A 72089-nucleotide genomic window follows, 5' to 3' on the forward strand; every position below is an offset into this window, starting at 1 on the left:
ATTTGTTTTACTAATTCCATGTTCCCTACTGAAATGTTATTATCAGCAATAATATTTTCTACTGATACTTTATTATTAACTTTACTTTACTTTGTTATTATGGTTTTTATTTCTAGCAGCCATAGCTGGATATTTTGATCTTTCCACACAGCCTGACTAAAGGCAAGGGTAAAAAGATGTATTGAAATGATTAAAACATAAAAATAAATTACACACATATTACAGGGTATATGTAAATATTGTGTTTCAAAGGTTATTTCTTTTTTCCCCTCTATTCCCTATTATATAGCTCTATAGAACACAATATTTTCCTTTGTTTCCCCTATTACCTTCTCTCCAGCTCATTCTCTTTATTAAAGTGTGTAAGTTTATTTACCCTATTAGCTGTATGTTTTACTGGATATTAGTCAGTCTGTAATTAACCTAAATGGCACACAGTTACTTCTTGTGTCTCCTTTACTACATCAGTCCAATTGTTCCAAATATATGTTGTGTTTGTGATAATTTTCTAATAGGTCTACACTGCACTAGCACAAACGGTGTGTCTAGCACATTAAAATATAACCAAAAAAAATAAATTCTCATACGGCTTGCCCCCCCCCCCCCCCCCATTGCACTATAGTATCCAAAACTGACATCATTCACTGTCTTCCATTAAAATTAAAGAGATGGTAACTGTTTTAAAATCAGGTTCAGAATCTAAGCCATATTTTAGATGAGCTTTAACTGATTACCTCTAATGGCGCTGTTACTTACTTTTTTATCTAGCTGTGCCTTTCTAATAACCCATGCTCCGGCCGCCCACTTCAAATCATACCATGTGCTTTTAAAATGATAAGACTATGGGATCTGCTAAAATGCATCGGCTTTTCTTTTATTGGCATTTACTTTTACTGTACATTGACACTGTGGTCCTTGTAATGTTTTTTAAATAAAAGCTACGGTACATCTTAAGTAAGCTCCCCGGCTTTCTCTGTTAACTTACCTGGTTTACAGTCTGGAACCAGTTGAGCAGAAGATAGGTAACTGGAACCAGTCAGTGAACCAAAGGGTAATAAGTAAACAGCCAGGAATCAAAACTAGAAGAGCCATCAAAACCAAGCAACAAGACAGAAGGTTAAGACAAGTGCAAAAGCCAGGGTACAGTTCCAAAGTTCATAAACCAGTTTATCAGTCCACAGATTGTGTATCACAAAAGAAAGGACAGACAGGTGATCAAGGTCAGATGACCATTCCAGAAATTAAAATACTTTAGTCTTCATACAAAATAACCAAGCACTGAATGGGAGTCAGAGATGGCCTTTTAACACCTTCCTTAAAAGAATCCCCCAAGAAGCCGGCCACGCTAATCTATCCCTGTTAAGTGTGCCCCCTGGTTCCAACTGCAGTAATCCTTCTTCCCTTAGTGCATGTGCCAGTCCCAGTCTTCTGGACAATGCAGCACTTAGCCGGCTATGATGCCCGACCTATTGTAAGGGCAGCCCAGCTCCAGCCGTGCTTAGGAGCCTGACAAAAACTTACTGGTTGTTGGTGGTGGGGGGTACATTTAGATATAATATTAAAGCATTACAGAAGATTGTTATTCTGTTTTGTGTACAGGAGACTGTCACTCTGTATTGTGTGTTACTTAAAGAGACACCAACCCACCACACAATTTCTATTGTAAGGTTAGTTTTGTTCTCGTTTGCTTTTCTTTTGTATTGTTTGACTGACAGACTGATCTTTTCTTTATGCCCTTTGGCCCATAGTAAAACCCCATTAAACATATTAAATTGATTCAGTTGTCAGATCTCTGGTATATTCCTGTGTGGCCATTCAATTAATTGATGTTTTTCTGACATGCTAACCCATATATAATATCTGTTCAGATTTCATACCTATTATTTTTGTATTGTCTTACATGAATTATACTACAATTTTTTTTTATGCAGCACCAATTCCAATGTTCAGTGTTAGCAATTTTTTTGTATAAGAATTATCTTTCCTATTTACCACCATCTTAGAGAGAAAGATAAAATTCTGCGACAAGATGGCATGCTAAGTTTAAATTACTTTTTTTTTTTTTTTTTTAAAAAGAGCTTTATTTTGTGAACAATTGCAAGTTTGACAGCATGAATAAGATACAATAAAATGGCTTAATAACATCATACATTGTATTTGCTTATATTATCAGATTTAACAATGTTAGTATTAGGCACTTGTTGGAAATCGCAGTATAATGCTCAACAGTGAGGTTCAGAAATAATTTAACAACTGTATTTTCTTGAACAGACACAATTGAAACCAATTCTGTTCCAACATAGTCCTCTAACTATAGCGGTCTGAATGTCCACATGTATTTCAAAGTGCTGCATTTTCTAGAAGAAGGAAAGAAGGTGAGGAAGAAAAGACAAAGCAGATGGAGAGAAGCTACTTGGAGCAAGGAAAAGAAATAGGGGAAAAAAAAAAAAAAAAAAAAAAAAAAATTCTTCCCACAAGAAGGGTATGGATAGGAGGTGGAGGTGCACGTGGGGAAGGAAGGGGGGGGTATGGATAAGGGGAAAAGGGGGTGGGTCAGGGGAGGAGGGAGGGATAGGGGTACATCCAGCCCAGTTGTCCTCCTGGACTCCTGTCAGACCAATCAAATTCCTGTTTTTTGTCACACTTCTAAATATCTTTGCCCTCCCAGATTAAGATCATATATTCATGAGTTTCTATTTTGCCTGATTTAATATAGTGGAACCGCTCCAGACTCAGCAGGTCCCTGACCCCAGCCCTCCACTCCCCAATAGTTGGTGCCTGTGGGGACTTCCAACGCTTTGGGATAAGTCCCTTTGCGCAATTCAAGAACAGAAGGAACAAATGCCGTTTCGCTTCCTCTGTAATTTTTGGTATCTCATGATAAATTAGGTACTTGGGGTCTGGTGGCAAGATCATCTTCAAAAGTCTGCTTGCCTCCCCAAACACTCCCACCCAAAAAGGCTGTATAAGAGGGCACCGCCACCACAAGTGCAGCAGCGAACCTTCCTCCCCACAACCCCTCCAGCACTCCCCACTCAAGTGGGGATATATCTTTCCCAGTCTCTGTGGGGTCATATACCACCTGCTTAGGAATTTGAAGTGCATTTCTTGAAGTCGCATTGACACTGAGGCTTTCCTCGCTTTGTTAAAGACTGATTGCCAAGCTAAGGTGTCCAACTCGATGCCCAGTTCCCTGTGCCATGCAGCCACATATGAAGGTTTATTTTCTCCATCTCCTTCCATTAGCAGTTTGTACAGCAAGGAAACTAGGTGGCGTGGGAGGATTGGCGAGGTACAAAGTACCTCAAATGGAGTTTTCTGTCTGGACAAGGATTCTTTATGCCGTGCAGTATTAAAAAAATGTGTCAACTGAGCCGTTCGAAACCACGAGGAAAACATTCGCGGGTTCCAGGTCTCCAATTCAGCCTGCGGCTTAAGCCGGTCCCGATCAATTATATTTGATATGCTTACTTCGGATAGTGAATAGGACGGCCCTGGAGAGTACGCCCTACCTGCCAGTCCGATATCAGGGTTTTCACACACAGGTGTAACCGGTGCGATAGCTGAGGAGACGCAGTACCTGGTTTTAACAAGCTTATCCCATTCACGGAACACATCCTCCATGAGAGGATATGAAGATATGCAATCAGGGCGATTCCCCGCACTTATCCAAGCCAAGGCACCAACATTGCCTCTCTGGAGGATCTCTGCGTCCAATCTTATCCAGGCCTTGTCCGCAGATCTGTGACTCCACTCAACGATTCGCTGGAGGATCATTGCGCTATGATACTCAGCTAGCAAAGGCACACCCGCACCTCCCCTGTTTCTGGGCAGATACATAGTTCGTTTGCTTACTCTGGGCTTCAAGTCATTCCAGATATAAGATTCGATTATCTTTTGGATTTGATGTATCAAGTGCTCAGCTGCTGCTAGTGGAATCGTCTGCATGACATACAGCACTCTGGGCAGCACGTTCATTTTTACCACTTGAATTCTTCCCATCCAAGAGATGGATTTGTTTTTCCATGACGCAAGATCTCCTGCAATGCTATCTCTGATATCTTTATAGTTTATGTTTACTATCTCTCTAAGTGAGGGAGCCAGCCAGATGCCAAGATATCTCAACCGTTTCTCAGCTATTTTCAGAGGGCAACCATGAGATTGCCTCTCGAAAGTTTCGTGTGGTATGGTAATATTTAAGATTTCCGATTTCGACAGATTGAGCAAGAAGTCAGAGACTCGGCCATATGACTCAAATTCCGCCAGAGCCGCTCTTAAAGAGGCTCCATTGTCAGCAAGGGTCATCAGTACATCATCAGCGTACATTATTAATTTATGCTCCGTCTCCCCGACTCGCAGACCACAAATCGCTGTGTTAGCCCTTATCTTGCTAGCCAGGACTTCCATTACGAGGGCAAACAGCAGGGGAGAAAGTGGGCACCCCTGCCTCGTCCCATTTGAGATTGGAAAAGGCATGGAGAGCATCCCATTCACCCTGACCCTCGCACTCGGGCCAGAGTACAGAGAGAATACTCCATTAACAAAACGGGGACCGAGACCCACCTTCATCAAGGTGTGACGCATAAAGGACCAGTTGACCCGGTCAAATGCTTTTTCCGCGTCCGTCGATACAAGTACCAACGGAGCGGAATTGGCATGTGCGGCAGAAGTCAGCTGAAGGACCCTAAGAGCGTTATCCCGAGCTTCTCTGGCGGGGATGAAGCCCGCCTGGTCCGTAGATATCAACTGGGGGAGGTATTTTTTAAGGCGGTTTGCCATGACCTTCGCCAGGATCTTAACATCAACGTTAAGGAGAGATATCGGTCTATAACTGCCTGGATGAGTCACTGGCTTGTTCGGTTTGGGAATAACCGATATAAAAGCTTCCAGCATAGAACGAGGCAACGTCGGCTCCCCTGTGATACGGTTAAATAATTGGAGCAGACGAGGCACAAGAATCTCCGCAAAAATTTTGTAATAACGCGCTCCAATTCCGTCAGGGCCCGGGCTTTTACCAATTTGAAGGCTCTTGATCGCGTCTTTAATCTCCTCTGGGACAAAAGGGGCCTCCAATAGCTCCGCTTCCTCTCCCGTCAGCCGCGGCATATCTATGCTTTCCAAATATTCGCCGATCTCTCGCTCTGAGTTTTGATCAATGCGAGGCTCGTCTCGTTCCTCATTCAACGAGTGAATGTTGTAGAGGGAGTTATAAAAGCTCCCGAAAGCATTAGCAATTGACTGCCCATCTTTATGCACCACTCCGTGGTCGTCAATCAACTCAAAGACATAAGAATTAAGCCTTTTCCGTGTCAACGCACGAGCCAGGAGCTTCCCCGCCTTGTTGCCCTGTTCGAAAAATCTTTGTCGCAGCATAAGTGCCTTTTTTTGTTGCTCCTCTTGCAAATGTCTTAGTAAGGCTGCTCTGGCTTCAGCCAAATCCTCTTGCCGCCCATTGTCATTAGGACTATTCTTATGTGCTGTTTCCTTCAGAGCTACCTGAGCTAGCAGGTTTGTATACAACTCCCTTTTAGTTCTACGTAGTGCGGCACAGTGCCTCAACAGAATATCTCGAAGCACACATTTGTGTGCTTCCCAGACAGTAAAACTATCAACCATGTCGTCTGTGTTAAGGCGGAAGTATTCTTTTAGTCTTTCCTGCAGCTCTTTTATCAGGAGCTGGTCATCCAAAAGATATTCATCTAGCCTCCAAATATAAGGCGTTATTGGGGAGTCTGGCCAATCAATCGTGCATCGGACCGGAGCATGGTCCGACCAGGTCATTGTATGTATAATACTGTTTGTTATAACTGCCAGTCCAGCAGAGTCCGCGAATAAGTAGTCTATCCTCGTATATTTCCTGTGAGGATGTGAATAAAACGTGTAGTTTTTAGATAGAGGATGGAAAGTACGCCAGACATCATGCACGACGAGATCTGCAAGAGACCTAGTGAGATGTTTAATTACCCTATGGGGAGCGCTGGATAGGCCGTCAGAGGTGTCCAAGATAGGATCCAGGGACACATTAAAGTCCCCTCCTAAGTAAAGAGTGCCTCTTTGTACTTCCATAATTTTAAGCATAACTTTTTTGAAGAACAGGTCCTGAGCTTTGTTTGGGAGATAAAGGTTGGCCAGGGTCATGGGCCTGCCATATAGTTTGCCTGTCAGGATTAGATATCTACCGCTTGGATCCCCTATCATTTGGTCTAGCTGAAAAGGTACTGTGGGGCGGAACAATATTCCAACACCATTCTTTTTAGATGGTCCTGAGGCAAAATAGGCTACTGGGAAATGTCTATTAAACCACTTCGGTTCTCTCAATTTGGGGAAATGCGTCTCTTGGATAAAGACTATGTCACCTCCCATCCTATGGAGATCTCGAGTAACTATAGATCTCTTATTTGGACCGTTGAGTCCCTTAACATTAATGGTGATAAGATCAATTGTGTGACTCCTAGTTGGTGTGTTTGTCTTAGCCATTTGTAAATCGTTGACAGAGAAGAAGAAAAAAAAAAAAAAAAAAAAAAAAAAAAAAATAAGGGGGGGGGGGGGGAGAGGAGAAGGTGGCGGTGTTGGTTAGCTAGAATGTGCAGCAGAGGTAGTAAATAACTCAGTCACAGTTAGGGAAGAAATGAGTTGAGGTTAAGAACAGGGCAAGGGGACAGAAAGAAAAGGAAAAAGCGTACTGTAAACAGAGGTCCAAAGTAGACCAAAGGAAACAAAGGTAATAATCAACCGGAGGTAGTAACCTCATCACTCTTATATATGAAATATCAACAGAAAAATAAACTTTGTAGGTAGTTATGACCCAATAAACATATGAACTCTTGATTCTTAGAACCGAACCTTCATGCAAACAAACCACAGGAACAATCCTCCAACCCACCCAAGGAAGACCCAATTATAGAATGTTTTCGACCCTTAAAATTATCATTTTCTCAACCCCCGAATACTAACTCCCTTATTTCTCTCCTCCTCCCACCCAGCACCCCTTTTCTATTTGTTGGGGTGTGTTCTTGTTTCCCCCTCTCCCCCTCCCCTCCCCCCCCCTCTGAAATTATAAAGCACTGTGTGAGGAGTGCTGAACATGGAAATGTCGTGGTATATTTTGTTGCTCCCTCTCTGTCATTCCCGAACCCTAGATTGTTAATGGGGGATAGACCTCGAAACTAAAATGGCAGCATTGCTCTTACCTTCTCGCTCATCAGAAGATTCATCGAAAAGCAGTGTATAGGCCTCTAGAGTCCTATATGAAATAATAGTGTGTTGGGCTATAAAAACTGCTTATTCTCAACCCACCTTTCTCAACTATACTAGAGGGAGGACATAAACATTAAACACATTTTAGTAAAAAAAAAAAAAAAAAAAAACATTAGGTGAACAGTACTTTGCAGTTATCATATCCATCCCCACTAACCCCGCCCCCCCCCCCCACATGGCAATAGTTAGAATTTCTTACATATTTAAACTGAGCAATGCAGTATATGGTTAAATAAATGACATAGATATATTGTACCTCAGTCTTGTCTTATGTTACAGCCCAGAAGGCTGTTTTAATGCTAGATTAGAAAAAGTTCAATCAGATAACCTTTTGTTTGCAGGATATGAATTATTTGTTTCATACACAAGGTGAACCATGCATTTACAAACAGGCAAAAAAAGAAAATCCTCACGGAAGGCAGTCATGAACTGTTCAGGGGTTAAAAATTGTAGCAATGAGCATTCAACATATAGGGTCGTCAATTAAACTAGATGTCCTCAGGCCAGACAGAGAAGTCCCCATAAATGGGTTAGCAAGACATCCTGCGGCTTAAGCTGGGTGCAATCATTCCATTCCCCGGTCTGCCCCAGGCTCCAGTTGTCTTGGAACCGCCACTATATTTGGAGGTGTGATCTGTATGCCCAAAGCCTGACTGAAGGCGGGGAGGTCAGTGGGGCCTCTAAATATGGCAGATGAACCATTCTTCGAAGCAATTATACATGTGGGAAATCCCCACCTATATGGGATCTGTTGTTCTTTAAGTCTTGTTGTAATATAGCGTAACTCTCGCCGCTTTTGAAGGGTAGCCGGACACAGATCAGTGAAAACTTGTATATCTGTCCCTTCAAAATGCAGGGGGTGCTTGTTCCTAGCATGACGAAGAATGTCCTCTTTATCTTTGTAAGATAGAAGTTTTATAATTATGTCTCTAGGGGGTGCTCTGGCTGGTGGCCTGGGTCGGAGTGCGCGGTGTGCTCTTTCCACCTGTATCTCAGCAGCATTAGGTGTATCTTTAAGAAATTTGAAGAACTCCTGGATGTAATGATTTATATCAGGCGGGCTCACAGATTCAGGTACTCCACGAAGCCGCAAATTATTCCGCCTGCTTCGGTTTTCCAGGTCTTCAATTCTGTCAGTCAGTGATTGTACCGTTGCATCTTGGGATTGTATGCAGCTGGCTTGTTGCTGAAGATCTGAGCGCATAATTTCTTGAGTCTCTTCTACTTGCGCGACTCTACGGTCCACTGCAACTATATCCTTTTTTAGCTCCCCAAACATGAGCTTCACATCCATCATTGCCTCTCTGATATCATTTTTAGAAGACAGATGCCTAATATCCTCTTTAGTGACAAAGTTAGATATCACAGGGTCTGAGCACGCTGCCTGCACTGCAGCTGTCTGATGAATAGTTGCAGGAAGTTCCTTAGTTGTAACTGCAATCCCTTCAGTGGGGATCAGATAATTCTCCATGTTGGAAGATTGAGAGCTCTTGGAGGGTTTAGGGCCTTTTCTATTAGCCATCTCAACACCCAATGTAACTGAAGGTGTAAAGGCCACCTCTGTCTCCTTAATCTTATAGTGACTTGCAGCTGGCTCTACTATATTGAAAGATTATAGATTGCAAATTTGTAATTTTAAATAGCTGAATGACCGTTCTGTTCACAACACAAGCTCAGACAGGTCCCTTAAGTGTTTTATAGATATAACTGTTTCCTGGTCTTTCCAATACTCATGAAGTGGGTCTGTAAATGAGCTCAGTGAATATGTGCTGTCAGAGTACTGTCCGGTGCACACCACCCTTGATATGTCTATTCTGCTGTCTAAAAGTACCAGCCACACCAACAAAGCACAGTGCACCACAAATGTGTAGTGGGAAAAACAAAAACTCACCCCCTAGTTCAGCGGAGCTGCAGGTTTCTATGTCCCTGATAGTGGCCTCTTGGTCTGCTGCGCGCCAAACTGATCCGTTTGCAGCTGTGTCCCAAATCACTCAAGGCCCTAATGCCCGGTTCACTACAGCACCGCAGACAGAGAGGACCCACTGCAAGCTGCAGCTACTCAGCAGGGAATCCAAGCGGAGGTTGTTTATGCCTGTCGGCTAATGGTTACAGGTATCTCTAACACCTCTTCTCACCACACTCTCTTTCACTGTGTAATGATGCCGGTTACTTGCGGCTCCAGCTCTCCAAACTTCCTCCGGACCACAGACAGGGATTTCAGTGTTCAGATTTTGCAATGAGCCCCCTCAGGGATAGTTATGTGAAGGTTTAGATCGGTTCTAAATAGCTATGGGTCAGTTAATACCATATAAAAGAGCTTTGAGGCTTCAGAGCTTAACTAGTGTGCGGCCATCAGCAAGCGTGGCCAGGCTCCGCCCCTCAGTTTAAATTACTTTTTAACACTTGCTAAGCACCAGATATAAAAATGATTGATTGTCTCTTTTGATGAAACATGATACACATTATGATTTAGAAATGCAAAAGCATGCATACAAAACCCTATAAATATAAAGCATAAAGCGAGAAATTCTGTATTAAAATCTGTATGACAAAAGTATTTTACCTTGACTGCTGAAACTAGCCATAGCACAAGATAATTCTACATGACAGATTAAAATAATATGCAAAAGCAACATGGATATGAACTGTGTGTTACAGAGGTACAATTATTTTATATCATAAAATATTTAAAAAAAATTATATTATATTTAGAAGAATAAGAGGAAATATATAATAGTTATGTGTATGTATATGTATGTGTGCATATATATATATATATATATATATATATATATATATATATATATATATATATACATATATTTATGAGAGAATGCTGGAACTGCCCACTAGTCCAGGACAAATCTTAGCGAAATTTGAAATAACTCTATTATGTTGCACATGTGCAAAACACTCTAAAATGGCCAAAGACAACATTTTAGAGGTGTATTTGTACACATGGGGGCTGATTTAACAAGCTGTCAATCGTCCCCAATGCAGCTGTTTCTGCGCGAGCTTCTTAAAGAGACATGCCACCCACATTTTTTCTTTTATGAGTTAGAAAGAGAATGCAATTTTAAACATCTTTCTAATTTACTTATATTATCTAATTTGTTTTATTCTCTTGATATTCTTTGATGAAAAGCATATCTAGATATGCTCACTAGCTGCTGATTGGTTGCTGCACATAGAAGCCTTGTGTGATTGTCTCACCATGTGCATTGCTTTTTCTTCAACTAAGGATATTTAAAAAATGAAGCAAAATAAATAATGGAAGTAAATTGTAATGTTGTTTAAATTTCTATTCTCTATCTGAATCATGAAAGAAAGATTTTGGGTTTAGTGGCCCTTTAAGACTGCTGCTCCTTAACTTGTATGCCTCCTCTGAGGCTGCGGACATCAATCCGCCCGATCGTATACGATCAGGTTGATTGACACCCCTGCTAGCGGCTGATTGGCCACGAATCTGCAGGGGGCGGCATTGCACAAGCAGTTCACCAGAACTGCTTGTGCAATGTTAAATGCTGACAGCGTATGCAGTCGCTATTCAGCGATGTCTGTCAGACATAATCCGCTGAGCGGATCATGTTGGACAGACACTTGATAAATCGGCCCCATGGTATAGATTCATTAAAGCTGTATTCATCGCTATTACATATATCATCTGCAGTTGGCAGGACACAAATTAACATATGTATATGTATTTAGTACATGATATCCCGTAGAGCTAACGGGATCTGCAGGAAAAGCAAGAAAATGCAAATCACGACCGCAACATCTAGATATGGGGGTCTATTTAAGAAGCAGCAGATGCTGCCTCCTACCCACTCCACTTCAGTTCCGGCTGAAGCGGAAGCTAAGACGCAGTGGTCCTAAGACCGATGCTCCTTAACTCGTCCGCCACCTCTGAGATAACGGACTGCAATCCGACCGCGCTGATCGACACCCCCTGCTAGCGGCCGATTGGCCGCGAATCTGCAAGGGGTGGTATTGCACTAGCAATTCACAAGAACTGCTGGATGCTGTCAGCATTTATCGATGTGCGGCAGACATGATCCGCTATATCAGTTCATGTGCGTCCGCACATTAATAAATGGACCCCATTAAGTGTAGGATGTTGCGTTAATATTTGTTTCTAATTAAAACTTGCATTGTTGTGATTATCAGTTTCATTACAGTCTTTTTTATAAAAAAAAAAAAAAATCTATTATGTTTTTAAAACCACAATAAATGGACAAGTCCATTTGAAAATGTACATTTTGTCTATACAGCCAGATGATCACTGTGGTGTCAAAAAAAAAAAAAAAAGCTTTTTATTTACACTCTGGCACAAGGGGCCTCTCTTATTTTTATTATAAAATCAAAAAGCCAGTATGGACCCCTCATGCAATGTTAAATACCACTGATAACAATTTATTAAGGTGGTCACCTGGCTATTTCCAATGTTATTTACTAAAATTATAACAAAAATATAGTTGTTGTTGTTTTTTTTTTAATATTTTTGTTGCAGCCTTCTTATCTGCAATGAAAGGGACATAAAACCAATTTTTTTTAAAATTTTGTTTTACGATTCAGATAGAGCATCTCATTTTAAACAACTTTTCAATTTACTTCTTTTATCTAATTTGCTTTGTTCTCTTAGAATCCTTTGTTGAAACGTATACCTAGGTAGGAGGTGGGAGCTAGTTGCTGATTGGTGGCTGCAGATATATGCCTCTTGTCATTGTCTTACTGATGTGTTCAGCCAGCTCCCAGTTGTGCATTGCTGCTCCTTCAATACAGGATACCAAGAAAAGGAAGAAAAGGAGATAATAGAAGTACATAGGAAAGTTGTTTAAACTTGTATGCTCTATCTGAATATTTAACAAATGTGAGTTTCATGTCCCTTTAAATATAAATATTATATATATATATATATATATATATATATATATATATATTGTTTTTTTTTTTTAAATATGCTTTTACAGTACAAAATGCATGTTCTACAATATCTCCTTAGATTACTTACATGACATTTTTATATACATCTTTTACCAATACCAAAAACAGAAAAATGAATACAATTGGGTACGAAACAGTTTACACTCTTGTACGTAGGCTATTCAGTAATTAAATTATATCTTGCTATTCTCCTTTAATTTGTGATTCTATGAAGTATTTAGTGTCTTTAAAACCCTGTAGTACACTAATCTGTTTCGCTATGGATAAGTACTTCAAATAAACCGGACATTTAGCCATATAAGACTCTAATCTGTTATTTATATCAAATGTGATATCCATTTTTTCTGTATTGATCTGGCGCCAGACTTCATTTTTGAGTATTTTTATTGAAGGTTTTCTTTTCTGTATCCACAATTTGAATATAATCTGTTTTGCTATTAGGATAATTATAATAATCAATTTTTCCATTTCTTTATTTATTTTCTCTGGTAATTTAAATATCATAATGTTTGATAAATTTAGTTTTATGCTCAGATTTAAAATTTTTGACATCATATATGAAACTTGGCACCAGAATTATTTTATCTTTGGACAGTGCCATATGTAGTAAATTATATCTGGCTCCTGTTTACCACATTTCACACAAACTGGGTTTACATTGCTATTCCATTTTGTCCTTCTTGTTGGAGTTATATAATCCATATGTAGTAGTCTCATATGACATTACCTAGTACCTTTTGCTAATGTTGTGTTTTTGACCCTTTGTAATACTGTACAAAATTGACTTATCATTCACCTACTGGCCTACAGCTTTCTTCCATTTTTCCTCTAAACCTTCCAAACATTTTTTTGCCTCTTTATTTAGTAATTGCGTATATATGAGTGAGAGTTTATATTTCTCATTTTGACATCATTCATGTCTCAAGTGAGTCTGCTGATCAAAAGAAGGTTTAGCAGACGTGAAAAAAGATATCACACACCTGGGCAACAGGGTATTACAATTAGAAGAACACGCTGAAGAGATATCTGAGTCGACAAAACTTAACAGCTATGCAAATACAATGTAAAAATACCGAAATTATACAGCTACAAGCTCAAATAGGGAATTTGGACAACAGGGGACACTGCCAAAATCTGCGAATAATAGGTATTCCTGAAATTATCACCCCTGCACAACTTCCACAATATATATAAAAATTATTTTGTTTCCTACTAGACAATGACAAAACACCCAATATAATGCTGGTCAGAATAGACAGAGCCTTGAGACCTAAACCACCTGACTCAGCACCGCCTAGTGACGTTATACGAAAATGTCACTACTTTCAAGAGAAAGATAAAATCTTAACAGCAGCAAGGAAAAAAATCACCAGTTCAAGTGGAAAGATCTTCACCCCAAATTTATGCTGACCTTAGCCCACTCACCTTTGCAAAATGCAGAGAGGTGGGTTTCCTTACAGCGCACCTGAGAAAATTAAATATCCCATATCGGTGGGGTTTCCCGTTCTCCCTTAAAGTACTTAAGGGTAATGAAGAAGCCATTTACAGAGACCAAGAAGATCTTGAAAAATTCTGCTCCCAACTGAATATCTCAAGACCAAATCCACCTCAGCTGGAAGAAGAGAACTTCAACTCTCAACCACAAAACTCTACCTATTCCAAAACACAACACCAGCAGTGGACAACAATCTCCAAGAAAATAAAAACCTCAATGCCAGCCCACAAATCTACAAACTTTCATGCTAAAAATCCTCCATGAAGAAACCACCACACCTGTTTTTATTATTTTCTATTCACTCACCTTAGCGAGCAAATGATTAACTTGATTCTAGAACCAGTGACTCTCTCCCAGATAGGAAAATATCCTAACATATTAAATTCCTTCTACCCCTTCCTTTGATCTGATACTTACCAGCCCCAATAAACATACCACTAAATAAGCTAAATACAGCCCCCCAGATAATGGGGAACTGGAAGAAATGAAAATTAGATTTTACCCAAAAACCCACTCCCCACTTCTACCTTACTTTCTTAGATTAAGATAATAGGCAGCTAAAGGTCCTGCCAACATGACCTCCCCCTGATGTCCGCTTTATTAACCCACAATAAGGATCCCCCATCATATATTCCTAGAAGTTCATGTAACTTAAATTGCTACACAACCCCTTACCCATACTTTGTGACCCTGATAGGGTTCAATCTACAATTGTTTCCCCCCGTTGGGGTAATGTTTATGTTTTTATTGTATTGTTTCTTGTTTGCTCACATTTTCTTGTCTCTCTACCCACCTTAACAGTTCTCACAATCCTGAAGAGCTATGCGTTCCACTCAACACTAGAAGAACCAACCTTCCCTCTCCTTCCTGGAACCCCCGGGGTGAGAATGTTTCCTCCTGCAGCTTCTGGTTAGTGATGTCCCGAACTGTTCGCCCGCGAACGGTTCACAGCGAACATAGCTTGTTCGCGTTCGCGTTTGTGGGCGAACACATGGCGATGTTCGATCCGCCCCTTTGTGTCATCATTGTGGAAACTTTGACCCTTTATGTCACAGCCGCCTGACACATTAGAGCCAATCAACATCAGACACTCCCTCACAGACCCTCCCAGCTACTCGTAATCCACCATTTTAGACTCATAACGACCTTGCTTTCTTAATGAGAGGATGTGTTGTGTTTTTGCTCCTGACATTAATAGGAAAAACATAGCTAGGCTAGTGTATTTACAGTCCAGAAGGACTCCACTCATCTCTGCTGCAATCACAGCACCCCAAAAAGCCCTTTTTAGGGCTATATTTCGTGCCGTTTTTTTTTTTTTTTTTCGTTTTTTTTTATTAGCATTTGCCTGGCTTTCAGCTGTGTGTTTAAGGCTCACAGCATATGCTGTGACTACTGCCACCACTGATATCTCCCTAACAACATTAGTTTAAATTTAACTAACCAAAAAATTTAATTATTTTTCTAGTGTAATTTTTTTTCATTTTTTATCAGGCCAGTGTCACACAGCATATACTCTGGTTCATTGCTCTGTGCCAGCCAGCAGCCACCAGTGTTAATATCCGTTTATAACATTATTTTAAATTAAAAAAAAAAAAAAAAAAATATTTTGCTAGTGTAATCTAATTACATTTACTATCAGGCCTGTGTCTGTCAGGCTCACTCAGCATTAATATACCTCATTTTTTCAGTCTTTTGGTTAATTGGTCTGTGCCAGGCAGCCACCCAGCACTCATATCTATTCTTCTTCACCTTAATTTTAATATATAAAAAAAAAAGTTTAAATTTGTTTGCTAGTGTAATCTAATATAATTTTCTATCCGGCCTGTGTGTTTTGCTGACATACAGAGCCTACTGTGTTTACTTGCTGCCCTCCCTAGTCTATGAGCCACGACTCATATGTGTTTAACCTTTTTTTAATTCCCCCCCCCCCAAAATAATTTCAATCATTTTTCTAGTGTAATCTAATAGTATTTTCTATCAGGCGTGTGTGTATCCGACTTACAGAGCCTACTGTTTTTAATAGCTGCCCTTCCAAGGCTATCAGCCACGACTCATATGTATGTGCTTAACCTTTTTCTTAAAATTTCCAAAAAAAGTCTTTAAATCATTATGCTAGTGTAATCTAATTGTATTTTCTATCAGGCCTGTGTCTAACTGTCTATCTGACTTACACAGCATACTGTTGTTATAATTGCTGCCCTACGTAGCAGCCAGCCAGTGCGACCACTCATAGAGTCATATGTGCATTGCACTTCTTAACATAATTTTAATATTAAAATCTAAAATTTTAAAATATTTTGCTAGTGTAATCTAACTTAATTTTCTATCAGGCCTGTGTTTTTGTCACTTACACAGCATACTGTGTTAAATTGCTGCCCTACCTACCATCCACGACACATATCTGCCAGCCTGTGTGCCAGGCCCAACTAGCCAATTAGTGGCACCAATCACAATTCTTGTAACAGTAATTAAAAAAAAAAATCATAATTTTTTGGACTGCAAATATTCAGTCTCCTAGTGCCATTGAATTGCATTTACCTCCTGCTTGCCACTGCCAGCCTTTTGTGCCAGGCCGTCTAGCCAACTATTTACACCAATCATAATTGTTGTCACAGACAGTATAGTTAGTAATTTAAATAAAAAACATTTTTATTGTTGATCTTAATCCTCAGTTTGCTCGTGCCCTAGAATTGCACTTTTCTACTGCCTTCCAAGCCTGTGTGCCAGGCCTACTTGAAAAATATTTACACCAATCATATTTGTTGTGACAGTATTCTTAGTAATTAAAAATTAAAATTTTTGTTAATAGTTGTTGTGAATCCTCAGTTTGCTGGTGCTAGTGAATAGCACTTTCCTCCTGCCTTGCAGCCTGCTGTGTGCCCGGCCCACCTAGCCAATTATTGCCAGCAATCATATTTCTTTTAACAGTATTGCAAAAATTGTCAATCATCACTGTTTTGACTGTCAGTAATCAGTCTCCTAGTGTTCTTGAATTGCATTTACCTCCTGCCTGCCAGCCTTTTGTGCCAGGCCGTCTTGCCAACTATTTACACCAATCATAATTGTTGTCACAGTATAGTTACTAATTAAAATTAAAAAATTCTTGATTGTTGATGATCTTAATCCTCAGTTTGCTCGTGCCCTAGAATTGCACTTTTTTTACTTCCTTGCAAGACTGTGTGCCAGGCCTACTTGAAAAATATTTACACCAATCATATTTGTTGTGATAGTATTCTTAATAATTAAAAATTAAATTTTTTGTTAATAGTTGTTGTGAATCCTCAGTTTGCTGGTGCCATTGAATAGCACTTTCCTCCTGCCTTGCAGCCTGCTGTGAGCCAGGCCCACCTAGCCATTTGTTGCCAGCAATCATATTTCTTTTAACAGTATTGCAAAAATTGTCAATAATCACTGTTTTGACTGTCATTAATCAGTCTCCTAGTGTCCTTGAATTGCATCTACCTCCTGCCTGCCATCCTTTTGTGCCAGGCCATCTTGCCAACTATTTACAACAATCATAATTTTTGGTCACAGTATAGTTACTAATTTAAATTAAAACATTCTTGATTGTTGATGATCTTAATCCTCAGTTTGCTTGTGCCCTAGAATTGCACTTTTCTATTGCCTTCCAAGCCTGTGTGCCAGGCCTACTTGAAAAATATTTACACCAATCATAGTTGTTTTGACAGTATTCTTAATAATTAAAAAATAAAATTGGTGGTAATAGTTGTGGAGAATCCTCAGTTTGCTGGTGCCATTGAATAGCACTTTCCTGCTGCCTTGCAGCCTGCTGTGAGCCAGGCCCACCTAGCCAATTAAGTTGCACACTATGTAGTGAGCTAAAGGAATCTTACCGCTCTCGGTGACACCCTATCTTCTCCGATCACTATCCGGATCGTCCAATCTCCCTCTGTCGTTTTCGGAAGGACAGAATGCTGCTAGGCTGGCTCCCAGCGGCTCTTCACGGCTTCTCTACTCCAATATTTCAATTTGAAGGTGCCGACTACTGCCGCTCTGCCTCCTCTCCCCTCACCAGTGTGTCGGCGTCTGACGTCACCCGGCCTGTTCGGTCACGTGACTTCCTCTCTGCCTCTGGTATCGGGGTATTGCAAAATCCTCCGCTCCGTAAGATCTAGGGAATGTCTCCTTCAGTTGGGGTGTCACCGGTCCTGGCGGCCCACTTTGGAAGTCCTGTGGGGTAACCCAGATGCCACTGGGATTTGTTTGCAAAAATAAGTCTTACTTAAACCTGGCCGGACGGCACTCTCCTATGCCGTATTGCAGCAATCACCAAAGGAAAACGGCACAGGTGTAAAACTTAAAAATTACTTTATTACTTCTTCTTAAAACAAGGCATATTAATAAAAACACAGCACACTCCTGATAGACATGTCTAACATGTTTCGGCTTTAATTAGCCTTAATCATAGACTCTACTTGTCATAACCAATTGGTGTCTTTTATTTCACTCCCTTTGTGTTGATTGGTTGTCTGTGTTAAATGATGTCTATGCAGATGACAATCCCTTCAGAGACTCAATTGTAGCATACAAGCGCTACATTGACGATTTGATAATGGTTTGGTCAGGTACGGAAGCAGATAGTGTATCCTTTATGGAATACCTAAACTGCAATAGAGCTGGTTTGCAGTTTACTTATGCCTTTGATGTCAAGAAAGTACCATACCTAGATGTGGAATTGGAAGGTGACAGAGCAGAGAGAGCAGTAATATCCACCCTGTATGTAAAACCAATTACGGCTAATGCATTTCTGCATGCAAAGAGCTGTCATCCACGCCATATGAATTATGGAGTGGCAAAGGGACAATTCATAAGGCTGAAACGCAACTGCTCTAGAGAAACAGATTACCAAGTAGAAAGCAAGTTGTTATGGAAAAAACTTAAAGCCAGGGGTTACCCGGATGGGCCTTTGAGAAAGGCTTATTTTGATGTACAAAAAATCTCTAGGGAAGATCTACTAAAGCCAAAAGCATCAGGTGATTGTACAAAAAGACAAAGTGAGATTACATTTGTGACAAACTACTCAAATCAGTACAGGGAGGTTTGCGAGATTATTAGGAAAAACTTGCCAATCTTAAGGGCAGACGAAGCATTGAAAGGAGTGATAGATAAAGGTTGCCAATTTGTTTCAAAAAGAAACTTAACAATAGGCAACATTGTGTCACCCAGCGCCCTTAGGAAATTACAGAAGGAAAGTAGCTGGCTTAGCTGTAAGGGACACTATAAATGTGGTTCACATGGCTGCACTGCATGTGGATATACCACCAGTGGCAAGGTGTTTCAGTCATGCTATACGCAACGAGTTTTTGATTGTAACTATTGTACCAACTGTCGTTCTGAATTTGCAATTTATGCAATTACCTGTACATTCTGTCAGAAACAGTATATAGGGTGCACGACACGAGAGACACGTGAACGGATACGTGAACATTTGAATGACATTGAGAAAGGGAGGACAGCAACAGGGGCATCTAAGCATTTTATCTATGAACATGGAGGTAGTGTTAAAACATTTACCTGGATGATTATAGATATTATTAAAAACAAACCTAGAGGAGGCAATAGAGTAAAGGAGCTATATAAAAAGGAGGCTTTTTGGATTTTCAAATTGAACACACGAATGCCGAAAGGCCTAAATATCGAGACTGAACTCATTAATCACTGGCAATAATATATTGAAAATCTAATATACAGCAAAGATATTGTGTTCCATTTGTACTTTCCTAACTGCACCATAACTATGCCCCAAAAGAATAGACAAAAGCATTTCTCTAAGGATAACATCATAATAAATATCATTGGTAATAACCAGGAGGGAATAGAATATGCCCCCACCTCTGATACCTGACTAGCAAATCTGTATGTTAAATCCACAACAATATTATCAACAATGGGGATCATGTGTGTATTAATACCAAGATACATACAAAAGATGTGTTTTGTCAAACTATGGAAATAGAAGTAATGAGAGTAGGAAGACATAATGCCGAAGATAGCAATGGTAATTACTAAAATAAAAGCAATTAATGTTAATTCTTTTAGAAATATTGACAACTACTGCAAAGGAATAGTGCATAAAAATTATCTTATCTAATATTGTGCACATAAAAAATGAATTGTGCATAAAAGTTATCTTATCTAACATTACTAAATAGAATATCAATCGGTTATTGTAATAATAAAATATTATTTAGGTGAGCACTAACAAGTAACCAGTATCCTCAGACAAAATAGGGAAAAGGAGCTAGAATCATTTAACACAGACAACCAATCAACACAAAGGGAGTGAAATAAAAGACACCAATTGGTTATGACAAGTAGAGTCTATGATTAAGGCTAATTAAAGCCGAAACATGTTAGACATGTCTATCAGGAGTGTGCTGTGTTTTTATTAATATGCCTTGTTTTAAGAAGAAGTAATAAAGTAATTTTTAAGTTTTACACCTGTGCCGTTTTCCTTTGGTGATTGCCACCTAGCCAATTGTTGCCAGCAATCATATTTCTTTTAACAGTATTGCAAAAATTGTCAATCATCACTGTTTTGACTGTCAGTAATCAGTCTCCTAGTGTCCTTGAATTGCATCTACCTCCTGCCTGCCAGCCTTTTGTGCCAGGCCGTCTTGCCAACTATTTACACCAATCCTAATTGTTGTCACAGTATAGTTACTAATTAAAATTAAAAAAAATTTGATTGTTGATCTTAATCCTCATTTTGCTCGTGCCATTGAATTGCACTTTTCTACTGCCTGCCAGCCTGTGTGCCAGGCCCAACTATCCAATTAGTGCCAGCAATCATATTTCTTTTAACAGTATTGCAAAATTTGTCAATCATCACTGTTTTGACTGTCAATCTGCAGTCTACTAGTGCCCTTGAATTGCATTTTCCTCCTGCCTGCCTGTGTGCCAGTCCCAACTAGCCAATTAGTGCCACCACTCATATTTATTGTAACAGGATTGGAATTTTTGTTAATCATAACTGTTTTGACTGTGATTCTTCAGTCTCCTAGTGCCATTGAATTGCAGTTTCCTTTCTACCAGCGTGTGTGCCAGACAGGCCCATTTGCCAACTAGTGCCAAACAATCATATTTGTTTCCACAGTACTTGTAATATTTTAAAAAATTAACAATTTGTGATTTTTAAAACATCTGTCTTTTTTGTTGTTGTCAGTCTCACAGCGTATACTGTGCCCACTTTCACAGTGCCACCACTCAATTGGTGTAATAGTATTGTTAGTGTCCATTTAAAAAAAATGACAGGCAGAGGCAGGCTACCCCCAGGTTCCGTGGTCATGGTCGTGGTGCTGTGATTCCTTTAGACCCTACAAATATGCACATTGTTCAGACGCCGGGTGCCAGGGGGGACGCAAAAACTTCTGAGGAGGACCTAGTTGAATGGCTAACACAGGACACCCAATCTTCTTCAGCTTCCGCTGCTAGTCCTCCTAACCTTGATGCACCATCTAAGTCCAGCTGTGCTTTGGGCAGGTCTCAAGTGACCAGTGCCACTCCCCCGCCTGTCGCCACCACCAACACTAGCACCACAGCCGCTTCACTTGATCTGTCACAGGAGTTATTGACACATCATTTGGAAGAAATGAGTGATGCGCAACCATCATTGACAGAGGATGTAGATAATAGTGATCAGTCTCAGTCAGGCAGCATTACCGACATGGAGGTACGGTGTGATGATGATGATGATGTTGTACCCGCTGCTGCTTCCTTTCTTGATGTTCCAGATACAAGTGAAGCGGTTGATGATGATGTGTCGGTGGATGTCACGTGGGTGCCTGCTAGAAGAGAAGAAGAAGAGGGGGAAAGTTCAGATGGGGGAGACAGAGAGGAGGAGGAGACGATTTGGAAGCACGGGGAGGTCGTCTCAAGGAGCTAGTGGCACAGTCAGACAGCATGCATCGTCACCAGGGGTCAGCCAGACAGCACGCCGACGCCCATCAACGCATGCTGTTGCCACCACCAGAATGCCTTCATCGCAGAGCTCAGCAGTGTGGCATTTTTTTTGTGTGTCTGTCTCTGATAACAGCGATGCCATTTGCAACCTGTGCCAAAAGAAACTGAGTCGTGGGAAGTCCAACAGCCACCTAGGTACAACTGCTTTGCGAAGGCACATGGTCTCCCATCACAAAGGCCGATGGGAAGAACACATGAGTAGAAGCAGCACACAAAGTGAAAGCCGCCCTCCTCCTCCTGCTCCAGCATCTTCAGCCACGTCAACCAGTGCTGTCCTCCTTGCCCCCTCTCAACCATCCGCCACTCAGTCTTTCTTACGTAGCAGTTCCTGGTCATCTGCCCACAGTCAGGTGTCTGTCAAGGACATGTTTGAGCGTAAGAAGCCAATTTCTTAAAGTCACCCCCTTGCCCGGCATCTGACAGCTGGCTTGTCTGAACTCTTAGCCCGCCAGCTTTTACCATACAAGCTGGTGGAGTCTGATGCTTTCAAAAAATTTGTATCTATTGGGACACCGCAGTGGAAGGTACCTGGCAGAAATTTCTTTTCACAAAAGGCAATCCCAAACCTGTACTCTGTTGTTCGAAAGGAAGTTATGGCATGTCTGGCACACAGCGTTTTGGCAAGGGTCCATATGACCACGGATAGCTGGTCTGCAAAGCAAGGTCAGGGCAGGTATATCACCTACACTGCGCATTGGGTAAACCTGCTGACTTCTGACAAGCATGGAATGCGTGGCTCTGCAGAAGAGTTGGTGACACCACCACGACTTGCAGGCAGGCCTGCTGCTACCTCCTCTACTCCTCCTACTCCATCCTCTTCCATAACCTCTTCCTCGGCTGAGTCCTCTTCAACTTCTGCGTCTTGCTCCACATCTATGGCACCCCCCAGCTCCCCAGGTACTATGCTACATCCCGGGTACGGCAGTGTCACGCCGTCTTGGGGTTGACTTGCCTGAAAGCGGAGAGTCACACCGCACCAGCACTCCTGACCGCACAGGTGGATCAGTGGCTGACTCTGCACCAACTGGAGATTGGCAAGGTTGTTTCTGACAATGGAAGTAATTTGGTGGCGGCATTAAAATTGGGCAAGTTGACACATGTGCCGTGCATGGCACATGTGTGTAATCTAATTGTACAACGATTTGTCCATAAGTACCCAGGCTTACAGGAAGTCCTGAAGCAGGCCAGGAAGGTGTGTGGCCATTTCAGACGTTCCTACACGGCCATGGCGCACTTGTCTGATATCCAGCATCGAAACAACCTGCCAGTGAGGCGCTTGATTTGCGACAGCCCGACACGGTGGAATTCAACACTCCTAATGTTTGACCACCTGCTCCAACAAGAAAAAGCTGTTAATGAGTATTTGTATGACCGGGTGCTAGGCCAGCCTCTGGGGAGCTGGGGATATTTTTTCCAAATTACTGGACGCTCATGCGCAATGCCTGTAGGCTCATGCATCCTTTTGAGGAGGTGACAAACCTTGTCAGTCGCACCGAAGGCACCATCAGTGACATCATACCATTTGTTTTCTTCCTGGAGCGTGCCCTCCGAAGAGTGCTGGATCAGGCAGTAGATGAGCATGAAGAGGAAGCGGGAGAGTTGTGGTGTCCATCACTCCCGCAAACAGCCGAATCAGCATCACTTGCTGGACCTGCGGCAACGCAGGAAGAGGATTGTTAGGAAGAGGAGTCAGAGGAGAAATGTGGCTTTGAGGAGGAGGAGGAGGAGGAGGAAGACCGAGCACAACAGTCATCCCAGGGTGCTCGTTGTTGTCACCTCTCTGGTACCCGTGGTGTTGTACGTGGCTGGAGGGAAGAAGATACAATCAGTGAGATCAGTGAGGAGGAGGAACGCGACATGATTAGCTCAGCATTCAACCTTGTTCAAATGGGTTCTTTCATGCTGTCGTGCCTGTTGAGGGACCCTCACATAAAAAAGCTGAAGGAGAACGACCTGTACTGGGTGTCCACGCTCCTCGACCCCCGGTATAAGCATAAAGTGCCTGAAATGTTACCAAATTCCCGCAAGTCGGAAAGGATGGAGCATTTTCATAATAAATTAAAAACTATGCTTTACACAGCGTATAAGGGTGATGTCACAGCACCACGGGAATGTAACAGGGGAAGAGATTAAATTAATCCTCCTCCTCCCACGACCACAGCGGCAAGGACCGGGCGCTTTCCTGACGTCTTGTTGATGGAGGACATGCGTACCTTTTTAACTCCCATGCACCATCAGAGCCTTTCGGGATCCAGCCTTAGAGAAAGACTCAACCGACAGGTAGCAGACTACCTAGCTTTAACTGCGGATCTCGACACTCTCAGGAGCGATGGACCCCTTGACTACTGGGTGTACAGGCTGGACTTGTGGCCTGAGCTATCCCAATTTGCAATGGAACTTCTGGCCTTTTTTTTTTTTTATAAAGCCGGAGGACTTGCTTGACTTATCCGCCAACAACTAGTGTTCAAGCCACAAGCTTTTAGGGCACTTTATAAATGTTTTACAAACATCGATTTTTCTGGCCGCTGCTACAGCAGTTGCTACAACAATACCCCAATTTTTCAGTCATTTGTACATTCCAAATTTTTCTGGCCTCTGCTGCAGCTCTGTGGGTACAAAACTCAAATAAAAAAAATAAGGCACATAACACTAGTGATTAAACTGTTACGAATTGTACAACCACTCATATCTGGTGGACCATTAAATTGAACACAAAATGCCACAAATTTGAAAGAGTAGGACCGACCAAGCATCTTTATCCGTCTCTTGGTTGCTCTAAATTATCTCCGTGTTCCATCTATGCCATACCTGTACTCTATTGTGCAAAAGAGTGGCATATGTGGTGTTTCATGCTGTTGTGCCTGTTGCGGGTCGTGGCCCATGATATAAAAAGGCTGAAGGAGAACGACCTGTAATGGGTGCCCCATCAAATTTTTAGAAAAATGTTCCTGGTTCCTCTCAATTATCTCTGGGTTTCTAAAATGGATGCCATACCTGTACTCACTTGTGCAAAAGGATGGCATATGTGGTGGTGTTTCCTGCAGTTGTTTCTGTTGAGGGTGCTGGACCCTCTTATAAAAAAGCTGAAGGAGAACGACCTGGAGTGGGAGTCCAAGCATGGTTTTTGGGGCTATTTCACTTTTACAAACAATTATCTGTGGGTTTCTAAAATCAATGCCGTACCAGTACTCTATTGTTCCAAAGTATGCCATATGTTCTCTTTCCTGCTGGTATTTTGTTTGAGGGTCCTGGACCCTCTTATAAAAATGCCTAAGGAGAAAGAGGTGTACTGGGTGTCCACTCATTTTTTTTTCGATTTTAATTTGAACAAAATTATCTCTGGGTTTGTAAAATTAATGCTGTACCTGTACTCTATTGTTCAAAAGGATGCCATATGTCTTCTTTCCTGCTGGTGTTTTTTTTGAGGGTCCAGGACCCTCTTATAAAAAGGCCTAAGGAGAAAGAGGTGTACTGGGTGTCCACTCATTTTTTTTTCTATTTAACAATTGACCAAAATGATCTCTGGTTTTGTAAAATCAATGCTGTACTTGTACTCTATTGTTCAAAAGGATGCCATACGTCCTCTTTCCTGCTGGTGTTTTTTTTTGAGGGTCCAGGACCCTCTTATAAAAAGGCCTAAGGCGAAAGAAGTGCACTGGGTGTCCATCGAATCATTTTTTTGATTCAAATTTCCATTTGCAAAAAATTATCTCTGAGTTTCTAAAATCAATGCCTTTCCTGTACTCTATTGTTCAAAAGGATGCCATATGTCCTCTTTCCTGCTGGTGTTTTGCTTGAGGGTCCTGGACCCTCTTATAAAAAGGCCTAAGGAGAAAGAGGTGTACTGGGTGTCCACTCATTTTTTTTCTATTTAACAATGGACCAAAATGATCAATGGTTTTGTAAAATCAATGCTGTACCTGTACTCTATTGTTCAAAAGGATGCCATACGTCCTCTTTCCTGCTGGTGTTTTTTTTGAGGGTCCAGGACCCTCTTATAAAAAGGCCTAAGGAGAAAGAAGTGCACTGGGTGTCCATCGAATCATTTTTTTGATTCAAATTTCCATTTGCAAAAAATTATCTCTGGGTTTCTAAAATCAATGCCTTTCCTGTACTCTATTGTTCAAAAGGATGCCATATGTCCTCTTTCCTGCTGGTGTTTTGTTTGAGGGTCCTGGACCCTCTTATAAAAAGGCCTAAGGAGAAAGAGGTGTACTGGGTGTCCACTCATTTTTTTTCTATTTAACAATGGACCAAAATGATCAATGGTTTTGTAAAATCAATGCTGTACCTGTACTCTATTGTTCAAAAGGATGCCATACGTCCTCTTTCCTGCTGGTGTTTTTTTTGAGGGTCCAGGACCCTCTTATAAAAAGGCCTAAGGAGAAAGAAGTGCACTGGGTGTCCATCGAATCATTTTTTTGATTCAAATTTCCATTTGCAAAAAATTATCTCTGGGTTTCTAAAATCAATGCCTTTCCTGTACTCTATTGTTCAAAAGGATGCCATATGTCCTCTTTCCTGCTGGTGTTTTGTTTGAGGGTCCTGGACCCTCTTATAAAAAGGCCTAAGGAGAAAGAGGTGTACTGGGTGTACACTCATTTTTTTTTCTACTTAACAATTGACCAAAATGATCAATGGTTTTGTAAAATCAATGCTGTACCTGTACTCTATTGTTCAAAAGGATGCCATACGTCCTCTTTCCTGCTGGTGTTTTTTTTGAGGGTCCAGGACCCTCTTATAAAAAGGCCTAAGGAGAAAGAAGTGCACTGGGTGTCCATTGAATCATTTTTTTGAATCAAATTTCCATTTGCAAAAAGTTATCTCTGGGTTTTTAAAATCAATGCCTTTCCTGTACTCTATTGTTCAAAAGGATGCCATATGTCCTCTTTCCTGCTGGTGTTTTGTTTGAGGGTCCTGGACCCTCTTATAAAAAGGCCTAAGGAGAAAAAAGAATTGTACTGGGTGTCCATTGAATCATTTTTTTTATTCAAATTCCCGGTCGCAAAAATTTTATCCCCGGGTTTCTAAAATCAATGCCTTTCCTATAATCTTTTTTTCACAAAGGATGCCATATGTCCTCTTTCCTTCTGCTGGTTTTGTTGAGTGTCCTGGAGCCTCTGCTAAAAAGGCCTAAGGATAAATAAGTGTACTGGGTGTCTATTCAATGTTTTTTTAGATTTCCCGGTTGTAACAAATTTTCTCTGTGTTTCTAAAATCAATGCCTTTCCTGTAATCTAATTTACAAAAGTATGCCATATGTCCTCTTTCCTGCTGCTGGTTTTTTTGAGGGTCCTGGAGCCTCTGCTAAGAAGGCCTAAGGATAAAGAAGTGTACTGGGTGTCTAATCTATGTTTTTTTAGATTTCACGGTTGGAACAAATTATCCCAGGGTTTCTAAAATCAACGCCTTTCCTGTAATCTATTAGTCACAAGGATGCCATATGTCCTCTTTCATGCTGTTGTTTCTGTTGAGGCTTCGGGAGCCTCTGCTAAGAAGGCCTAAGGATAAAGAAGTGTACTGGGTGTATAATCTATGTTTTTTTTAGATTTCACGGTTGCAACTAATGATCTCTGTGTTTCTAAAATCAATGCCTTTCATGTAATCTAATTTTCAAAAGGATGCCATATGTCCTCTTTCATGCTGCTGGTTTTGTGGAGGGTCCTGGAGCCTCTGCTAAAAAGGCCTAAGGATAAATAAGTGTACTTGGTGTATAATCTAAGTTTTTTTAGATTTCACGGTTGCAACTAATGATCTCTGTGTTTCTAAAATCAATGCCTTTCCAGAAATCTATTTTCCTAAAGGAGGCCATATGTCCTCGCTCCTGCTGCTGGTTTTGTTGAGGGTCCTGGAGCCTCTGCTAATAAGGCCTAAGGATAAATAAGTGTACTGGGTGTCTAATCCATTTTTATTTAGATTTCCCGGTTGCAACCAATTATCTCTGGGTTTCTCAAATCAATGCCTTAAATGTAATCTATTGTTCAAAAGGATGCCATATGTCCTCTTTCCTTTTTTTTTTTTTCTCAGTATTTTTGTTTATTTTAGAAAATGTAATGCACTTATAGGTTCACTAAGATTATGACTTTGCACACTGCCATTGTCCATGCAGCATTTTGACATGTCGTGTGATATGACTAGAAGATTGAAGAATGGTATGTTTTGAATCTGCTGAGCATAATAATAAAACATTTTTTTAATTTAACTTGAGGTAATAACTGAAGCATAACTTCAGGAGTCAGGTGTGGTCGTAGGTAGTGGTTGTTGTTAGCAGATTATTTTTATTGCAAATTGCAATTGCCACAGCGTGCATAAAATGTGCTTCACTAGTCCAAATCTTACCTTTTTTTTTCATTCAGGATTAGTTTGGGGTCCGGCGCAATATTGGAAACGCAAAAAACAGGTCTCCGTACCCATTGATATAAGGGGTGACTAGTGCTTTTACCAGGCTCCTCTTGAGGCTCCGGGACCCTTGTATTAAAAAGGCCTGAGGATAAATAAGTGTAACGGGTGTCTAATCAATGTTTTTTTCTATTTCCCGGGTCATATAAATGATCTCTGGGTTTCTAAAATCAATGCCTTTCCTGTAATCTATTATTCAAAAGGATGACATATCTCCTCTTTCATTCTGTTGTTTCGGTTGAGGCTCCGGGACCCTCGTATTAAAAAGGCCTGAGGATAAATAAGTGTAACGGGTGTCTAATCATAGAAACATAGAAACATAGATATTGACGGCAGATAAGAGCCATAGGCCCAGCAAGTCTGCCCGACCTTACCTAACAGTATAAACTTATCTAGTTCGTAGGATAGCCCTATGCTTGTCCCATGCATTTTTAAAGTCCCCCACAGTGTTTGTTGCTACTACCTCTTGAGGAAGTTTATTCCATAAATCAATCACTCTTTCTGTAAAGAAGTGCTTCCTCAAATTACTCCTGAATCTACTACCCTTTAGCTTGAGCTCATGACCCCTTGTTCTTGAATTTTCCATTTTATGTAAAATACCCACAGCCTCAGTTTTACTAAACCCTTTAATGTACTTGAAAGTTGCTATCATATAACCTCTTTCCCTTCTCTCCTCTAAGCTATACATATTTAGGTCATTGAGCCTATCCTGGTAAGTTTTATTTTTTAGACCATGTACCATTTTGGTAGCCCTCCTTTGCACAGATTCAAGTTTGTTAATATCCTTCTGAAGATATGGCCTCCAGAACTGCACACAATACTCAAGATGAGGCCTAACTAATGATCTATAAAGTGGCATAAGAACCTTACTATTTCTGCTGCAAATACCTCTACCAATACATCCAAGCATTCTGCTAGCCTTACTCGCTACATTACTACATTGTTTACTAAGTTTTAAATCATCTGAAATAATAATTCCCAAGTCCTGTTCCTCGTCTGTAACAGTCAGTAAAGTGTCATTGAGTCTGTAATTAACATTTGGATTTTTCTTCCCTAAATGCATTATTTTACACTTTGCTGTGTTAAACTTTAGATCCCAGTCGTTTGTCCAATCCTCCAATTGTTGTATATCACTTCTCATTTTGTCTACCCCCCTGGAACATCCACTCTGTTGCAAATTTTTGTATCATCTGCAAAGAGACATACTTTCCCCTGTAGCCCTTTACTGATATCGCAGATAAATATGTTAAACAAAACAGGCCCCAGAACTGACCCCTGAGGAACACCACTAGTAACAGCCCCCTCTGCTGAATGAACTCCATTTACTAAGACACTTTGTTTTCTGTCCTTAAGCCAGCATTCCACCCAGTTCACAATTTTTGAATCTAGACCAAGGAGATATAGTTTGTGAATAAGTTTATTGTGTGGGACGGTGTCAAATGCTTTGCTGAAATCTAGATATGCTACATCAACTGCTCCTCCCTTGTCTAATACTTTTGTTACATAATCAAAGAAGTCAATTAGATTAGTCTGACATGATCTCCCTGAAGTAAAACCATGCTGATTTTGGTCCTCTAAATTGTTTGTCTTTATGTAAGTCATAATTCTTTCTTTTAAGAGGCTTTCCATTAATTTCCCTACTACTGAAGTTAAACTAACTGTCCTGTAGTTGCCAGATTCTTCTCTACTGCCCTTTTTATGAAGAGGTATTACATTTGCTTTTCTCCAATCATCTGGGACAGCTCCTGTTAATAGTGACTGATTAAACAGATCAGTTAATGGGACAGTTAGCACTGATCGAAGTTTTTTTAAAACCCTTGGATGAATATTATCAGGACCCACTGCCTTTGTAACATTTATTTTTGATAATGCTAACAAAACCTCATCCTCTGTAAAAAGATTACTGTTAAGCTTGTTTCTATTTTGCGTAGCATCCCTTAATGTAGACATTGTATCTTCACAATCTTTAGTGAAAACAGAACAGAAGTAATCATTGAGACAGTCTGCAATCTGCTTATCTCCTTCTATTATTCTACCATCAACTGATTTCAATTTTACTATTCCTACCTTATTTTTTCTTCTTTCACTGATATATCTAAAGAATGTTTTGTCCCCATGTTTTACTGACTGTGCTATCTTCTCTTCTGCATGAGCTTTAACCTTCCTAATTAACTGCTTAGTCTTTTTTTGTTGGAGTCTCCATATTTTCATATCATCATCTGCTTGTGTGTGTCTGTAATTTTTATAAGCTATCTTTTTTGTCTTTACAGCATGTGCTACTTCTTTAGAAAACCAAATTGGTTTCCGCTTTCTTTTACTTTTACAGACATGTCTAATACAGTGTGGGGTTGCATCTAAAATTGCACCTTTCACAAATTCCCACTGTTCTTGAACCCCTGTAATAAGAGTTTTCCCCTTTAAATAGATTTTTAGGTATTCTCCCATTAATGAAAAATCTGCCGTCCTAAAGTCTAAAACTTTTGTTTTAGTCTGGGTGGACAGTTCCTGAACATGAATACTAAACCAAACAGATTGATGATCACTGGATCCTAAGTTCTCACCTACAGACACATCTGAAACTGTATCACTGTTTGTAAGTATTAGATCTAATATAGCTTCCTTACGAGTTGGTTCCTTGACTAATTGTTCAAGTGATTCCCCTAGCAGAGATTCAAGAATATACCTGCTTCTAGCCGATCTAGCAGAAGGAATCTTCCAGTCTATACCTGGCAAATTGAAGTCCCCCAGTACTATAACCTTACCCTTCATGGTCATTTTGGTTATTTCATCTAATAACAGATTGTCCAGTTTTTCATCCTGCAATGGAGGCCTATATACAACCCCTATTCTAAAAACATTTTTATCTCCAATTTCCAAAGTCACCCAAATACTTTCCACCTCATCATTTGTTCCTACAATTTCAGTAACCTTTATATTTTCATTTACATACAAAGCAACTCCTCCACCTTTCTTTCCTACTCTGTTCTTTTTAAATAACCTGTATCCAGGTATGACTATGTCCCAGTCATGCAAATCATTGTACCATGTTTCTGTTATAGCTACTAAATCCAAGTTGTCCCTAGTCATTATTGAAATGAGTTCAGGTAATTTATTTCCTAAGCTGCGAGCATTTGTGCTCATGGCACGAAGAATTTTTCTACTAGAATTTCTAGAATTGTTACTTGGACTAACAGTTTGGCATGCTGTGGGGGGCAGGTGGATATATTAATGCTAATCAATGTTTTTTTCTATTTCCCGGGTCATATAAATGATCTCTGGGATTCTAAAATCAATGCCTTTCCTGTAATCTATTATTCAAAAGGATGACATATCTCCTCTTTCATGCTGTTGTTTCGGTTGAGGCTCCGGGACCCTCTTATTAAAAAGGCCTGAGGATAAATAAGTGTAACGGGTGTCTAATCAATGTTTTTTTCTATTTCCCGGGTCATATAAATGATCTCTGGGTTTCTAAAATCAATGCCTTTCCTGTAATCTATTATTCAAAAGGATGACATATCTCCTCTTTCATGCTGTTGTTTCGGTTGAGGCTCTGGGACCCTCTTATTAAAAAGGCCTGAGGATAAATAAGTGTAACGGGTATCTAATCAATGTTTTTTTCTATTTCACGGGTCATATAAATGATCTCTGGGTTTCTAAAATCAATTCCTTTCCTGTAATCTATTATTTAAAAGGATGACATATCTCCTCTTTCATGCTGTTGTTTCGGTTGAGGTTCCGGGACCCTCTTATTAAAAAGGCCTGAGGATAAATAAGTGTAACGGGTGTCTAATCAATGTTTTTTTCTATTTCACGGGTCATATAAATGATCTCTGGGTTTCAAAAATCAATGCCTTTCCTGTAATCTATTATTCAAAAGGATGACATATCTCCTCTTTCATTCTGTTGTTTCGGTTGAGTCTCCAGGACCCTCTTATTAAAAAGGCCTGAGGATAAATAAGTGTACTGGGTGTCTAATCAATGTTTTTTTCTATTTCCCGGTTGCAAATAATGATCTGTGGGTTTCTAAAATCAATGCCTTTCTTGTAATCTATTATTCAAAGGATGACATATGTCCTCTTTCATGCTGTTGTTTCAGTTGAGGCTCCGGGACCCTCGTATTAAAAAGGCCTGAGGATAAATAAGTGTACTGGGTGTCTAATCAATGTTTTTTTCTATTTCCCGGGTCATATAAATGATCTCTGGGATTCTAAAATCAATGCCTTTCCTGTAATCTATTATTCAAAAGGATGACATATGTCCTCTTTCATGCTGTTGTTTCGGTTGAGGCTCCGGGACCCTCTTATTAAAAAGGCTTGAGGATAAATAAGTGTACTGGGTGTCTAATCAATGTTTTTTTCTATTTCCCGGGTCATATAAATCATCTCTGGGATTCTAAAATCAATGCCTTAACTGTAATCAATTGTTCGCAAGGATGCCATATGTCCTCTTTCATGCTGTTGTTTCAGTTGAGGCTCCGGGAGCCTCTTATAAAAAAGGCCTAAGGATAAAGAAGTGTTCTGGGTGTCCAATCAATGTTTTTTTTTTTTATTTCACAGTTGCAAAAAAATGATCTATGGCTTTGTAAAATCTATGCCTTACCTGTCATCTATTGTTCAAAAGGATGCCATATGTCCTCTTTCCTGCTGTTGTTTTTGTTGGGGGTCCAGAACACTATTCTAAAAAGGCCGAAGGAGAATGACCTGTACTGTACTGGGTGTCCAATCATGTTTTTGTTTTCTATTTCACGGTTCATAATAAATATCGCCGTGTAACTAAAATCAATGCCATACCTGTACTCGGTTGTTCAAAAGGATGACATATGTGGTGTTTCATTCTGTTGTGGTTGTTGAGGGTCGTGGCCGTGGGACAGCGTATAAAACGGCTGAAGGAGAGCAACCTGTACAGCCTTGCTCCTCTTTTTAGGCAGGCCAGCTCTTTGCATACATGCCCACAGACTCTTTAACGCATGCCTCTTTTAGGGAGAGGTGCAGCCATAATGCAGTTTCAGAAACTCTGCCTGCAACTGTTATACTCGATTTTGCGAAAGGAAGTAAGCTTACCATGGTTCCCTGCACGCACGTATTGTTGTTATATTTTGGTGAGGGTAATCATGATGGCCATGTAGACCACCACCACTGAGAGTCCTGGAAGTAACAGGGATGAGATGAAAGAGCTAAGAATAGTAGAACTTGAAACAACAGAGTTAGCCATGGGTGTTAGTGCAAAACCGCTTAGCTTTTTTTTGGCTTTGGGTGCGGCTATTCATGCAGGCCATATAGAGCTGCCACCATTCGGTGTCGTATCAGCTATTAAACTAATAAGAACAGTACTACCAAAATACAGCCAATGAAGGGCCTTAGGAAGACTGAGCCAAGGTTGGATTGTAGTATTTGGTTAGGCTAATCATGATGGCCATGTAGACCACCACCGAGAGTCCTGGAAGTAACAGGGATGAGATGAAAGAGCTAAGAATAGTAGAACTTGAAACAACAGAGTTAGCCATGGGTGTTAGTGCAAAACCGCTTGGCTTTTTTTTGGCTTTAGGTGCGGCTATTCATGCAGGCCATATAGAGCTGCCACCATTCGGTGTCGTATCAGCTATTAAAATAATAAGAACAGTACTACCAAAATACAGCCAATGAAGGGCCTTAGGAAGACTGAGCCAAGGTTGGATTGTAGTATTTGGTTAGGCTAATCATGATGGCCATGTAGACCACCACCGAGAGTCCTGGAAGTAACAGGGATGAGATGAAAGAGCTAAGAATAGGAGAACTTGAAACAACAGAGTTAGCCATGGGTGTAAGTGCAAAACTGCTTGGCTTTTTTTTGGCTTTAGGTGCGGCTATTCATGCAGGCCATATAGAGCTGCCACCATTCAGTGTCATATCAGCTATTAAACTAATAAGAACAGTACTACCAAAATACAGCCAATGAAGGGCCTTAGGAAGACAGAGCCAAGGTTGGATTGTAGTATATGGTTAGGCTAATCATGATGGCCATGTAGACCACCACCGAGAGTCCTGGAAGTAACAGGGATGAGAAGAAAGAGCTAAGAATAGTAGAACTTGAAACAACAGAGTTAGCCATGGGTGTTAGTGCAAAACCGCTTGGCTTTTTTTTGGCTTTGGGTGCGGCTATTCATGCAGGCCATATAGAGCTGCCACCATTCGGTGTCATATCAGCTATTAAACTAATAAGAACAGTACTACCAAAATACAGCCAATGAAGGGCCTTAGGAAGACTGAGCCAAGGTTGGATTGTAGTATTTGGTTAGGCTAACCATGATGGCCATGTAGACCACCACCGAGAGTCCTGGAAGTAACAGGGATGATGAGATGAAAGTGCTAATAGTACTACTTGAAATAAAAGCTTGGATTTATTTTTGTATTGGGTGCGGCTAATCATGCAGGCCATATAGAGCTGCCACCATTCGGTGTTGTATCAGCTATAAAAATAATAAGAACTGTACTATCAAAATACAGACAATGAAGGGCCTATGAAGACTGAGCAAAGGTTGGATTGTAGTATTTTGTTCGGCTAATCATGATGGCCATGTAGACCACCCGTAACAGGGATGAAAGTGCTAAGAATAGTACTAATTGAAACAACCGAGTTAGCCATGGGTGTTAGTCTAAGACCACTCTGCTTTTTTTTGGGTTTGGGTGCAGCTAATCATGAAGGCCAGATAGACCTGCCACCATTTGGTGTTGTAACAGGTATTAAACTGCAAAGAACAGTACTACTTAACACAACCTACTTACCATGGGTCCCAGAGCATATGTTTGGTTATTATATTTTGTAAGGGTAATCATGCAGGCCATATAGACCTCCACCGATAGGGTGAGTATGAGTAACAGCTATTAAAATGCGAAGGACATTACTAATTAACACAACATAGTTACCATGGGTCGCAGACCAAGAGCAGATGTCTTATTATTATATTTTGTATGGTTAATCATCCAGGCCGTATAGACCTCACCAAATAGGGGGAGTTACAGAGATTAAAGTGCTAAGAGTGGTAGTACTTAAAACACAACCTAGTTAAAATAGGTACCAGACCGCATGTCTTATTATTATATTTTTTCAGGGTAATCAGGCAGGCCATATAGAACACCCCCGATAGGCGGGGGGGGGGGGAACAGGGATTAAAGTGCTAAGAAAAGTACTAATTAACACAAGCTAGTTGGGTCCAAGAACGCATGTTTAATTATTAGACTTCATTAGGGTAATTATATATCTAACAAATCTATCTATTTCTCTTCTATCGATTCTATCTAACTATCAATCTATGTGTATCTATCTATCCTATCTATCAATCTATCTTCTGTCCGGGATGTTTTGAGACAGCCACTTTGGGAATGTTAGTTGATTTAGGCCCATTATGGCTTAAAAGCAGACTCTGCATAAACTATGTAATTTTCCATGGGAGTTTTGCCAGGGATCCCCCTCCAGCATGTGACAGTCCAGGTGTTAGTACCCTTGAAACAACTTTTCCATCACTATTGTGGCCAGAAAGAGTCCTTGTAGGTTTTAAAGTTCGCCTGCCTATTGAATTCAATGGCGGTTCGAGCGGTTCGCGAACAATACCGGAAGTTCGAGTCCGCCGTTCGCGAACCGAAAATTTTAGGTTCGCGACATCACTACTTCTGGTCATCATAAGGGTGAGATCACACATTCCCCAAAAACATAGCCTATAATAGCCTCATATACACACAATGACACCTAGAACCTTACACAAAATATCACAAAATACAAATTGTCTCAACTCTCCAACTAAGAGATCGGCTGCACTAAAGTGGTTTGCAAAACAAAAAGACTCTATTATCTTTATACAAGAAATGCACTTCTTAAAATTGGCAGAACCCAAACTCTCTTCTAGAGAGTTCCCAACTGGCTTCTTTAACTCCAATTCTATTAAAAAAACGGGGTAGGGATTCTCATCTATCGCAATCTCCCATTACAGGTACTTTCAACTACCTCATATACAGAGGGCAGAATTGTAATAGTTGTAGGCATACTATTCAATAGACTCTTAAAGGATTAAAAACTTTTATCTTTTTTTGGTATATTAAAACACATATTTATGATCACTTGGATGCAATAAAAATTACCAACCTCAAATTCTTTCAAAAAGAAGCATCAGAAAGTTTTAATTCCGTTTTTTAATTTTCGTCTATAACGTCATCTCTAATGCAGCCCACATTTTTTAGCCCTACGTGTATATAACACTCAACCAATAGTTTTCTCCGCTTTCGCATGTTATTATAATATTAATAGGTAGACAATCGTATGCGCACCAAACCAGGACAAAATAGCGCTTGCGCAGTGTGTGTTACTGATGCCGCAAATTCCTAGAAATCATAGGATATAACTCATGTGCAATGTCAATAGCAATCGATGCTATTGTTGTGGATGACGTTGCGCAATGTCGCGCATGCACAATTGAAATTTCAGCCGCCATCTTCAAACTGCGGTTTGCACAGCGGATTGGCTAGGAGCCTCAGCTACCCACAGAGTGGGTTCGGAAACAAAAAAAAAATACTATTCGGATTGCAGCAATCAGGTAGGGAACTGAAAAAGACATGCTATGACAAATATGTTTAGAAAGGTTTAAAAAAATGTAAAAGAGTGCAATCAGTTTTACTTACAGTAGTCCTTTAACCCTGCTAAATGTTTATGCACCCAATTCAAACAGATCATCCTTTTTAAAAAAAACTACACTCACTTGTTCTGGAAAAACGGAAGGGCACATTAATTTTGGGAAGGGACATTAATGTTACTATAGATCCCATCCTAGACCCTTCAGGTTTAAACACACACACAAAGACACGACCCCCAAACTCAGTATACAATTGTTTTAAACAGCTAGGGCTAGTGGATGTGGGGAGAATACAAAACCCTAACCAATGCAATTATACGTTCTTCTCACAGCCCTTAGCCATGTACTCCAGAATTGACTACATATACATAAATTAATCAAACTTTTCTCTTCTTACCAATATGGGCATAAAACCTACAACAGGGTCGGACCACTCCATGGTTATAATGGAAATGGAATGGCCTGACTCCCCTGTAAACTCATTTATCTGGAGACTAGAGAATTCTTTACTACACCATCCCCCCACTACTCAAATTTTGACCTCCTCAATTAATGAATATTTCTAACTCAATAGTACTGCCGACATATCACCTCTCACATTATAGGATGCTCATAAAGCAGTCCTTCGAGGTTAGTGTATAAAACAAAAAGCTTATCTCAAAAATAATTATAATTCCACAGTTAATACTCATAACAACACACCTCCATCAACTAGAAATAACCCACAAAACACTCCTAACAACACCAGACTTCTCTCTACTATCATAGATACGAGAAGAGAACTTAATTCTATTCTCTTAAAAGAAGCGCAGAGGAAGGCCTTGATGCTAAGGAAGACTTTCTTCTATGAAGGTAACAGATTGGGCCCCTTTCTAGCAAGAGCCCTCGAAACTAAATCATCCCTATCCCATATTCACAAAATTTTAAAAAAACCCAGATAATACCTACACATATGACAGTAAGGGAATCGCCGATCAGTTCAGTGACTTTTACAGGCAGCTATATAACTTAAAAACACAGACATCCTACAACCACAGAACAGAGATGCTTAAATACATAGACCAGGCAAATTTGATAAAAATTAAAAGACTCAGACGTAAGAACTAGACAACCCTTTATCTCTAACTGAAATATTAACAGCCATAACAAATATACCATCTGGAAAAAGGCCAGGCCCAGATGGATTTACCATCTCTTATGAAAAGCTCTTTAAAGATACACTGGCCCCGCATCTTCTAAAACTTTTCCAATCCATAGATGACACTACAATATTCTCAACAGAAATGCTAACAGCACACATTACGGTACTCTTAAAACCAGAAAAACCACCAAAAGATCCCAGCAGCTATAGACAAATCTCACTGCTGAATACAAACCTAAACATTTTTGGCAAAATATTATCGAAACGTATCAATACTGTCCTAAATGAAATTATACACACTGACAAAGTAGGCTTTGTCCCTCATCGTGAGGCTAGGGATAACACAATCAGGGCTCTAACACTAACAGCATACGCCAAATTTTAAGACATAAGATCAGTCCTCATCGCAATTGATGCCGAAAAGGTGTTCGATAGAACCAACTGGCAATTTCTAGAAGAGCCCTTAACAGCATTTGGTTTTGGCCCAAAATTAATTAACAGAGTCTTTAGCCTCTTCTCACACCCCAGCGTGAAAGTAAGAGCCATAGGTATGTTATCAAACATCTTTCCAATACAAAATGGCACTCATCAGGGATGCCCACTATCCCCTATCCTCTTTATATTAACGATGGAGATTTTAGCCTCCCATATCCGCAATAATAATGAAATAAAAATCATCTCCTTAGGACCTCATGAATTCAAAATAGCCATGTATGCAGACGATGTCCTCCTCTCGGTCCCCTCACCCCATACATCTATACCAGCCATATTAAGAGAACTAGACACTTTCAGACTATACTCTAATAATTGCAGCAAATAAATCAAAATCTGAAATCCTTAACATATCCCTCTCACAGACAGACTTCCACCTTCCGTTCTCCAATCCATATGTCCACTAAGATTGAGAACAGAATCCATCAAATATCTTGGAATCCACATATCCTTCAACCACTCAGTTTTGTTTGAAAAAAAAAATACTCCAATTTACTAATAAACACACAAAAAGATTTGACAAACTGGTCGAATAAACCCCTCTCTTGGTGGGGGAGAATTAAATCTGTTAAAATGATGACCCTACCAAGAATCCTTTATATTTTACAAGCTGCCCCAACACACCTAATTGGTATTTGAATAAACTGCAGGGACATACCAACACTTTTGTTTGAGGCAAATGTAAACCTAGAATAAACAGAAACACCATGTATCGTCCCGCAACATAAGGTGCTCATGGCTTACCACATATAGAATAATATTACATGCAGTAACCCTTCAAAGAGTTATGGATTGGCATGGAGCAAGAGAAAGCAAAGCATGGGTATCGATAGATTCCCACATCCTCAAAGTGCCTCAAGTATATGCATTATGCTGGGTAACTAGTGACCTCTGACCTCCTCAGTGTCAACAGTTAGATATTCACAAACAATTATTTAAAAACTGGGACACAATATTAGCCTCTAAGCCACACATATCAACAAGCCGATCACCATTGTTCTAAACATGGAAATGATAGGAGGGCTAGACAAAGGATTTTGGAGACTTACTGAATGGGGATATACAATTCCCCTATCTAGATGTCAGGGTGCCAGGAATTAGACTGAGACGAGAAGTGCAAAAATAATCACACCTTTATTAATAGCAAAAAATGATAAAATGTCCACAAGTCAAATAACAAGCCAGGAATCAAAACCAGAGCTGGTAGTCAGATGAGCCGGAATCAGGAACAAGGAGAACAGCAGAGTCAGGAACAAGCCAGGGATCAGGAACCAGGAGGAATGTCAGATAGCCAGGTTATACACAGGAACTCTCACAAACATGTCTGAGACAATGCAAGGGCAAAGTATACTGAACAGAGGCCCTTTAAATAATAAATGATGACATCACAATTCTGAGACTGCATCCTGTCTCACATGGATGATGTACACCAGTCTGGCCATAAAAGGAAGTGCAGGAAATGAGCAGCATCACACAGTATGCACCAGAGTCAGCAAGAGAGGTGAGTAAAATGGCTGCCCGCAGCACATGGCAAACAAAACAGGGAAAAAACCCTGACACTAGATTTATAGAGAATGGGAAACTTATTGAAAGACAGAAGCTGGACGACATTGCAGAAGGGAAATTTGTGAATTGGTTAAAATATGCCCAATTACACCACTTCATACATACTTCATCACATAAATCTGATCTATTATAAATTATAAAATAATACTCCGTTGGTAAATCACCCCATCCAAATTAAATACAATCTATCCTGCATCATCACAAAATTGCTGGAGAGGGTGCGGAGAACACGGTAGCCTTCTACATATGTGGTGGCAGTGCAGAAACCTTAGACCACTTTGGACTGCAATTGAACTCTATTTTCAATCAGTCATAGATACAAATTTCAAATCAACCCCTAACACAGCACTTCTCAATGACCTCTCCAAATCATTATGCAAAATAAAATCTCATCTCCTTCAAATTGGTCTCAATGGAGCTAGCTAATTAATAGCACGCTCATGGAAAACACCTACTTCCCCCTCATTGCAGATGTGGACAGAGAGAGTGACAGTATTTTTGGGATTGGAAGAATACGGTTACTTTTAATTACATTTTTTCTAGAAGCCAAATATTACTGGGAGGAATCCATGCACTCACATGAGAATAAACCACAAGCACAACACTGCACACAACTGGAAAACACGCTTTCCATGAAACCGATTGACATGGGGAGGACCTCCCACTCTGAAACCCAGGTATGTCTTCTCCCTCCCCTCTCCCATCCCCCTCCTTCCCCCCTTCACACATAACCCATTATTACTAGTACCTTATTCTTCACTAACCATAACCATTAGTCGAGACATGTAATTCAAAAACTGGTTTATATTTTACTTATTATTGAAACCCTATGGACAACCGAATATACCTATTGCCAAATCCTGTAGGAGTAACGCCATCAAACCTATGAGCAGACTGAATGTAAACCTTGTCAAATAATACTAAGATTGTGAGCATTAATTTTGTTAAGTTGAATGTTATTTGTTATAACTAATTGTTACAATAACTTGTAATATTATATCCACGTGGATTTATTGCAATTTGTCATATGTATTACAAAAATAGTAAATAAATAAAAAATGGGTACTGACTACCTGGTGCAAAATTAGGATTACCCCGTAGGGGCATACATTGAGATATTTCTATTCCAGTTCTGAAATACTTATAAACTTGTTTCCAGACCCAAAGTGTATCCTTTAAAAGTATGCTATTCTTTTGATTGTTTCCCCAATTCTTTTCTTTTTGCATATGGTAAATATGCCAAATATAGAGAGGTTGCCATTTTCTGTTCCAGCTCCTGCCATACCACTGTCCCTTTACCCAATATCCATTCTATGTTGTATCTCATTAATGCTGCCCAGTTATAAAATTGTATATTTGGTAAACACAATCCTCCTTGTATTTGGGTAGATTGTAGTTTTTTAATTTTTATTCTGTTTTTTTTTATTTTTCCAAATAAAATTCCTAATTAAAACATTTATGAGGTACATATAAAGCTTATTCAGTAAAAGCGGTGTCATTTGGATATGATATAAGAGCTTAGGTAATATAATAATTTTTACTAGCTGGATATCTCTCCATTAATAATTACACTCATCTAAGATGTTGAATATAATCTCTCAATAAAATTTAAAAAACAGCCATTGAATTCATACTTTCTCAGTATGTTTATTATATGGGGCAATTCTACCCTGTTGAAGGCCTTCTCTGTGTCAAGGGACAACAGGAAGGCCCCCGGCAGTGTTCCTCTATCTTCTATCTGTCTGTCTTCCCTATATTTTTCCATTACTTGCAATATAGTTCTAATATGTAATTCTGATGGCCTCCCGTGTATAAACCCTACCTGTTTTCTTCCAACAATGTCAGGTGTTATAATGTTGAGTCTATTTGCTATGATTTTCATTAATATTTTAATCAGCATTTATCAGGGATAGTGGTCTATATGATTGTGGTAACAAGGGATCTTTTCCTTCTATTGGTATAACCATAAGATTAGCAGCTTTAAAAGCTTGTGTAATTGGATCTCCTTTATTATATATTTCCAAGTATAATTCAAAAAGATTTATCTATTATTTTGTAATTTAACAATTTGTAAAAAATCTGATGGTAGTCCATCCGGTCCTGCTGCTTTCCTTACTGGTAGGTTCTTTATAACTTTAATTATCTCGTCTTTTTCTATTATCGCATTCATTTTTTCTTGTTTTAATTTAGTTACTTTTGGCAGTTTTATCTTTCCCCACATATCGTTCCCTGGTTTATTTTCTTCCTTGATTTGTATAATGTTTTTTAGTAATCTTCAAATATATTCATAATAGCTTTTGTGTCATTATGTATTTCATCTTAGTTTTTTATGGCTGGTATTCTATTGTTAATTGTTTTAATTTTAACTACTGCCACCATTGTTTTACCAGATCTATTCCCCCATCTACAAAATTTTCAGATATTATGCTTATTTTCTCCCTGTGTTTGTTCTAATATTACATCATCCCTTTGTTTTTTTATATGGAAATATTTTTTTCTGATTTTGGGTTGAGAGTTCAGATCTATATTATAGACTTGGCTACTTGTTCTATTAACCTGCATGTTTCTCTGTTTATTAGTTGTAATAACATAAGATTCTAATATCTGCTTTTATTACTGCTTTCACTTTCTCCCAAAATAATTGCGGATTGTCTATATGATTTTTATTATTCTCTTTATAGTCCTCCCATTTATTTTCTAAGTAGCTCTTAAATCTGGGTGAATTATTTAAATATGTAGGGAAATAAAAAGGGTTTCTCCTCCTATCTATCTGTTTCATAATCATCGTAACAGGGACATGGTCAGATATTACCATTTCCTTGATTTCAACCTCAGCTCTCTTGCAACTTAGATTTTTAGATGTCAGGAAATTGTCAATTCTACAGGATGTGTTATGAAACCGTGATATGTTAGTGAAGTCAATTGTTCCGGGATTAATCTTTCTCCATATGTCCTCAACCCCTATTGCGTTTGAGATGTCCTTTATTATCTTTTTTTCATAATTATTACTTTTACTACTATCCTTTACATGTTGAGACTTTTTTCTATCTAGTATCGAATTAGGAGCAATATTAAAATCTCCTACTACTATTATGTCTGTTTCAACAAATGTTATCAGTAATTTTTAAATTTTATTCCAAAAATTTAAATTTTTCCTGTTTGTTCCATATATATTTCAAATTGTCAAATGCTTTTCTTTGAGGGTCAAACTGATTAAAATATATCGGCCTTGTGGGTCTAATTTTACTTTATTAATCTTATAGTATAGATTTTTATTCAGCAGTAGGGCAACACCTCTAGATGATTTATTAATGGAGGAATAGTAGATTTCCTTTACCCATTTCTGTTTCATCGTATCATGTTCTTTAACTGTAAGGTGTGTTTCTTGCAGGCATACTACTTCTATATTTATTTATTTTTTATGTGGCTAAGATAGCTTTTCTTTTGATTGGGGAGTTTATTCCTCCCACATTCCAAATTACTACTTTAATATATTATGTATCTAAATGTCATTAAACTCATACAGCCAGATTACGAGTTTTGTGTTATGAGCGGCTCAGTCATAACTTGCAAGTTATTTCCACCGCTCACCTTTAAAGGACCAGTCAACACATTGGATTTTCATAATCAAAAAATGCAAGATAACAAGACAATGCAATAGCACTTAGTCTGAATTTCAAATGAGTAGTAAATTTTTTTATAACAAATTTCAAAGTTATGTATATTTCCACTCCCCTTGTACCATGTGATAGCAATCAGCCAATCACAAATGCATATACGTATAGTCTGTGAATTCTTGCACATGCTCAGTAGGATCTGGTGACTCAAAAATTGTAAATATAAAAGACTGTGCACATTTTTTTTAATGGAAGTAAATTGGAAAGTTGTTTAAAATTACATGCTGTATCTGAATCATGAAAATTTAATTTAACCAGCTGCTTTGAGCTGGTTTTAAGTGGTCGTGCACGATTTCCCCATAGACATCAATGGGGAGAGCCGGCTAAAAAAAACAACTAACACCTGCAATAATGGAGCATAAAGCTCCGTAACGCAGCCCCATAGATTCCTATGGGGAAAGAAAATTTATGTTTACACCTAACACCCTAACATAAACCCCAAGTCTAAACACCCCTAATCTGCCGCCCCCAACATCGCCAACACCTACATTACACTTATTAACCCCTAATCTGCCGCCCCCAACATCGCCGCCACCTACCTACACTTATTAACCCCTAATATGCTGCCCCCAATGTCGTCGCTACCTACATACATTTATTAACCCCTAATCTGCTGCCCCCAATGTCGTCGCTACCTACCTACACTTATTAACCCCAAATCTGCTGCCCCCAATGTCTCCGCCGCCACTATACTAAAGTTATTAACCCCTAAACCTCTGGCCTCCCACATCACTAACACTAAATAAATATATTAACCCCTAAACCTAATCCTAAATCTAACCCTAACACCCCTAACTTTAATAATAAATGTAAATAAAAATTACTGTCATTACCTAACTAATTCCTATTTAAAACTAAATACTTACCTATAAAATAAACCCTAAGCTAGCTACAATATAACTAATAGTTACATTGTAGCTATCTTAGGTTTTATTTTTATTTCACACTTAAGTTTGTATTTATTTTAACTAGGTAGACTAGTTAGTAAATAGTTATTAACTATTTACTAACTATCTAGTTAAAATAAATACAAATTTACCTGTAAAATAAAACCTAACCTGTCTTACACTAACACCTAACATTACACTACAATTAAATAAATTACATTAATTAAATACAATTAACTAAATAAAAAAAAAAAATTACACAAAAGAAAAAAGAAATTATAAAATATTTAAACTAATTACACCTAATCTAATAGCCCTATCAAAATAAAAAAGCCCCCCCCAAAATAAAAAAATCCCTAGCCTAAACTAAACTGCCAATGACCCTTAAAAGGGCCTTTTGCGGGGTATTGCCCCAAATAAATCAGCTCTTTTACCTGTAAAAAAAAAATACAAACAACCCCCCAACAGTAAAACCCACCACCCACACAACCAAACCCCCCAAATAAAATCCTATCTAAAAATCCTAAGCTCCCCATTGCACTGAAAAGGGCATTTGGATGGGCATTGCCCTTAAAAGGGCATTTAGCTCTTTTCCATTGCCCAAACCCTAAGCTAAAAATAAAACCCACCCAATAAACCCTTAAAATAGCTAACACTAACCCCCGAAGATCCACTTACAGTTTTTGAAGACCGGACATCCATCCTCATCAAGCCGGGAGAAGTCTTCAACCAAGCGGGCAGAAGTCCTCAATGAAGCTGGGAGAAGTCTTCATCCAAGTGGCAAGAAGTGGTCCTCCAGGCGGGCAGAAGTCTTCATCCAGACGGCATCTTCTGTCTTCATCCTTCCGACGCGGAGCGGCTCCATCTTTAAGACATCCGGCGTGGAGCATCCTCTTCTTTCGATGGCTCTTCAAGAATGAAGTTTCCTTTAATTGACCTCATCCTAGACGGCGTCCCTTGAATTCCGATTGGCTGATTGGAACAGCCAATAGAATGTGCGCTCAATTCTATTGGCTGATTGGAACAGCCAATAGAATGCGAGCTCAATCCTATTGGTTGATTGCATCAGCCAATTGGATTTTTTACCCTTTAATTCCAATTCGCTGATAGAATTCTATCAGCCAATCAGAATTCAAGGGACGCCATCTTGGATGACATCCCTTAAGGGAACCTTCATTCTTCAGTAGCTGTCGACAGAAGAGGATGCTCCGCGCCAGATGTCTTGAAGATGGAGCCGCTCCACGTTGGAAGGATGAAGATAGAAGATGCCGTCTGGATGAAGACTTCTGCCCGCCTGGAGGACCACTTCTTGCCGCTTGGATGAAGACTTCTCCAGGCTTCGTTGAGGACTTCTGCCTGCTTGGATGAAGACTTCTCCCGGCTTGATGATGATGGATGTCCGGTCTTCAAAAACTGTAAGTGGATCTTCAGAGTTAGTGTTAGGTTTTTTTAAGGGTTTATTGGGTGGATTTTATTTTTAGCTTAGAGTTTGGGCAATGGAAAATAGCTAACTGTCCTTTTAAGGGCAATGCCCATCCAAATGCCCTTTTCAGGGCAATTGGGAGCGTAGGTTTTTTAAATAGGATTTTATTTGGGGGGTTTGGTTGTGTGGGTAGTGGGTTTTACTGTTGGGGGGGTGTTTGTATTTTTTTTTACAGGTAAAAGGGCTGATTTCTTTGGGGCAATGCACTGCAAAAGGCCCTTTTAAGGGCCATTGGCAGTTTAATTTAGGCTAGGGTTTTTTTTTTATTTTGAGGGGGGCTTTTTTATTTTGATAGGTCTATTAGATTAGGTGTAATTAGTTTAAATATTTGATCATTTCTTTTTTATTTTGTGTAACTTAGTGCTTTCTTTTTTTTGTAATTTAGTTAATTGTATTTAATGTAATTTATTTAATTGTAGTGTAATGTTAGGTGTTAGTGTAAGACAGGTTAGGTTTTATTTTACAGGCAAATTTGTATTTATTTTAACTAGATTTGAACTTTTTAAAAAGTGCGGTAGTTATGTTGCGTGACGGCCAAAAAAGTGTGCGGTACACATATACCTACAAGACTCGTAATAGCAGCGGTAGTGAAAAAGCAGCGTTATGAGGCTTTTTCACTCATAATGCAAAACTCGTAATCTAGCCAAGTGTCTGTTCTAGTAACAAAACAAAAAAAAAATCCCAAGCATATCCTAAATACCTTTTCCCCTAAGTCCCTTGTTGTTGGGTTATATTCTATAAGTGATTATAAATGTTCCCTAACATATTACATTCTCTCCGGTAGTATGGGGATAACATACAAAAAAATTAAAATTGGAGAAAAGGGTGAGCAGTGATATATATTATAGTGTCAGTATCTGCGTTCCACGTATATATCCCAGCAAGAGAATGTGTCGGGTGGTAAAAAGTGCAGAAATAATGTGTCATAATTATGTTGTGCATTGTCTATATGTATCGTCTATATCTGTATCTCATCAAAAACAAAGGTAGAAAAAGTGTAACAAGTGATCGTCAAATCAATACTGATTGTGAGACTAAAAAATTTAAATAAAGGGGGGATATAGTGCATCACAATTATGTTGTGAATACGTGTCTTCTATACATGTATATTATCCAAGACAATAAGCAAAAAAACTAAATTTACCAAGTGATAATCAAAACAATACTTATAGAGATAAAAAAAATTGGAAAAATGTGTTAAACCCCATCCTTCCCTCTTTTCCCTATCATGTTACCCCCCATATCTCTTAATCATAGATTGTTATACAAAAAAACCAACAACAACAAAAAAAACGGGTTCAATAAAATTCTGTATATCTAAAAGTAAGACACGTTCTCAATTCTTCCTTTCTAAAAATACAAAAGGAAGAGAGAGAAAAAAAGACATGTTCTCAATTATTCTTCCTTCCTAAAAATACATGAGGAAGAAAAAAAAATAATAATAATTTTAACTGTGTAAAAAATCTAGAGCGGACCATCAATGGTATTAAAAAATCAAAAAGAACAAGCGTCCAAGCTTTTTATTCCATTTCTGTGGTTATAAATTTTTGTGCTTCATCTGGGTTATGGAATGTCTTTACTGTATTTCCTGTGTATATCTTCAATTTCGCTGGGTACATCAATGAAAATGGCCTCTTCAACAAGTTTAGAATATATTGGGGCAAATTGTTTTCTTCTTCTCGCTATATCCACTGTAAAATCCTGGAATAACAGTATTTTACTGCTTTGATAGTATAGTTCTCCCAGCCTTCTATATACTCTCAAAACCTCAATTTTTTAAATGAAAATTTAGGTATTTTATTATGACAACTCTTGATCTTTTTTCATTTTTTTAAGTCATCTCTCTCTGTTCCCATCCGATGCGCTCTTTCTGCTTCAGAGTGGCCCTGTAGACCCAGCAATTGTGGCAATGTTTTTTCTGCAAAATCCATCAGGCCAGCTGATTTCACAGCCTCTGGTAAGCCAACTATTCTAAGATTGTTTATTCTTAAACGATTCTCTAGTTTATCATCTTTTGCTATTAGAGTTTTATTCTCCTCCATATCTTTATCCAACTTGTTTTCCATTTGTTTCTGCAGATCTTCAGTCAGATATTCTCTGTTCCATTGTTGTCATTCTAGATGTTATCTGCCTCAATTCTTGAATTACACTTTCCAAGCTGGATTGTATTATATCAATTTTGTGTGTTAGGCTTGTTAACTGACTTGTAATTATTTAGGCATCTGTTTGTTCCACTATGGAACCTTCCAATGATACAGTATATTACCCATTTGCATCTGATGTTTAACATTTTTTTCTCTGCACTTTTCATTTTGGGAGGCATATTTAAGGAAACATTAAATCTTTCCATCTGATGCTTACATGATCTGTTATAGCTTACTTACAGCATTTGCCTATCCTAGTGTTCTTTTATCTATAGTTGGTGGCTGGGAATTAAGTGCCCTTTATGTTATTTGCAAGTTATTTATTGCTTAGCCTTCTTAATAACCGGTTACAGGGTCTGTATGCTGCTACTTCAGGTTATTTATTATTCAGAGCTTTGCTAGTTAATGTTTCAGCGTCAAAATAGCAGGGCTTTCTGCAGTTTACAAACACCTTTATAGCTTAATTTCTTTTTGCTTGGTATTACCTGCTTTAATCCTGCCAATCTATTTATAGTGTTAAATTTTTATATTGGGTATTAGCCACTTAATTTTTAGCTTGAGTTTTAGTCCCAGCACATTCACTCGCATATTCAACAGTGTCAAGAATATTCGTAAATATCCTTTACTTTTGTGCTGTATGGCTGTACCCGCTATAGTGCTCCTTATTCACTTAGTCCCATTTGGAACAAAGTGTTTCTCCTTGCTCTTCTTATGGCCTCCTTTGTTTAGTCTTGCCTTATCTGGCGGTTTCTTTGTAACCTATTTGTGGTCACTGGGTTCCCGCTGTGTGCCGTATACGTCTTCTTTCTCTTGCGGAATCACTGGTAACTTTTCTGCGTCCAGTCTCGCCGGTGGTCTGCCTAGTTCTCCTCTTTTTTGGGCTCAATTAAGCGGGAGCGGTGGCTCGTCGCCCTGTATACTCAGCGCAAACTGCAACCGCCCACCTCGATGCCCAGCCGGAAGTCATAAATATTATAATTATATACTCTAAATCTGCTGGTTCTGCTAAAATAAAAGGATATACAATTTATGTGTGTCTCTAAAATAGTGTTTAAATATAAACAGTAAAAAAAAGGTCAATATCAAAACTATTAATAATCTGGTTATTAATAATCTTGAAAATGGCATCAAAGGTGTCAGTGTTTGCAGATTATTCAAAATTAAGGGCAAGATTATGAGTGGAGCTCTATTTAGGAGCTCTCTTTATTGCTCCCGCTCCTGCATTAACTGCGCTAGAAGTAAGTTTTTTGCGCTCATTGGGTAGTGTGCGTTTTACAATTTTGTAAAACATTTTCACATGCAAGCTAACCCTATACGTGCAAAAGCCAAAGTTAGAATATCACAACCATGTTAACATAATCCCCCATAGACTTCAATGGAGAGCAGAAAGTGGAAAAAGATCCTAACACCCTATTCGTGCTCAAACCAGATTACATTTTCTCAAGTGCGCTAACCTGACATGAAAGATTAATATTTTACACTCCAATGTTCTGAACATAGCAGAATATATTCTATGTATTCTTAAATAGATGCTTGCTTCTCTCTCTCTCTCTCTCTATATATATATATATATATATATATATATACATACATACAGTATATATAATGATTTTTTGTAAAATATATATCTAATATATATATATATATATATATATATATATATATATATATATAGCAGCTGCCACAGTGCTATACAGTCAATCAATATACTAATACAAAAGTTAGCACTCAGTGGTCTTAAAAATAAAACTTAGCTTTTAATCCATAGCTAAATCCATTTCGACTCTATGCGTAACAGCTTCTTTGCCCTATTGCCTCCCCTCCATAGAGGTGGTATATAATCGATTGGCATAGTTCTAACGCTTTCCAGGTTGTGAATTTGTTGTACAAAATGACGTGCCACTGACTGTGCTGAATCCCCATTTTTTATTGCTTCCCTAATAGCAAATCTATGATTCGCCATACATTCCTGAAACGTAGTTGTTGTTTTCCCGACATATACCAGGGAGCAAGGACAGATGAGTACACGTTAACCTGTGGTTGATTTTATACCACTTATTGCGATGTGGATGTTGAAAAGACGACCCACTCAACATGCTATGGCAGGTGATGCAATCTCCGCACTTGAAACATCCCATTTTTGTGGGTTTCAGCCAACATGTTTTCTGATAACATTTTATGGAGTCTGTGTCCAACAATAAATCTCTCAGATTAGGTGCTCGACAATATGCCATTCTCTGAGGTTGTGTCTGTTGGAATGGAAGACTGTTGTCCTGTTTTAATATTTCCCAACAAATCCTCATGACCAAATTCATAGATTTACGTGTCATGTCGAATGTTGTGACAAAATTCAACCTCTCATCCTTAGCGTTTGCTTTGATGTTACCAGCAGTTCATCTTTAATCTTCTCAAGGATTTAAGTCTTAGTATCATGTGTCAGTTTAGGTGCATATCCAGGTTTAATTAATTTAATTTCCATTTCATCTATCTGTTGTAGCATAATAGATACCTCAGTGTTATTTCTTACTACCCGAGTGAGTTGAGAAGCTACAACTCCCCTCTTCTGATGTGAGGGATGACAGCTATGTGATTCTATCAAAGAATTTCTAGATTGGAGAATAGAGATGTACCAAATCTACAACCAGTGTCTGCGCAAACCTTAAATACATTGAGGTCCAAAAAATTGATTTCTTCATATGACAATTCCATTTTAAACTTAATGGGTGTTTCAAGTAAATTTAAACCATTTACCCAAGTTTGTAGTTCTGATTTACTACCCCGCCACACCAAAAACACATCATTGATGTAGCGGGTGTAGTAAATCACTTTAGAATGTATATATATATATATAATAATCCAAGATAAGGCACACTCTCACTCTGTAGCCATCTGCCAGGGTGCAAACAGGTTAATATACAAAGAATAAAGTGAGGCACTCGCTGGTCCTTTCAAAGGTGATATTTAATCCGTGTGACGTTTCTTCTGAGGAAGGGGAGTGTGTCCCTGAAATGTCACACAGATTAAATATCACCTTTGAGGACCAGCGAGTGCCTCACTTTATTCTTTGCACATATATATATATATATATATATATATATATATATATATATATATATATATATATATATATATATATATACACACAAAATAGGTTCTTAAGTCTGGAATCAATAATATAATAAATCAAGGCTATTGAGCCTGTGTGCCCCAACAGCTATAGCCCATAGACCTCTATGTGTAAAGTTCAATATATGCAATATATGCGTTCTTTGTAGAAAAAGGCAATCCCTAATGCCAGACTGTCAGACTGCAGTAAAGTCCGTAAAAAATAATGTCCACAAGATGAACAATCAAAAAGCAACAGTCAAATGAAAGTTTCAATGTAGATTTCAGGCACTACAGGTAAGGATCAATAACATTATAAGCAATAGACATATACAAGTGAAAACCGCTATGCGGCTAGATCCACTCACCGGTCTTGGTGCCCCTTCAGTGTTTTACTGCTGACTATGTCAGCTACAATTACAACGTGTTTGTGAGCGTGTCCTGCTCACTGTGAGTCGGCCGAGCTCTGGCATCTCCCTGTAGCGGTGCGCGTTAGAAAGACACGTGTCCTGCTTGTCCAATCCAAAACGAGAAAGGGACTGTCAGCTGTAGCTCATATGAGACAATAACCTTCGTAGTACACCAGGTCTAAGCTGCAGGAGAGCGATATTCAAAAAGTGAAAGAATTACCTCTGCATGTCCTGGTAAAGATACAGTCCATAGAAAAAAACGAGTTAAAGTGGTAATCTTTCAGTAAAAAAACTTTTTTTGCATGTTGCAAGTAAAGGCTAGCACTCACGATTTGAAATCAGCCACCCACGGTGCTTCCAAAAAATTAAGAAGTAGAAATTCATCAAAGGATGCACTCGCCAGGATTTACAAATAAGTCACCTTTATTCCATGTAATGTTTCGGGGTTTCACCCCCTTCCTCAGACAGAAAAAATTGTGACAAAACAAGTACTCACCTCATTTTTGTGAACGTTATACCCTGTGAACAGCTGAATGCTGTGCAGCACACTGTGGAGAGACACCCCCCAGGTCTGACATCATCCACCTGCGACACGGCCCTCAGCTGTTCTTACATAAAATAGTGACAATATATATATATACATATGTATGTGACAAACAAACCCCTTATGTTAAGGATAAGGATAACAGATGCCAACAGTAGCGCCACATAATACATCTCATCACTTGTATATCTAAACATATCCAGACCGGAATTCCGGTAGCTAAACATCACCTGTCTAGAAACGAATATACAATGCTAAACTATCCAGATTAACAAACAACAATCATGATCCCTGTATTGACAGAAGCGCTAGTTACCATGCCTCTATTAGCTACTAAAACTCACTGCAATCCTTGATTGAAATTACCAGGAATACATAGGATAATAAACATTGTCAGATACTACTATTGTTTACCAATCTTTTGGCCAATCCTGTGAGACCTAAGCTTAGTCAGAGCTCTAATAGGGTCCTTTGACGGTCGCTAGTCAACCCGTAGCCAATCCAAACCATCCTGCTTGTATAATAGGGAGGGGTTTAAGAGTGATCAGACATCCTAATAGCACAATCGCTGACAGCAAATCACTATTTAATAGTGGGAACTTACTAGCTAGATCTATTGGATACCAAATATCACTGAAAGTAGTGTCGATCTTCAATAAATCCGACTATGTTCTACATGGCCCTCACTCACCCTGGCCATTTCAATCTAGGGGGCACCATACATAATTATTTATTTATTTGTTACTACAGTGATCATGGGTCATGGACTCTCTCTGAACTTAATTTCAAAGTAACAGCAAATAATCAAAGATACAAAAAAATAAAAAAATAAAAATAAAAATATAAATATATCTAAAATAAAGGGAACCATAATCATCAACATTCAGTCATAATTGGCTCAAAAACTATTAAAATAATGTTGATAAGAAAAAAAATTTGGTAGAAAAAGGGAAAAGTTCAACCCCTCTTTAACACTAATTGCCATTTTTCTGTAGTGGCCATGTTGTCTCCATAGGGCTCTCCCAGATCTTGTAAAAAGCAGTGCCAATCTGGGTGACTGTTTAGTCCTTTGGATGCTAAAGTATCCAGCATGAAAGTCCATTTTGCTTCCTTTTGAAGCAGAATCTTTCCCCTGTCACCTCCCCTTGGGAGTGGGGGTACATGATCGATGATTGTGTACCTAAGGTCAGTGACTGTATGGCCCTTGTGTACAAAATGATGGGCCAACGGTTGGTCTGATGTCCCTTTTCTATGGCCATACGTATGGCAGATCATTGGTTAGCCATACGTGTTCTAAGGTCATCGTTAGTTTTTTCCATATAAAATAGACCACAAAAACAGTGCAACAAATACACTATGTATATGTCAGGGTTTTTTCCCTGATCTGTTTGCCAAGTGCTGCTGGCAGCCATTTTACTCACCTCTCTTGCTGTCTCTGGTGCATACTGTGTGATGCTGCTCATTTCCTGCACTTTCTTTTGTGGCCAGACTGGTGTACATCATCCGTGTGAGACAGGATGCAGTCTCAGAATTGTGATGAATTGCTTTGCCCTTGCGTTGTCTCAGACCTGTTTGTGAGAGCTCCTGTGTATTACCTGGCTGTCTGACGTCCCTCCTGGTTCCTGATCCCTGGCTTGTTCCTAACTCTGCTGTTCTCCTTGTTCCTGATTCCGGCTTGTCTGACTACCAGTTCTGGTTTTGATTCCTGGCTTGTTATTTGACTTGTGGACTTTTTCCTTTCATTTTTTTTTTTTTTTATAAGAAATTTTTATTCGGTTTTAAAATTAGAAGTAACAATTGGGGACACGCACTACCCCTGCTCTAATAGACACAAACAAGGTGAAATAATATGTGAATGCACACATATAAACAAAGTCAAACACTGAGTAGGACACGCAGGCCCCTTAAATATATACAAAATCAATAGATAGAATACCTTCACCCAAAAGGTCAAACTAGGGTGTTAAAGTCCAGTTAGTCATAAGAATGAAACCACAATAGGTCTGACCGTTGGGGAACGTACATTTCTATAATGCAATATTTTTGGGGAGGGGGATTATAAGGGAAGAATGGGTAAAGTGAGGGAGTATGGGGTGAAAATAATTCACCTAAATTGAACCCTGATGTGGGCTCTGAATATGGGGGGGGGGGGAGCTAGAGCGTGTAAATTAAGTTCAATACTCCAATAGGTAATATAGGGGTCATATGAAATAACTAACTAGAGGCTCTTAGAACAAAAAACAAAAAACAAAAAAACTTTTGTACTTCAGGAGGAGAGGATGAAATTCCAGCAATAACTAATGTTATTTCAATCTCTCTGTATTCTAATAATATAATTCTAAAACAACTGAACATAGCAACATGAAAGAGGAGATAATATAGAATGGGAGGTCACTAAGGGATTTTGAGACAGTACCTAGTATATACCGTACTTAACACTCACTGTACCTAGGACAACAGTACCTAGCACACGCAGTACCTAGCATATATAGTACTGAGCACACTCAGCACCCAGCACATGCAGTACCTAGCATATATAGTACCTAGCACACACAGTACCTAGCACACGCAGTACCTAGCATATATAGTACCTAGCACACGCAGTACCTAGCATATATACAGGGAGTGCAGAATTATTAGGCAAATGAGTATTTTGACCACATCATCCTCTTTATGCATGTTGTCTTACTCCAAGCTGTATAGGCTCGAAAGCCTACTACCAATTAAGCATATTAGGTGATGTGCATCTCTGTAATGAGAAGGGGTGTGGTCTAATGACATCAACACCCTATATCAGGTGTGCATAATTATTAGGCAACTTCCTTTCCTTTGGCAAAATGGGTCAAAAGAAGGACTTGACAGGCTCAGAAAAGTCAAAAATAGTGAGATATCTTGCAGAGGGATGCAGCACTCTTAAAATTGCAAAGCTTCTGAAGCGTGATCATCGAACAATCAAGCGTTTCATTCAAAATAGTCAACAGGGTCGCAAGAAGCGTGTGGAAAAACCAAGGCGCAAAATAACTGCCCATGAACTGAGAAAAGTCAAGCGTGCAGCTGCCAAGATGCCACTTGCCACCAGTTTGGACATATTTCAGAGCTGCAACATCACTGGAGTGCCCAAAAGCACAAGGTGTGCAATACTCAGAGACATGGCCAAGGTAAGAAAGGCTGAAAGACGACCACCACTGAACAAGACACCAAAGCTGAAACGTCAAGACTGGGCCAAGAAATATCTCAAGACTGATTTTTCTAAGGTTTTATGGACTGATGAAATGAGAGTGAGTCTTGATGGGCCAGATGGATGGGCCCGTGGCTGGATTGGTAAAGGGCAGAGAGCTCCAGTCCGACTCAGACGCCAGCAAGGTGGAGGTGGAGTACTGGTTTGGGCTGGTATCATCAAAGATGAGCTTGTGGGGCCTTTTCGGGTTGAGGATGGAGTCAAGCTCAACTCCCAGTCCTACTGCCAGTTTCTGGAAGACACCTTCTTCAAGCAGTGGTACAGGAAGAAGTCTGCATCCTTCAAGAAAAACATGATTTTCATGCAGGACAATGCTCCATCACACGCGTCCAAGTACTCCACAGCGTGGCTGGCAAGAAAGGGTATAAAAGAAGAAAATCTAATGACATGGCCTCCTTGTTCACCTGATCTGAACCCCATTGAGAACCTGTGGTCCATCATCAAATGTGAGATTTACAAGGAGGGAAAACAGTACACCTCTCTGAACAGTGTCTGGGAGGCTGTGGTTGCTGCTGCACGCAATGTTGATGGTGAACAGATCAAAACACTGACAGAATCCATGGATGGCAGGCTTTTGAGTGTCCTTGCAAAGAAAGGTGGCTATATTGGTCACTGATTTGTTTTTGTTTTGTTTTTGAATGTCAGAAATGTATATTTGTGAATGTTGAGATGTTATATTGGTTTCACTGGTAAAAATAAATAATTGAAATGGGTATATATTTGTTTTTTGTTAAGTTGCCTAATAATTATGCACAGTAATAGTCACCTGCACACACAGATATCCCCCTAAAATAGCTAAAACTAAAAACAAACTAAAAACTACTTCCAAAAATATTCAGCTTTGATATTAATGAGTTTTTTGGGTTCATTGAGAACATGGTTGTTGTTCAATAATAAAATTAATCCTCAAAAATACAACTTGCCTAATAATTCTGCACTCCCTGTAGTACCTAGCACATGCAGTACCTAGCACACGCAGTACCTAGCACACACAGTACCTACCACGCGCAGTACCTAGCACATGCAGTACCTAGCACATGCAGTACTTAGCACACGCAGTACCTAGCACACACAGTACCTAGCACACGCAGTACCTAGCACACACAGTACCTAGCATATATAGTACTGAGCACACTCAGCACCCGGCACACACAGTACCTAGCATATATAGTACCTAGCATATATAGTACTGAGCACACTCAGCACCCGGCACACGCAGTACCTAGCACACGCAGTACCTAGCACACGCAGTACCTAGCCCACGCAGTACCTAGCACACACAGTACCCAGCATACACAGTACCTAACACACGCAGTACCTAGCACACGCAGTACCTAGCACACACAGTACCTAGCACATAGTACCTAGCACACATAGTGCCTAACACACACAGTACCTGGCACACTCATCACCCGGCACACGCAGTACCTAGCACACACAGTACCTAGCACACACAGTACCTAACACACACAGTACCTAACACACACAGTACCTGGCACACTCAGCACCCGGCACATGCAGTACCTAGCACACGCAGTACCTGGCACACTCAGCACCCGGCACATGCAGTACCCAGCACACGCAGTACCCAGCACACACAGTACCCAGCACACACAGTACCCAGCACATACAGTACCCAGCACATACAGTACCCAGCACACACAGTGCCTAGCACATAGAGCACCTAGCACATACAGCACCTAGCACATATAGTACCCAGCACACACAGTACCTAGCACATACAGTACCTAGCACATACAGTACCCAGCACATACAGTACCTAGCACATACAGTACCTAGCACACACAGTACCCAGCACACACAGTACCTAGAACATACAGCACCTAGCACATACAGCACCTTGCACATACAGTACCCAGCACACACAGTACCCAGCACATACAGCATCTAGCACATACAGTACCCAGCACATACAGTACCCAGCACATTCAGTACCCAGCACATACAGTACCCAGCACACACAGTACCTAGCACATATGGCACCTAGCACCTACAGTACCTAGCACATACAGTACCTAGCACAAACAGTATCTAGCACATACAGTACCTAGCATATTTAGTACCTAACACACCCAGGACCTAGCACATACAGGACCTAATACACACAGTACCTTACCCTATATAAGGCTACTTATTGCCACAACTTCTATTGTCTTGAAAAAGGCCTTGCATAGGCCGAAACGTGTCGACACTTGGTAAGCTTATTTTTTTTTTTTTAAATTTTCCTTTATTTGTTGAAAAATAACAGTACAGAGTCAAGTCATACATTTGAAACAATTAACTTACATCAATACAAAAATGCAAATCTGCAACGCATACATATAATTTTATAAAAGCTAACAGTTCTACTGTATCCCAATATAGTCAGAGTTAATTACTCAAGCCCAATCTGACCCAATCCTGTCATTAAGTTGATGCTATATAATCCTCCCAAAGAAACCTCATGTTAGAATAGAATTCCATTTGTTGGGTCTGCATGAAATGATATTTCTCTAGGGTCAATAACTGTGTGATATAATCTCTCCAGTTTGTTATATTGGGGATATTAGGTGTCTTCCACAGACGTGGGATCAATTGTTTGGCTCCATTAACCATGACATACAATAATCGTAATCTCAACTTACATTTCAGTTTGGGGGTGTAGTTGAAAAGTAAAATCATTGGGTCTAGTGTAAGCTTGACCGAAATAACTCTCTCTATTTCCACCCTAACATCCTCCCAGTATTGCTTAATCAAATGACACTCCCACCATATGTGTATCAGTGTTCCAACCTCCCCACAGTTTCTCCAGCATTTATTGTCTGTATTAGGGTATATCTTTGAGAGTCTATGTGGTGTAAGGTACCATCGATACAGGAGTTTTAAGTTAGTCTCCGTGACACTGATGGATGATGGTGATTTACCCATATTAGTGAAAATTATCTTCCACTCTTTAAGAGAAATCTCCTTATTTAATTCCTTTTCCCATATTTTACAATAGGCTGGTAGTGATCTAGAATGATTTTCTATTAGTAATTTATATATTGTCGACATGCCACCTTTTACAGGGGTCTGGGAAAAACATAAGTTTTCAAATAGGGTAGGTGGTCTACTTAAATTAGTCTTATATTGTGCACTATGTAAGAAATGTGATATTGTCTGGAGAGTGAGCCAGTCTTTAACTATTTCTGGAGCAATCTCAATTAGTTCGTCCTTGCTTTTAAGTTTACCTTCAGACAGGATCTTATAAAAGGGTATAAGAGACGAAATGTGGTCAGTATCTTTTGGTATCAGTAGCCCCTGTATTGGAATCTCCGGATTGTAAAGGATTGGAGTTAAGGGGGAGGGGTTTGAGGAGATACCTTTTGTTTTGTTTGAGAGTTTATCCCAGGTTTCAAGGGTTACTTGAACTAATTGGGGCATATCTTTATCTAGACGTCTATGTATCTTGTTTGTCCAGCACAGACCTCCTAGGTTAGGATGTCCCGTTAATTGTTTTTCTAAGGCAACCCACTCTTTGTGCTGTCCGTGTTTACACCAATCTATCACTCTGTTGAGGAGAATCGCTTGTCTATAATATAATAAGCAAGGCACACTAAGGCCTCCATTTTTTCGTGGTCTATACATAATCTTTTTGGAAATTCTAGGTCTTTTCTTTTGCCAGATATATGTGTTAACTATATTCTGCATACTGGTGATGTAAGATTGTGGAACTGATATGGGCAGTGTTTGGAATATGTATAGGATTTTTGGCAGAATAGATATTTTAAAAGCGTCCACTCTACCCAGCCACGCTATGTTTTTATGTTCCCAGCTGTGTAATTCAGACTGTATCTCTTTCAAAAGGGTTTGATAATTTAGTTGGAAGAGTGTTTGTGGATCATGCGAGATCTGGACTCCTAGGTATTTTATAGAGGAAGTTTGTATTTTATATTTATATTTGTCAGCTATTTCTCGAAGTTCTGATATAGAGATATGGGTCCCCATCACTTCTGACTTAGTTGGGTTAATTTTGAAATTAGAGTATCTGCTATAAATGTCAATTTCTGTGGCTAGTGCTTCTAGGGATTGTAGCGGTGATGTAAGGGTCAAAAGCACGTCATCGGCATATAAGGCTTGTTTATATTGGGTATCTTTTATCATTACACCATGTATAGATGAATTATTTCTAATAGCCGCAGCCAAGACTTCTATTGTAAGTACAAACAGTAATGGCGACAGGGGGCAGCCCTGCCTGGTTCCATTTAATATCGGGAATTTATTTGAGAGTGAGTCGTTTAGTTTAATCCTGGCAGTTGGCTTATTGTATAATGCGAATATTTTGCTTATGATACTGTCACCCAGCCCAAAACGTTTCAGTGTGTTCTGTAGGAAGGCCCAGTGTAACCTATCAAAGGCCTTTTCGGCATCCATTGCAAGCATAATGGATGGTATTTTGTGTGTTTGTGTGTATTCTAGCAGGTTTAGCAATTTTATAGTGTTGTCTCTTGCTTCTCTAAATGGCGTGAAGCCTACCTGATTCACATGTATTAATTGTGGTAAGAATCGATTGATCCTAGTAGCCAATATTTTTGCAAAGATTTTTACATCCACATTTAATAATGATATTGGTCTGAAATTCTGAGGTACATCAGGAGCCCTACCAGGCTTTGGAAGGACCGTGATATGTGCTTCTAGCATACTTGGGTGGAGTGGGTAGTGTGCATCAATTTTGTTAAATATTTGCAAGAGATGTGGAATTATAAGCGCAGCAAATTTCTTATAATATTGTACGGTATACCCGTCTGGGCCCGGGCTTTTGCCTACATTAAGGTCTTGTATTGCTAACTGAATTTCCTTGTGCGTGATGGGTGTGTCTAGTTCTTTTGATTGTTCTTGGTTTAATTTGGGGAGTGGTACCCTACTCAAATATTCCTGTATTACATCATCTGAATCTGTGGCCTGTCCGGGGACTGTTATGTTATATAGTTGAGCATAGTATGTCTCAAACTGGGAAAGTATATCTTTGGTTGAGTGTAATTTAGTCTTTTTAGGTGTTTTTAGTTCATGAACAAAGGTTTTATATTTCTTAATTTTTAAGGTTCTAGCCAGCATTTTTCCCGCTCTATTTCCTTCATAGTACATTTTTTGCTTGAAGCTGGCCGTTTTAGCCTTGTATTCTTTTAACAGTAATTCATATACAGCTGTCCTTATTCTCCTGTAAGTCTTTATCAATTTGTTGATCATTCGGGGTCATTTTGTGCTTGTATTCTAGGGTTGCTAATTTAGCAGTGAGAGTTTCGTACTGCAGTCTTGCTAACTTTCTATAATGTGCTCTCATTTTTATAAATTCTCCCCTCATAAAACACTTATGTGCTTCCCATACTGTTATAGGATCACTATCCGGGGTTGAGTTGAAACTGAAGTATTCCTGCAGTGAGGTCTGTAATTTTGTAAATCTTACGTCCCCTAGTAACAGGGAATCGTCTAATCTCCATATGTATGGAGTTATCGGTGTATCTGGCCACTCTATTGTAATGGATACTGCAGAGTGGTCCGACCATACTGTATGTGAAATTGTTGCATCTCGAATGTATGATAAACCTGATTGATTTGTGAACAAGTAATCTAGTCTGCTATATGTATGATTTGGGGAAGAAAAAAAAGTATATTCTACAGTGTTGGGGTGAATAAACCTCCATATATCATATAGATTTGAATCTTTCAATAGCTTCCAGAAGTGTCTGAGCGTCCTTTTAGATGTGTGGGGATTTGGGTTTGAACTATCTACCTCGGGATGTAGTGGTATATTAAAATCCCCCCCTATGAATATCAAGCCTTTAGAAATGTCTATAATTTTTTTCAATGTTTTCTTATAGAAAGGGAGTTGTTGGGTATTCGGTGCATATATGTTTATTAGTGTAGTAGGCTTACCATAGAGCAGCCCAAAAACCCCCAAAAACCTACCATCTAAGTCTGTGTGTGTCTGAATGTGTTGAAAAGGAATTGTCTTACTCAAAAGAATACTCACACCACATTTCTTAGAAGTGTATGAGCTATGGAAGTGTTGTGTGTAATGAGGTCCCATATATTTGGGTTTGTGTAACTTCTTAAAGTGCGTCTCCTGGAGAAAGAGAACATCACCCTTCTTTTTATGTAAATCTGACATTGCCATGGATCTCTTCGCAGGTGAATTTAACCCCTTAACATTCTGTGTGATAAATTTAAGTATCTTTCCCGTCTTATCCATTTATGTAAAACAAAACATGTAGCATCCGCATCAATTGTTTTCTGCAATGTATTATATACCACATTTCCTCTCTGACTATACGGCTTAACCCCTGACTCGCTAAACATGTTAGGAAAATAACATATCCAAACAAACGTAAAAACATACATAGAAAAAACAACAAAAATAAGTCTCCCCTCTGTTTGGGGGAAGACCTAGGAACCGTTTCCATTCACGGGTCCACTTTAGCAGGGGAACCAGACCCCTGTTATTCAGGTATATAACATTCAGATTTAACCTTAAATTTGCCTCTGTTTTTAACTAATTAAACATTTATAAAACAGTGAATAAACGTCTATCTCAAAAATAAATCTATGACGCAACATACATTTAACATATACATGGCCTTTCAGAGTCCCAGTACATAGAAATCATTAAAAAGTCATTCAATTGCCTATGTCTGTTACTTTACCACATCCTGTGAGAGCAGTCTCTTCACTTCACCATTTACTGGCTGTATCCGCCATTCATACATATTTGTTTTTCTGTATTGTGAATACATAGACAGTCATTTTTTGGAGTGTCCTTTGGGGACTTGTTTCCATAGTTCTGATTGTGATCTTTTTTCCCCTCGCATCATGGATGGTTGTTGATTGTCCAATGTTGTAAGTTCCGGAGGGTCTAAGTTTAAAGCACTGCAAAATCCAGGTACATCTGCAGGTCTTCTACAGGTTAGACGTTTGTGATCTTGTAGGACATAGAGCTGAAATGGGAACCCCCACCTGTATAATATTTTTTTATCGCGGAGCATCTTAGTCAAAGGCGCCAGTTCTTTTCTCCTCTGTAAAGTCCTTGTTGCAAGGTCCGCATAAAATTGCAGTACTGTCCCTCTGAACCTTACAGGCTGATTTTTCCTAGATAGCATAAGAATTTCCTCTTTTTCTAGAAAGTTTTTGAATTTCATGATGACATCCCTAGGTGGTGCCGTGTCTGGGGGTTTGGGTCTTAGTGCTCGGTGGGCTCTGACCCACTGGATGTCTACAGCTGGCGGCGCCCCTTTCAAATGAGTAAATAGTGCAGCAAAATATGTGTAAAAGTCCTTGGGGAGCACAGACTTAGGGATACCTCGGATACGGATATTTTTCCTTCGGCCTCTATTTTCGAGGTCCTCTAATTTGTCGTTCAATTCCTCTATAGTTGACATTTGTGCATTCAATTGATCTTGCATATCTGTAATCTCCTCAGTAACTGAGCCTGATTGGTCTTCTAAGGCCTCTACCCTGAAGCCTAATGCATGTATATCTTGTTTTATCTCAGCCATTTCTTCCCTCATGCAGGCCCTCACTATGTCAGCGATATCTTGCTTTGAAGGTAAAGAGGACAATAATGCTAATGGCACCTGAGTAGTAAGTTCCGTCTCTTGTGAAGTGTCTTCTCCCATTGATTGTGCTGGGGATCCTTGCCCCCTCGAGTCTTGTAGTGTCGGTGATCTCTGCTTGTCTGTGGGTGTGAAGAAGGAGCTAACAGGGGTCTCCCTTGCCTGCATTTTTGCTAACTTTGGTTTTTGTATGTTTTTCCTTGATGCCATAGTTTTATATGCAATATAAAATAAAGAGAAGAAAATACCTCCTGCCCTCCTCCTCTTTCTTACTTTTAAGAGGTTAGCCTGGCGTACTCTTCAGTGTGTCTCCCTGAGGAGTCATGTACGTTTACACGTGCTGCTGCTTGCTGTTGCGTGCTCAGTATTTTGTTAATGCGCCTGCCATTTTGTGTTCATTCTAAGTGATCTTTCTAGAAATTTATAGCATATGCCTTCATATGTGGGATACTAACTTATGATGAGTCGGTATATCCTTATGTTCTGCCGAAAGTTAGATCCCTTGTGTATATCTCTGTCTTGCTCCATGTTGTGAGACAGCCGTCTCCTCCGTCGCCATTACAGTGTAGCCGGTGCTCCCGTTTTTCTCCGTGGCGTCTCAAAGATATATATATGTGAAGCTCCCACCTCACTCTACCTCTCTGCGGTCACCCTTTATGCTGCTCATAACACTGTTTTTGGTTGTATCTACCTCCAATGTGGCCTCAATAGGGTGCTGGTACTCCGGAGCTGTGGGATTACACAGCCATCTTAGCTGCGGCCAAGCTCCGCCCCTCTGGTAAGCTTATTTTTAATAGAGTTTGATCTTTTTGTACATCTACACTATGTTCTGTTTATTTATTTTTTTCTAGGATTTTTTATTTTTTGGATTTTTTAAATTCTTTTTTTCAATTTTTTAACCTTTTGTGCACACAAGTTTAGTATATATATATATATATATATATATATATATATATATATATATATATATATATATATATATATATATATATATATATATATATATATATATATATATATATATATATATATATTGTTTCACCAGTTTTTAAATTTTTCTATCCAATTTTATGGTTCATCATTTTTTGCCACGGTACTTTTCTTCATTTTTGGATCACTAATTGTGTTACCATCCTTTGAGACACTCCTACACTTTGACATTCACCTATTTGGATTTACACATTTTGGATAAACTCCCCAATATGGATCCTTAACCGGTACATCCCCTTCAATCCTGACTCTCCATTTTTCTTTGTTGATCCTTTATTTATATTTATTTTAATTTATTTGTTGTTGATATAATTTATTGTTACTGTTGATGTTTTTTTCATCGATTTTATGTATAGCGTATAGGATTCTATACTCTGTATTTTATCTTGACTTGTATTTTATCTTGACTTTGTCTAATTATTCGCCCACCTCATGTAATAAACTACATTTACCACATCTAAACCACCTCAGAAGTCTCTACCTACGGATCACACCACCTCTTGCCTCTATAGGCGCTGTATACACCCCCTTATTCGACACACAGTACCTAGCACACACAGTACCTAGCACATACAGTACCTAGCACAAACAGTATCAAGCACATACAGTACCTAACATATTTAGTACCTAACACACCCAGAACCTAGCACATACAGGACCTAATACACACAGTACCTAGCACACACAGTACCTAGCACATACAGTACCTAGCACAAACAGTATCTAGCACATACAGTACCTAGCATATTTAGTACCTAACACACCCAGAACCTAGCACATACAGGACCTAATACACACAGTACCTAGCACACACAGTACCTAGCACACATCAGACCTAGCACACACAGTGCCTAGCACACACAGTGCCTAGCACACACAGTACCTAGCACACACAGTACCTAGCATACTCAGTACCTAGCACACATAGTACCTAGCACAAACAGTACCTAGCACACGCAGTACCTAGCACACATAATACCTAGCACACACAGTACCTAACACACACAGTACCTAACACACACAGTACCTAGCTCACACAGTACCTAACACACACGGTACCTAACACACACAGTACCTAGCACACATAGTACCTAGCACACATAGCACCCAGCACATACAGTACCCAGCACATACAGTACCCAGCACATACAGTACCCAGCACACACAGTGCCTAGCACATACGGCACCTAGCACATACGACACTTAGCACCTACTGTACCTAGCACATACAGTACCTAGTACAAACAATATCTAGCACATACAGTACCTAGCATATTTAGTACCTAACACACCCAGGACCTAGCACATACAGGACCTAATACACACAGTACCTAGCACACACAGTACCTAGCGCATACAGTACCTAGCACATACAGTATCTAGCACATACAGTACCTAATACACCCAGGACCTAGCACATACAGGACCTAGCACACACAGTACCTAGCACACACAGTACCTAGCACACACAGTACCTAGCACACACCGTACCTAGCACGCACCGTACCTAGCACACACAGTACCTAGCACACACAGTACTTAGCACACACAGTGCCTAGCACACACAGTGCCTAGCACACACAGTACCTAGCACACACAGTACCTAACACACACAGTACATAACACACACAGTACCTGGCACACTCAGCACCCGGCACACGCAGTACCTAGCACACGCAGTACCTAGCGCACGCAGTACCCAGCGCACACACTACCCAGCACACACACTACCCAGCACACACAGTACCCAGCACATACAGTACCCAGCACATACAGTACCCAGCACATACAGTACCCAGCACATACAGTACCCAGCATATACAGTACCCAGCACACACAGTGCCTAGCACATACAGCACCTAGCACATATAGTACCCAGCACACACAGTACCTTGCACATAGAGTACCTAGCACATACAGTACCCAGCACATACAGTACCTAGCACATACAGTACCCAGCACACACAGTACCCAGCACACACAGTACCTAGCACATACAGCACCTAGCACATACAGCACCTTGCACCTACAGTACCCAGCACATACAGTACCCAGCACATACAGTACCCAGCACATACAGTACCCAGCACACACAGTACCCAGCACATATGGCACCTAGCACATACGACACCTAGCACCTACAGTACCTAGCACATACGGTAACTAGCACAAAAAGTATCTAGCACATACAGTACGTAGCATATTTAGCACCTAACACACCCAGGACCTAGCACATACAGGACCTAATACACACAGTACCTAGCACACACAGTACCTAGCACAAACAGTATCTAGCACATACAATACCTAGCATATTTAGTACCTAACACACCCAGAACCTAGCACATACAGGACCTAATACACACAGTACCTAGCACACACAGTAGCTAGCACACATCGTACCTAGCACACACCGTACCTAGCACACACAGTGCCTAGCACACTCAGTACCTAGCACACATAGTACCTAGCACAAACAGTACCTAGCACACGCAGTACCTAGCACACACAGTACCTAGCACACACAGTACCTAACACACACAGTACCTAACACACACAGTACCTAGCACACATAGTACCTAGCACACATAGCACATACAGTACCCAGCACATACAGTACTCAGCACATACAGTACCCAGCACATAAAGTACCCAGCACACACAGTGCCTAGCACATACGGCACTTAGCACATACGGCACCTAGCACCTACTGTACCTAGCACATACAGTACCTAGCACAAACAGTATCTAGCACATACAGTACCTAGCGTATTTAGTACCTAACACACTCAGGATCTAGCACATACAGGACCTAATACACACAGTACCTAGCATACACAGTACCTAGCGCATACAGTACCTAGCACATACAGTATCTAGCACATACAGTACCTAGCATATTCAGTACCTAACACACCCAGGACCTAGCACATACAGGAGCTAGCACACACAGTACCTAGCACACACAGTACCTAGCACACACCGTACCTAGCACACACCGTACCTAGCACACACAGTACCTAGCACACACAGTACCTAGCACACACCGTACCTAGCACACACAGTGCCTAGCACACACAGTACCTAGCAAACGTAGTACCCAGCACATATAATACCTAGAGTACTATCCATCTCTATTGAAATAACAGAAAGGCATATTAAGTTATATCTGCCATCAAGTTACTCAGCTTCTGCCATAAACTCAAGGGTCCAGTAATACACCTATTATAACTTAGTGAGAAAGATATCCATATACAAAATTAGTACAAAGCAGTACTACAGCTGTCCATAAAACAACTCCAATAGGTCTACTGCCATGGGATGGAGATCATGTTATCATCTTATCTGAGCTGTACTAGGAAGTTCCCAGGAAGTTACTACACAGCACTGAGAAACCTGCATAGTCTAATACTCAAATATAATCAGTATATTCCTTAGTGTTTACCTATATGTATTAAATAAACATATTGGGGTCTTAAATGGATGTTCACCAACATAAGCTTAGATGAGTATAACTCAGTAAGATAAGCTATCATGTTATGTATATGTGTTCCAGTTGAAGCCTGTAAGAGTTTATTAAAGCAATGGCACTATAGGCATGCAAGGAGTCCACAGTATGATATACATAGCTAGATCAACAGATAAACAATATGTGTTAAATAAATGTAAACTAAATCGTGGGTCAATGATGCAGATCAGAGTCAACCAAACAAAAAGAAAATGAACCGCCACACTAACGCAGCACTGCAGTTTCTGTCAAGTAGGATGCAGTATTCATCAGCACAGATCTTGCAGATGTCCCAAAACAAATTAGTATGACGTCCTCTATGAATGGGCTATTGCGGCCTCAATATACACGGGGTCAGTTGTTAGCCTTGGTGTAAAGCCCCAAGTCACATTTCAGATATTAGGCTAAAAAAGGTGCTCCCGGATTTTCACACAGTTTATAACGCAAGTCTTCTGATAGGGTTCTAGATGTGGTTCGAAAATATTGCTTGTGGACTTTTTATTATTTTTTGCTATTAATAAAGGTGTGATTATTTTTGCACTTCTTGTCTCAGTCTGATTCCTGGCACCCTGACATTACGCAAGGGCCATGAATCCTGATGGTGCTAATAATCCACCTTTACCTGCCATAATTTCCAGGATGGATGAACAGGATCACCGCTTGGATCAATTTGCACTATCCCTGCAAACCCTGCTGACTGGCACTGCACATTTGGACCAAAGTGTCCCGCAAGTTATGGCTGCTCCTGTTTCCGCTGCTGCACCTAGTCCTACCAGGAGCATGTCCGGTTCTGCACCTCTACCTCAGCGATATGGAGGCGATCCTAATCAGTGCAGAGGGTTTTTGAACCAGGTGGGCATTTACTTTGAGATGTTACCTCAGGCGTTTCCCTCTGACAGAGCTAAGGTGGGATTTCTCATCTCGTTACTCTCTGACACAGCTCTTGCCTGGACTAATCCCTTGTGGGAGACTAATAAACCTGTGATTTCAAATTACCCTGAATGTGTGGCCTCCTTTTGAAGGGTATTTGATGTTCTGGCTCGCTCCTTCTCTGCTGCTAAACGACTCATGTCCATTCAGCAAGGTACAAGATCTGTTGCTCAGTATGCCATTGAGTTCCGTACGCTTGCCGCAGAGGTAGGTTGTGTGTAGTTATAAAATCATGATTAGAATAAATTATAAAATCATGATTAGAATAAATATACAGTTTCAAAGAAGAATTACACATTAAATATGTTCTTCATAGATAAAACATTTAGATATAAATAAAATAATAAATCTATCACCAAATCATTATTTCTTTAAGTTTATGATGTGTATTTATAAAATATAGAATATGGAATAAAGAGTTATAAATTAAATTAACTTAGAAAGGATTAGTCAGAGTTTAGTTAGTAATGGGTTAAATGCTGTTTTAAGGACAATGTATTTAGGACTGTGACATGTACAGTCAGTTACTGTTGTCAATCAAAACACTACTACTTACTGCTAGCTAGACAATTATTATTATTAACTCCCTAATAGACTGATTGCGCATGAACATGTTAAAATAGTATTTTCTATATGTCAGCCAAAATTATAAAGTCTTTTAAGGAAGTTAAAATATACAAAGATAGCCTTTTCATTTATGGTATGCTTTAATTTCATTGTCTTAAAATTTGTATATAAGCTTTACATTTGTATGAGGCTATTGTTATCTTCTTCCTTCAGATTTCAAGGTATGTATTAATCTTGCTGTGATTAATAAATGATTCATGTCAACTAATATTTGATAAATATGAGTATTAATTTAATCTGTTAACCCAGATTAAATATTTGTCTATAGCTAATTTTATATATAGCCAAGGCAAATTAATAGTCCTATTAAGAATAATTCTTACAGTATCTCTCTATTCTCTTTTGCGAGAATCATACATATAAATCTTTTGCTTAACACTCATTTAGTGACAGCCCTAAGACTGAGGTATACGACACTTTGGAGGCATCATCCTTTTGTAGTTCGACACCCTTGAACCACGGAGCATTCTTAAGCTGGACTTTTAACACTGTGTGTGTCTGCTGCTGCTACATAAGTATTTTTTTCTTTTTTGATCAAATAGAGTTAAATTATGGATGTGCACACCATAGAGTTTGACTTCATTGACATAGATTAGAGATCCACCCTTGTATTGTTTAATCTCCCTTATGTGTTTCAGGCTTGTGTAATTGCTAACATTGTGGTTAAAAAGGATAAAATGCTAGAAGGTCTGTTAGGTACCTTATTGAAAGCCTTGTGTTTAAATGAGCAATTACATATCAATTATAATCTGCAGGCATCTCTTTTAGATTCCTTACAGATACAGTTAGAAGACAGTAGGAAGCATAGTATGTTATCTGCACATACATGTGGTCTGTTAAATGATAAACTTTCTACATTAGAAAATACTAATACTTCACTTGAGGAAGTTGTTGAATCGTTGCAAAAAACCTCTGCAAATGTTAAATTCTCTGATAGTACATATGGCAGTGGTATTTTTATGTATTGTACTAAACAAAATGGTTTTATTCAAATTGGTACTTTTAATCTTGATCTCCCTCATAGTTTAAAACAAAATGAGAATGTGTTTTTAGACAATTTGGATGTATATGTTAATCCATCTGCTCCTCCCCTGTTTCAAAAAACATATTCTAATTTTCAAAGTTCTGAGAATATTCCAGTATTTTCTCTGGCACGCCCACCTGCTTTGTCAGAAAATGAGGTAATCTCAGCTGCAAAGTTACAATCTCTAATGGCCCATTATGATAAAATATCTAAAGAATTTGATGCTATGGAGATTGCTTTGCATAAGTCAAGAGGGACTTTAGGTCAATAAATGAATGCTAAATCAGACTTAGATAGTACATTTAAATATTTATCTCAGGAACTGACTTCTGTTAAAACTGCAACAGAAAAATATAAAACTGAGTTTTCTAACCTAAGAAATGTTTCTAATGTTGAAATAGGAAATACTGACCAATTTGTAAAGGAACAGCTGCTCTTAGTTCCCTTTTCAAAGTTGATTGATAGATGCTGTACAAAGCAGTTTGCTGTGACATAGGTTTTAAGTTACAAAATGAATCCTTTACATTGCTTCTCTTCCTAAATGATTTTTTGTAGTCTATTTCAGGAAAAACAAATTGATTTTAACATCTTTTTCCTTAGACTACAGTGGTTATGGTGGCGTACCCCATACAGGAAAGAATATCTGTCTCCTATGCAGTATTGATTTACTTTCTTCTCCTGCAGGAATTATACATGATGATAAACAAGTTCCTTAGGTTATGTCAGATAATATTTTATCTTGTGATACAAGTAGCACAGTAGATTTCTATAATGTTTCTTATATATCTACTACTTTATTAGTTAATCATTTGAATCCTTTTGATTCAGTAGGATTATGGCAGTGTATGGACCATGGTATTTCCCAATTTTCTGTTCATATTAGTTTATTTGTACATACTACTACTTCACTTCCTATGTCTAAACCTATGCCTACCTCCTTAGATAAACCTTTTCATGAAAGTGATCCTATTCAGGTACGTTTAGATTCTGCGACACAAGTTGCTTATGATGTTGAATATCGTTTAGTTACTTGGCATCTTCAATTGTCAAGGTGGATGGATTCTACACAATATTCAAACTGCACTCCCTTTGTGTCTGTACAAGAAAAATCATTCCAATTGTGGTTTCATGAAAGGTTACTGCAAAATGTTTCTCTTCGATCTAATCATAGACCTAGGAGAGATGTACTTGCGACTGGCTTGGGAGCATATGGTAGTATGATTGGCTCTACTGCACAAATTCTGAAATATTAAGATATAAATTAGCAAATCTTGCCTCTCATGCAGCTACAGGCTTAGATACTCAATATGGAATTAACAAAATATTGCTAATCTCCAGCAACATCAAGCTTATGTTATGGTGGAAATTACTAATATTATTAAAGATAAATTTAATGTTTTAGTAAATGAATTATATAATTTTACACATGAAACAGCCTGGACTATGTTATGCTCTCAAGTACAATCTGATCTATCTACTGACTTAAAGATTCAACTTCACAGTTTATGGTCTGAAAAGTTACCAGCTTCTTTAAGTTTAGCTGCGTCTAAGTCAGTCACTAATTTTGCCATGACACATCTTTTATGGTGGGAAGTAATTTTATCTGACTGCACCACTGAATTTAGTATGATTCATACATTAATTCCTTGGTCTGGTAAAGATACTATTATTTATCGCTTAGCGACAATTGGTCTTCCTGCTAATGGTTCATTACTGTTTCCAGTATTGTCACATCAATGGGTGTCACATAACATTGATGAATCAAAATGGACACTTGTTGATGTATCATTGTGTCATTCCAATGCAAATTTGTTTATCTGTCCCCTTTCACAATTCCATACAACCAATGAAACATGTTGGGAAAATCAAAAGTCTTGTACCTTACAAAGTCATTTTAATGTACTTAGACCGGTATTTTATTTAGCATCTGACAGAGTTTGTTTTCATTTATTTAATTCTGATACTTTTATATTCCAAACACAGGATAATTTATTTGCTAGTTCTCATTTATTACCTGGTACCTGGTGTAATACTATTCCACTTAAATATATTGCATCATC

Source organism: Bombina bombina, chromosome 2 (genome assembly GCF_027579735.1).
Source record: "Bombina bombina isolate aBomBom1 chromosome 2, aBomBom1.pri, whole genome shotgun sequence".
NCBI classification, from domain to species: domain Eukaryota; kingdom Metazoa; phylum Chordata; class Amphibia; order Anura; family Bombinatoridae; genus Bombina; species Bombina bombina.